At 40.6% G+C, this 61,146-nt stretch overlaps 1 non-coding gene and 2 gene segments (V, D, J or C); 1 reads left to right on the plus strand and 2 right to left on the minus strand.

Annotated features, from left to right (window-relative positions):
* Positions 1–37,554: 37,554 nt before the first annotated feature.
* Positions 37,555–38,407, minus strand: LOC125908828 (T cell receptor alpha variable 38-1-like). The segment is given in 1 exon segment: positions 37,555–38,407. A coding segment is annotated over 1 exon segment (378 nt).
* A 6,952-nt stretch (positions 38,408–45,359) lies between these two features.
* Positions 45,360–45,841, minus strand: LOC125908829 (T cell receptor alpha variable 38-1-like). The segment is given in 1 exon segment: positions 45,360–45,841. A coding segment is annotated over 1 exon segment (375 nt).
* An 11,624-nt stretch (positions 45,842–57,465) lies between these two features.
* On the plus strand, positions 57,466–57,572 carry LOC125910445 (U6 spliceosomal RNA). The gene has a single exon (XR_007453955.1). It is a non-coding gene; the product is annotated as a U6 spliceosomal RNA (small nuclear RNA).
* The last annotated feature ends 3,574 nt before the right edge of the window (positions 57,573–61,146 follow it).

The raw sequence follows: 61,146 nt of genomic DNA on the forward strand, positions 1-61,146 counted from the left end.
GGAAGAAAATTTGATGATTCTTTGGCTTCAGCTGGCAGTTCCAGATCAAGTAGAGTAGATGACAACCTGTCTGTGCCACTTGATATTTCATTCCCAAGGACTTCCTAAAAAACCCAAGGACTGTTCTGTTCTGTTCTGTTTTTTAAAGGCATTCCTTATAAATATCTCTGGTTTCTTCACATGACAGCCCTGTTTCTCCGTGTCATATGATTTCAGTCTCCTTTCCTAGTCTTAATCTTTCATTTTTGTCCATGACTGACCAAATATGTTTCAAATGTTATCCTGCCACAGTATCATTTTATTCATCTGGTTTCCATTCATCTATGATTGTTCCCTTAATTGTTTCAGTAGTTTTATCACTCTGTTGAATTATTTGGAGCTTGAAGTCATTTTTTAATTTGGGGACTCCTTGCTAGCCCCTCCATCAGAGGTGCTCCTTAAGGAACACACCTAGAGGTCATATTTGTATTAAGTGACCTTTCCCTGGCTGTAGCTTATTGGATCTTGGTAAACACTGGGGTTATGAATTTGGACTATGGGTATACAAACAGTTGTTAGATAGTGTTAGTCGCTAGAGCTATAAAACCCCATGGAGTTTGAACCAATCATCCCTTGGCAAAGCTGGGTATGTTCAAACTCAGGTTATTGTGGAATACAAACTAACAGGCTTACCATGGAATCTAGTCTCCTAAGAGGAGAACTGATTATATATTCAGAGAAAAGTAGATTCAGAAAGAATAAGCAATTGATGATGTCCTTCTTGTGAGGCTCAGCTGTATTTTTCACAAATAGATTTTACGAGACTCCTCCGTATCCTTTCAGCAAATCTCCTTTTCTTCTAGTTAGGTTGAGCAAATTACATGCCCAAATCATTTTCACAAAAAGTACTGTCAATCCATGGTTCCCCTTAGTATGTATCAGAATAGATTTTGATAAAACTACATGCAGAAACACAGTTATCCCCATAAAATTTTATTTTGGCTATTTCAGTTCATCTAATATCACCTAACATATTAACTACCTATCTGAGTATTGTGCTGTTTGCCTATTTGACGGGCACAGCTTATGTGAGTTCACATAAAGTGAATATGAACCAGTAAGACGAAGGATAAAATCATGTGAAACGACAATAGAGACGGTGTTCCCAATTGAATCTTTATATAAGCCATTCTTTCAGCTGAGGACCATGGACTGTAGCATTACGCAGAGCGGCAACATGAAAAGTGGATATGATTTGGAGAGCCTAATAGACCTCAGTTTGAGTCTTAGCCCTGCCACTTGCTAGATACTGGGTTTTGAGAAGTTATCAAAATGCTCTAGTCTTCAGTTTCCTATAAAATGGAGATAACAACACCAAATTTGTGGTTTGTGGTAAAAATTGCTGATAACACTGGGAGTTAACAAAGTTCAGCAGTTAAGAGTACAGGTTTTGGTCTAATCTACCTGTACTTCTATGCCAGCTCTCTTCCTAACTCTGTTCATGGACAAGTTGGGCTATTTCTCTGTACCTTAGTTTCCTGGGGACTAATAACTAAGCCTGCTTCATGGGGTTGTAGGGAAGATTAAATGAATGAATTTATGTGATGCATTTAAAACAATACGTCATACATGTTGGGCACTTGGTAAATGCTAGCTATTATTATTATTGATAGTACAATAGGGCCTGTGATAAATAGATCACTTAGTGAGTGATGTATGATATTACTTATTTTCCTAATGATCTAATGAGAAACAAAGTAGTCAAATGCCTTGCAAACATTTGAGTCAGTTTTAGTCCAGAGAAGTAACTTGAATTCAGCAGGTTTGTTTAAAAAATATCTTTAGGGAATTCATTCTAGCTCATAATGTTTCCTGCATTATTTTCTAAGAGCACACACATTATCTGTTAATAATATGCTTGAAAACGTTGTTGCTGGATATCAATCCATTTCTTCCTTGTTTATAGGTTTGAGATTTCCTTCATTCCCCTTAGGCTTTCAAAGATTTTGCCCAATACCTCTCAAACGATGCCTGAAAATTCTTTTTTGTGTTTTAGAAATTAATTTAAATGATCCAGAAGACTTGATTATATTGAAAGCATCTAAATCTTTTCTTTGTATCTTTTCACTTATCCTTTCCCATTTTCTCTTTCCAGTTCAAAAATTATTCTGCCTGATGGAATAATTTCCCTTTCCCCACATGTCTTTTTCAGTTAAAGAACCCCCTGGAATTAGAGGCAGTTGCAGCTGATTTTGTTTTTATTTATCTCCCAACAATGTCCAAACAGGACTGTGAGAGAGAACAAGTTTCCTCAGCTTGGGGTTCCCAGGCTCACTGTATACCTTGCCTGGGCCCCTGAGGTTTTTGTACAGGTCCTCCCACGCCCTTGGCACTGTGTGTATCTCTCAGAAGACAGTAGTACACTGCCGAGTCTTGTACCTGGACTGAGGATTTTGTGATAGGGGAGGTTTTGTCTTTAATATTTCTGCCTCCAAAGTTCTTGCTGTTTTCCATCGTCTCTTCCTGAAGAAATTGCAGAGCTTTGTTGGGGTATTGGACATACCAGAAAAGAGTAGGGTACTGTGTGGATGTGTACGTGCAATTCATGGTCACAGATGCTCCTTCCAAGGCAGTAATTTGGTCTGTCTGTTTGACCGAATTGCCACTGGTTCCTCCTGTAAGGAAAAAACAAAGGGCTTGTTTCACGAATTTGACCAGAGTTCTATCTTTTAGAGAAAGTTTTCATTATTTTGAAATTAAAAAAAAAATAAAAAAAAACCCATTTCAGTAAAATGTACTTACCAAACATTAAGATCAGAATGAGAGAGCCCAGAGAAGAGTTCATTGCCAGTGTGTTTGGTCTACCGGAAGGAGGGATCACTATTGAAATGGAGATACAAAGGGATCACAGCTGTGCTCAGAATTCATGCATAAATGATGATAGTGTTGGCAACAGCGCCTCTGTGTGACAAGTTAATGAACAAATTATAAAATAGTCTTTTTGATTCAAAAATCTGCTCTTCTCACTACCATCCTCATCTTAAGGGACCAGCTGGGTAGAAGATGGTTCTTTGGTGCACGGAGAGTTACTACACCTCTAATAAATCTGTTGTTTCTAGGATACATATTCTGAGGGAGAATAACTTCCATTAGAACTTAGACATCACAACTATATCAGTATTGTAGATAAAGTAGTTTCCATTTTTGCCCAGTGTTTATAAACAATGCTGATAAATGTATGCTTACATGAATTTCATCCATACCTCCCATTATTTCCCTAAGATATCGTGCACTGGAAACACGTTTTGGTCAGATGCTCAACATTGAGATGTTAGGCCAAAGCTAAAGGTGAACCTGAACATCAACAAAGTAGAATTAACTTCAGTAGTACAAGAATAAACCCAATTTTGTATTCAAAATTTAATTATTATTATAATTGTATTATTAAAGGCTTTAGCATTCAAATTTGTAAAATTTGACACTACAGTACAGGAAGAATAACTTTTCAGGGCTGTCTATTGTTTGCTCCTGTTATCACTCTATTTCACATTTGCAAAACTTTGTATTGAAAATGCAGTAATGCAAGATATTTTTTGGCTTGCTCTCCTGGGAGAGGGCTATGCCAATGGTACATTCATCCCCTTCTCACCTGGACCTGAAAGTTGGTGCAACTTTATTGAAGTTGTCCTTCCTACAAAATGGTTTGTGCACTTAACATTGTTCTCTTTTCCTTGATTGCTTTTTTTTCCCTGTCCTTTCTTCCTCAGCCCTGACATCGTTTAATCTAGTTTCTCAAAACTGGATACTTTGTTCTTTGGGTACATAAGCCTGCACTGAGGCTAGATGTGATTGGGCTTAAGAATTGAGCATTTGCAGTCTTAATTTCTGATTATAGAGTGGGTGGTTCAAGACTTGTGGTACCCATTTGGGGAGCGGTTGGGGGAGGTCCTTGGAATAACAGAAAAGGAATAAGAAGGAATTCCATGACCGTGTGTGTGTGTGTGTGTGTGTGTACATAATCTTCACTATTTTGATAGATGGAAAAATGAATCACATTGTAATTTTTTGTGTTTCTTTCATGGCTAAGAATTTGTATACCTCTTTATAAATTGACTGGCCATTTGTACTTCTTTTTGTGAAGTGCATTTTCACCACCACCACCCCCCCCACCCAGGATATTAATGGTTTCTGAAACAATTATTGAAGTATAGTTGACATACAATGTTATATTAGTTTCAGCTGTACAACATAGCAATGTCATCATACAAAGTTATTACAATATTATTGATTATATTCCCTATGCTGTACTTTTCATCTTAACACTTTTGTTATTGATTTATATGGACATTTTAATTACAAGGATATTATGAGAAAATCACATGGCGCATATTTTAAAATAACTGATGGTAAAGAAACTTACTTTACGGCGTTGCTAGGCTTGTAGGTTTGATCAATGAGCCAACATTAAACAATAATTTGTTTCCTGCCTGGCTTGGGCAGGGTTGTGATAAATCTTTTCTTTCCCCATTTCCAAAAAGCAGTCTCACAATTGTTCTTACCTGGGATAGCCAAACATAAGGTTTGTCCACCTTCCCAGAAATGTCCCCACATTCCAGGGCTCTGTGTCAAGGGAAAAGAAAGTTGCTCACCCATGACTGCACACAACCAGCCCCTGCTGTGCCCCCTTGGGATTTGTGTGTAGCTGCTCCTTTGGTCCTTCTCTCTATGTCATTAGGAACACAAAGTACCCAGTCCTGCCTGCCACTTAGATGTAGGATTTCTGTAGCTGGAAGGAAGTTCTGCTCCTAACCTGATGGACCTGAAAACCTTGTGATCTTTCTCTTCATTTTTCCTGATGCATCAGAGAAGGCAGTGCAGGGCCTCTCTGGGATATTGGACATACCAAAAGAGGAAAGGGGAGTCACTGGCTTGGTACATGCAGTTCAGTGTTAGGTGTATCCCTTAAGAGAGGTCCCTTGTCTGGGTCACTGAGTCTCCAATGGTTCTTCCTGAAAATCCAAGGCTTTCTTTTTTATTTTTAAACAAAGCTTTTATTAGAATGAGTAGAAACAGCATTGAATTCAATTAATAAAATGAGAATTAAGAGAAATTACAAAACCAGCCAGAGGTTTAAACCATCATCTTGCTTCCCAGAGAGTAATAACGTCTCAGGCATCAAGGTGGAGGCAGAGATCATGGCTGCTCTAAGTGAGTCCACAATTTCTCCATGGAAAAAGGATTGTGGATTGGTTGTGCCCCAAGACCTGCCCTGTCTTGGGAGTGCCACACAGCACATGTGAGGGTTAAGGCTGCCAACTTGTACCAGTGTTTGCATATCCCTCCTTTTGACTTTGGGGACTTTCTCATTTTAGCCGTGATTTCTCTTTGAGGTATGAGACTAAATCTGCTGGGTCCTTAGCAGTATGAATATACAAGTACATGTGATTCCATGTAGGAATCTTCCTTATCTTAGATATGCCAAGACACACGATTATTTCTGCACTGGAGGAAGAAACAAAACAAAATAAAACAGAGTGGTACCCTACCATGGGTAGGAAGTGAACTTTGAGCATTTCCTATAATTTTTATTGACTTAGTCACTAGAAGAGAGAAGTTCTGGTTTATAAAACACATGCTGCCCTCTCTGTGTCTAGTTAAATCAATAGAAATTAATAATAATGGCAATAGCTAGTATTTCCTGAGGCATACTAAGGGTTGGGCATTGAACCAGAGGCTTTGCATACATTAATCCATAAAGCTATAAAAAGTAGATATTAATATTATTGTCATTCTTGCTTTACAGATGAGAGAGCTAATGATCAGAGAGGCTAAATAAATCATCCACAGTCATACACTGCTCAACACCAGATCTGTCTCTCCATTCCCTGAGCCTGCAGGCCTTGTGTATCTGGTCACAGTTTATTGAATAGATATTCACTAGGCTTCAGATACTATACAGGTCTGTCAAATAGTAGAAGCTCAATATTGGTCAAATAAATGAATGAATTGATAAGTGAGTGAATGAGTATTTGTTTTCAGAACCTGGGAGTTTAACTAGAACATATGCCCTTTCTAAGCGTTACTTCTTTACATTTTTGCTCCTTGTCCTAGAAGACAGCCAAGGCTTTCAAGAAAAAGTCCCAGGTTGGCTGTGATAAATTATTTTTATGATGATGCAGTTTCTTCTGTGAGGGGAGAACTCTGAAACGTTATCAGGAGAGACAAATCTGGGGACTCTGATCATGGTGCACAAACTGGCCCCCTGATGCAGAGGGCAGGGAGGGGCTGAAGAAAGAGGCAGACCACTCCAGATTGGTGGGTGGCAGGTTTAAAAAGCAAGGGAATTTACATGTGAGGCTGGTCTTGGGTGGCCACAAGATGATAGAATTCCAGCTCCACCTGCCAGAATCTTAAAATTTATAACGGCCTTAATGGGGCTCAGTCAAGTATGCAATCCAGATGGTCTCAACAACTCATTGCTCTTTAAGGCTGCATCCTTGAAAATGGCTTCCACTGTGGGAACAGTGGGCAGAACATACATTCCAAGGACAGAGGAGGGGATAAGGAGCCTCTGATTGCCTGGGGCCACCAGTCATGTCCTCTTGAAGACCTCCTCCAACACCTGCCTAGATAGCTCCTATGGGGAAGGACAACAGATGCTTCTCACTTAGAAGTCGTAAAAAATCTCATGTTAAAACTCAGCCTCTTTTTTGTTTTGACTAATAATCCCTTTATTATACTATTTTCCTTTGCAGATAGATTTCTCCTATTACCTTGGTCTGTGCCACTGGGGTCCTACTTAAACGGATTATATTCAGTCTTCAGATGCCAAGAGAACAGGACATCTCACCAGCTCAGAAGTATGTGGAAGAGGTGATGTGCCATCCCAAATGGCACAGTTAATTTGCCCTCACTCTGTCTTCTGTGTGGCTGAACTATTACCAAATTAATGCAAGTTCTTCCCCATGCTCCTGTCTGTATCATCTGTATCTGGACTATCTGTTTGGCTCATGCAAATTCAAGCTAAAGCCGAGGACCAGCTTCATGGGTATTAAACCTTAGCAGTCTTCTAAGACCCCATGCTCAGAAGGCCCCATGCTTAGTTTAATGCTCTGCTCTTGCCATCTTGAAATTCTTACTAAGTTTGAACAAGAGGCCCTGCATTTTCGATTTGCACTGGGCCCTACCAATTTTGTAGACAGTCCTGTTTACAGGCCTGTATCTCCTGGAAGGTTGGGAACTGAGCATTCTTCTCCATTGTTGATCACTCACCCCTGTTCAAAGTAATGAGACAGCAGTGATCCTTATTGCCAGGCCACTCACAGGCATTTATACTCTCCCCCTGCTTCATAACAGCTTCTGTTTCTTGTTACCTTCATTGTCATGGGACAATTTTCTAAGGTCCTTAATACGCCTAACCTTGAGTAGGGAGTCTTACACAACAGAAGAAAACTCCAATATTTGTCCTTGGAGAAGGTGTCTTCACAAGTCTTCTGGTATCTGGAATCAGGACTCCTTCTAATCCTTTTCCCCAAACTCACAGATCATCCACAGTTCAAGGATTCCTGGAGAGGTTATCAAACATGTCTCCACCTCTCCATCAGCAGAAGCAGAAATGACAGCCGCTCCTGAACCAGCTTTCTTTGTGGAAGAAGCCTCTCAGCTCAGGGGAACATCAGACACTGTTTGTTCTGATGTTTACACAATTTTCCCTGTATTCATCTTGATGCCTATAGTCTATTCTCAATACAGCAGCCACACTGAGACTTTTTTTTTTTTTTTCCCAACGTTTTTTTTTTTTTTTATTTATTTTTGGGACAGAGAGAGACAGAGCATGAACGGGGGAGGGGCAGAGAGAGAGGGAGACACAGAATCGGAAACAGGCTCCAGGCTCCGAGCCATCAGCCCAGAGCCTGACGCGGGGCTCGAACTCACAGACCGCGAGATCGTGACCTGGCTGAAGTCGGACGCTTAACCGACTGCGCCACCCAGGCGCCCCAACACACTGAGACTTTTAAATGGAAGTCAGATCATATTGTTCCTTTCTCACAATTCTCCTGTGGCTCTTCATTCCACCCAGTCCTTGAACACATTGGGAACTTCTTACTTAGAACTGGACTCTCTTCTGCCTGGAAAGCTCTTGCCCCGGATATCTTCAAGACTCACTCCCTCATCTTTATGTGTGAGCCTGCTCTGACCACCATATTTAAAATTACAAGGGGAACCACCTTCCTGTGCTCCACCCCCCACCCCGCACTCCCTCTTCCCTTTACCCTTGATTCTTATCTCCACAGACTTATCTTTTAAAGTATTATATAACTTACTCTTTATGTGCTTATTGGAATGAAGTTTCTGTAAGTCTGGCATCGTTGAACATTTCGTTAACAGGTAAATCTCAAGTGCCTAGAAGAAAGCCTGGTATGGATTGGACATTCCATAAATCACTTGTGGAATACATTATTTAATCTGAGATTAAATAAGGATAAGAGTGGGATAAGAGTTTCAAAAAACACACTTCCTATAGTACAAAGGGACTGGACACTTTGGCCCCGTGGCCACATACATTCATTCTACATTTATACCAACTCTCTCCTGGGCACTGTGCATGTGGTTTTCACAGACTTAGAAGTAAAGATAACTGATTCCCTGCAGGCTGCCCTTCCAGAGAGAAAGCTGGCTTCCTGAAGAACTCCAACCCAATGCTTAAGTCAACTGATTTCAGAAAAGTGTTGGGGTGATAGATAAGGACTGAGGACAGTCCATCATTTTCTATTGTTGCAATTACATAGTTTGGAGCCCAATCCTTATGCTGAGATAAGGCCTGGTGCTTCCCAATAAAGCAGCATAAAATCTGCATGGCTCAAGACTGGGATCTCATTCTTAGAGTCTGGTATTGGCCCTGCTAGAGTGCCATTTGGCACCCCAGGATGTCAGGGGAGGGGTGTGTGTGCTGTCCTTGGGGAAACCACAGACCTGCTCCTTCTCTTTGTGAGTTTCCTCAATAAGCACTATTCTAGAAGGTCTGGTATTTGTACTATTTACTTGACATATATTCCATCTCATTTTAAATGTCATAAAAACTTTGGCAAGTGGATATTATTTTTCCACATATTTTGATAAGAAAAATGAGGCTTATGTAACTTGCCTAAGGGCACTGAACTCATAGTAGAAAAGTCTGAATACCAACAAATTCCTTCTGACATCAAGTCTGGTGTTCATGCTATTGTATTATTAGAATCTCCAATTCTATATGCAGTGGGATAAGAGTTTCAAACATAATCTGACATATTTTCCTTCTTTAAAATTCATTTTTTCCCCTCTAACCCTTTTGTCATAAATTCTGGGGATAAATTTTATTGATCCAGGAAAGGGAGATCACAAAAGGATCCAATGAGACCAAAGATTCAAATTCTTGGCTTTGTGTTTCAAAATAGACTTTAAAAGTCTTAGGAGGAGAAGATGTCCTAAAAATGAAAGCATTTTTGAGTTGCATGATCCTGGCACATGATTATTTTACCTTTTGAAAATTTACATGTCAAGAGCAAAGCTTGATGTTTCGGGGTGGTTTTTATCATGAATTCTGAGTCTAAAACCCTGAGTTAGTAATGCTGGTGATAAAAAAAAAAGCACACGATAGTGGCTATCCAATGTGGAGGGAACTTTTTCTTATTTCTGTCTGGAATACTGAGAAGACCCAGCTCTGCAAAATGATACACTCCTATGCATTTCAGCCACAGTAGAGTAGAAATAGTAATACGGTCAATTTAAATGCTGTTTTTCAAGAATATCTGAAAATACTGCTTGCCTGAAGGAGTTCATAGGAGGTAGCTGGGAATTGAGAATAGCTGTGCCAGCCAAGGGGACCTCATTAAGTAAGATACATGGTGCAGAGACCATGGTGCAGAGAAGGACGTGGTTGAATCTCAGGGGATCAGCAACTTCTGCAAGAAAGGAATTGGGAGTCAAGATAGCTGGGAGAGACTGAAGAGCTTGCATGCTTGGTCTTAGAGAAATTCCTGAAGTTGCCACATGACATTTACACTTACATTTCATTGACCAGAACTCAGTTTATGGCCATATCTAGCTTCCAGGAAGTCTGGGCAACACCGATTTTATTCTGAGACTAATAGAGGAGGGAAAGAGAGCAGAATGGATATTGAGGGGGAAATAGCAGGCTGTATTTATTACACAAGGTGAATAAGAAATAGATGATTTTCTGGGCATTATGCTAAACAGACAGACTTTATGGAGAGATGTGTCATAAACCATAGTCACCAAAAACACAGAAGCTCGGTAAATGAGAGAAAAAAAGCAATTTGCAAGAAGAACCTGATAAAATAAGTAGAAGATTTCAACAGCCCTCTTTAGGAACGTGACAGATTCGATAGAAAACAAAACAAGGGCATAAAAGAATTTAATGATACAATCAAAAAGGTTGAGTACACAGCTATATGCACGTATACAAATTCATAGCTTTCAGATAAAATTAATTATGGTTATGTACTTGGCCTCAAATTAAACCTTAACATTTTTTTGAAAAGTAGAGCTTTTATGGGCATATTCTCTGATCATAATCCAATTAATCTAAAAGTATAAAAATATATATATAAAAAGGTAAAATACATTAACTCTTGAAATGAAGAAATGAATTTCTAGATAAACCTTGGAGCAGGGTCAAAATTAAAAGTAGCCAAGGATGCCAAAAGCAAAGGAAAAGAATAGTTCACACCAAAACCTGTGGGACAGAGTGGAAGAATATAAGACATAAATAGCATAATTGAGAAAAGTTTCTCTTTTCCTAATCCTTAGCATGAGCAGACTTGGTAACTGGTGCATCTGATCAGGATGAAGCTCTGAGTGTTTTATGGACCTTCTTGTTGGTAAAAGCTCTGGTCATTAGCAGCAACTGCTGGAAGCTGGGATTCACACCACCAGAAACATTTACAGATATCCCGCCAGGGGTGAACATACTTGGTTTAGTATGCTCTGCTATGTTGGTGATGTTTTCAACTCTGACAATATTTTCTTACTATACCATCATACCCTTAAAATCAACTGGTTCAGTTTTGAACACCTGGATTTGTAATACCTAATGATATATTTTCATTAAAACTAAGTGATCCTAGGAGAAGAAAATAAAAAAATCTGTGTATTCACAAGTTGTGCAGGGCCAGTAAGGGAGGTGAGAAGAGCTTACTTTTTTATGTTTTAAATTTCAAATTAATGGCTATCTGTAAAATGTCTGAATCATGCGTGCCTGGGTGACTCAGTTGGTTGAGCACCAGGTTCTTGATTTTGGCTCGGGTCATGATCTCATGATCTCATGATCTCATGATCTTATGGTTCATAGGTTTGAACCTCCCATCAGGCTGCAAGCTGGTGGTGGGGAGCCTGCTTCGGATTCTCCTTCTCTCCCTCTCTCTCTCTGCCCTTCCCTCACTCATGCATGCTAGTGCTCTCTCTCTGTCTCTCTCACAAAATAAATAAATAAACTTAAAAAAATAAATGTCTGAGTCATATTCATCTATTTTTGGGTTTGCTTATATTCTTGACTCTAAGAAGACTCAAAAGTTAATTTCAGAATCCAAGTCCTCTCTATACTAAGGACAAGATTTGAGGATTCAAGTGAATTATTTGTTCCTTCAGTAAACTCAATCGGATTGAACAATGATTTTTTTTCCCTGTCACGAATGGTTTCCTTGTGAAACTGCTTTCAACGGCAAAATCAAGGCATGGTGACATGATGCTAAATGTTACAGAAAGGTTATAGGAAATTTGATATAAAACAATTGTCTGATTATAACAATGCAGAGAGTGAGTTCATAAATGCAAAATAAAAATTTCCTCACAGGAAGTCACTAATAAGGAAGCTTGCTTTGGTAGCAGTTCAGGAAACTTGAAATTCAAGGTACATTATGAACATTTATAAATTTAAGGTTAGAGTTCTTTTAACCTAATCTGTAGGAATGGAGCCTCTGCTTGACTTGAGGGAAGATGGAACCAAGTCAGTTTTTCATGAGAAATTTCATTTTGTCTAAATATGGAAGTTATTATAGTCAGTGCTGGAGGTTGTGAGTGGTTTGAAGAGCTTTTGGTCTGTACATGGCTGGAGCTGACCTTTCTTAACCCGCCAGCATGTTGCTGTGGATGCTGATTAGCCTGTGGAGATTCTGCCTATTTAGAAAAATAAGATTTTTCATTTTTTTTAAAAATGTGGTGTTGCTTAAGAGGGTCTGAATATTGAAATGTTAAGGTCAGCTTTTACATTGTATTGTTATTTCTGGAATATTTTCACTTAAAGTCCTGACCGAAGCAAGGTTATTATTTTTCTCAGAGTTTTGGAGGAAAATCTGATGAGACTGGTATCTGAGGGTACTGATTAAGCCTTGTGCATCTCTCTTGTAGACCGGAAAACTTGTCTTCAATTATTTTTATGTAAATCTCATTCTTATAGGATGATTTTTCTGACAGGGAAATTTGTTCTTACCTAGCAGAAAAGGGCAAAGTTTAAGTAGATTTCACAATTTAGCAAAATAAAAACAAACAAAAATAGAGGGAGAAGAAGAGGGAACCGGTGGATAATAAGAAAAAATATTATATTCTTCAGACTGGCAAGGACACTCAGTCTTGAGGCAAATCTAGGTCAGATCCAAAAATTAGATTTTTCTGAGATTCCACCCTGCAACGTCTTTAGGAGGTGTTCTATGTAGTAGAGAGCTTGGGAGCATGTGAAAAGTGCCTTACAAGGATGTTGGGTCACAATTGCTAGTGGCAAAGAAACAGCCACATTTCGACAGATTTTTTTTTAAGTACAGTTTTGTTAACTGGTAGCTGCAGTATCTTATTTTTCCAAAATTGCTCCTCGGACTGAGAAAGCTGCTCAATTATTGACCCTATCCCATAGATGTGGAAACCGTGGAGGACAGAAAACAATAAATTCCACCATCAAAGACAGTCACTCCTGGTGTTTACATAGAACTTTGCCATCTTCCTCAACTTCAGCTTGTCTGAGGTGAGACACCACCATGCTCAGGGCTCTTATACACCTTCTATTTTCCATTCTCCCTCTGCCCGCCCCCCGCCCCAGTGCCAATTAAAAACGTGGAAAGTTATTAAAAATCTGATTTGCTTTATGGGGCGCCTGGGTGGCTCAGTCCATTGAGAGTCCGACTTCGGCTCAAGTCATGATCTCACAGTTTGTGAGTTTGAGCCCCACGTTGGGCTCTGTGCTGACAGCTTGCCGCCTGGAGCCTGCTTCAGATTCTGTGTCTCCCTCTGTCTGCTCCTCCCCCACTCGTGCTCTGTCTCTCTCTTTCTCTCTCTCAAAAATAAATAAACATTAAAAAAATTTTTTTTAATCTGATTTGCTTTAGAAGATAAGCTTCATGATGAATGGCTCTCTTATTCAATTTCTTCCTTTAAAAAGTTTCCAAGTTAGCCATTAGGGTTTTCTCCTGACTTTATTTCATAAAAGCTATTTCAAATGCTGCTGGAGTAATTTTGGCAAAGAATAGTGTCCTTACTGTTTCCTGTTGCAACTCACAGCACAATTGAAGCCCCATGTCATTTCTGAGGCTTTCACATTTACCAATTTGGGATGATCAGGGAATCTTTTAGTCAAAATAACCTTGTTGGGGCACCTGGGTGGCTTAGTCGGTTGAGCATCCAACTCTTGATTTCGGCTCAGGTCATGATTCTAGGGTCATGGGATTGAGCCCTGAGTAGGTCTCCATGCTGAGTGTTGAGCCTACCTAACAGTCTCTTTCTCTTTCTTTTCCTCCCTCTCTCTTTCTCTCTCTCTCCCTTTGCCCCTCTCCTTGCTCTCTCTCTCTCTTTCTCTTAAAAAAAAAAAAAAAAGTTTCTTCTCTTGTAGCATATTTTCTCCTATTCGCCCAGTCAGTAAGTTGGGTCTCCCACTCAGTATTTATCAACCAGTAGGGCCTCTCATTCACACAAAAAATCATATTCCTTTGCTATAAAGTTCCAATGATAAAATATGAAAAGAAGAGGAAAAAAGAAGCACCAATGTCTTTAGACCAAGCAGTCCTGCTGTGTTCTCTTAAAATTGTTATTCGGGGACTATAGTATCAAATCCAATGTACAACATGAATAAATCTCTATTTTTATTTGTTGTATCTGTACATTGCTCCTTATCCATTCCTGAATGATGGTGAAAATGGATCACAGGTTACAGATACAAACACTATTGCATACGCAATGACCAAGAAGCCACATCCCTGACCTTTTATGGCCTGTGTGGATTTTACCGATGTTCATGTAGTGTCACAGGATCTATTGTTCTATATAGTGGAGGAATCTGTTTGAGCTCGGGATTTTGGTTAGTAAATAACCCAGCCCCACTCACAAGCATTGCCCAACAGGGAAGAGGGTGCAAAACAAACCACCAGACTCAGGATAGAGACTCTGCTATGTTCTTCAGCAGAGCTGTGAACAGTGCCAATGTGGTAAGAAAGGCAGCCATGGACATTTTGCAGAACAATTAGAGGGAAACAAAGCCTCTAAAACAATACAGAATTGATATTATGACTTTGAGAAAATGTATACATAAACACTAGAAATATTCTGAGGTTTCATCAGGGTCTTTAAACCAGGCAGTGATCTCTCATTGCAAACTGTTGCATTAATGCAAACGAGAGCATTACAAGACAAGTAGAGGCATAATGGGACCTGGAAAAAGGTAAACCTAGGTTATATCAAAGTAGATACTACTTTCTTTGGCAATAAACTAATGTGTTGTAACCAATCCCTTCGCGGGAAGATTAGAACTTAATGTGTAATTTTATTTCATTGTATTAAATTGTGCTCAATTCACTTCACAAAAGCACATAGTAGGGGACCTACCAGTGGTAATGTTTGGGTTAGTTCTATTATTTAGGAAGAAAAGCCAAGAAACTATTGTATAGTCGCTGAAGTTATCATCCTTTAGAAAAGGAAGATTGATACTACGGAACCATTATGGTTGCCCTCTTAGAAAACTAGCATAGATCACCTCGGAGAGTCTCATTTTGGGGATAAATCACCCTTGAGTCTCTGAAAGTAACCTTGATTGAAGAGAGGCTGTAGGATTCTCAGGGGTTTTTAAGAATATCTTTCCTTAAGAGGGTCAGGGCATAACCCTATAGTCACTCTGGAGAAAGTGAGCGTAATCAGACCCACAGGGCCTGAGACTTGCAAAACAAAAGATATTTATCACTTAGCTATGGATCTCAGAGGATGGAAAAGGTAGTGTTGTGTGGACCCACCTATGAATGCCAGGATTACTCTGAACCCAGCGTTCTTTGGTTTTCCAGGGCTTGGGTGATGGTTTTGTGTCTACGAAGAAGAATACAGGTCTCTGTAACCCTGGGAGCCCAAGTGTGAGGCATCCCTTGGCCAGGCTGACCCTGAAGGAGTGGGGTCACCCTTCAGGGGCTGGATCAGTAGATGTCCAGCATTCCTTCTCAGACCATGGTGGGGGCCAAGTGCCAGCAAGAAACAAGGCAGGAGTCCACGGTGGGGGGACACTTTGTGGGCGTGGAAGTGGGGCTAGCCCTTTTTGCACTGCCTAAATCTGTCTATTCTGACAGGCCAAGGGCGGGAGTGGGGAAAGCCTCAAGAGGGAGACAATAAACTTGCTGCTTATTTGGCAGGTAGTTGCTCTAACCATTAGCTGGAAAAATAAAAGAGACCTGACGATATTTGTATCCTGGATTTATAGATCAGGTATGTGCATAACGTTTTCATTTAACAGTGTATGGTCTGCTCTGTCCAATTATTCTTGTCTTGTCTTTTTTTTAAGGTCCTACAATAAGAATATCTCCACACATTGATATAAATAAGTATCTGGACCATATGGATATTAACTACTGTAGTCAGTGCTTTGGGAGGAAGGTAAGAACCTTCTTATAGAATGTTCTTTTATAAAGCATTTATTTATTTTCTCCATCCATTGGTAAATGCTGTATGCTGTATTCACATCTAAAACAAATAATAGGTCCATGTTTCATAGGAATTATTTGTGACAGTTGCACTAATGCAAAATCATTCTGTATAGAAGACTAACGGTTTTGACTGAGGCCGTAAAGAATGAGATCTCATAGTCTCAAAAAAGACGCATTTAGGATTTTTTTCCTCCTTGAATCCTTTTTCCTTTTAAGAACATTTTCACAGTAAAGAAAATAAAAGTGAAAGCCACCATCTTTTCTCATTCTAGAATTTTCCTTGCAGGAAGAGTTGGAGTGACAGTTCAGTAAGCCTCATAACTGTAGTCTCTGCAACAGGGGTGGCCAGAGCTTCAGCTCAGGTCTCGGTACAGACTGAAAACATGAGGGACAGTGAGCATCCATGGCACCAAAGTAGGTGGCAGAGAGGCCACCTGGGAGGTGGAGGTGTGCAGGGTGCCACCACGGGCTTTGGCATCAAGTGAAGCTGTGAATCCTCCTCCTGCTTCATTGCCCCTTTTGAAGCCAATAAAAACAGATTCCAGGCTCTTCTCCAGATCCTGTCTGTACCCTGCAGTCTGAAGTAGCACTTGAATCATTGCACCAGGCAGAACAGTCTTTTCCCTCCTGTGTGCTCAGGCGCAGCAGCTATGCTCTGCTTTTACCTCTGCATTTAACCCTGTCCAAAGAGAACATTTCAGAAGGAGGAGTATCATTATCTCTGTGATCCAGTTCCTCCCTGAGGAACCTCAGATGAGTCACATGGAGCCAGATCTCCATCCCTGAAATGTTGTATGACAATTTCTTTGCCTCCATGGTTCCCTCTCCAGTAAACTCTCAGCTCACAGTCTAGATGAAGCCACAGAGTCACTGTTGGCAGATCTTTCTTCCTTCCTTCCTTCCTTCCTCTCTCTCTCTTTCTTTCTTTCTTTCTTTCTTTCTTTCTTTCTTTTCTGTCCAGTTCAGTGAAGACTCAGATTTGGGTGCCTTAAAAGTTAGCTGGGGATCTCCAAATATGTAATATTTGCTTTCTCCAAAGAAGCACAATTTTAGCAGATGTTAAAACCGCTTGGAATCACCTCATGCAATTCACTCGGTTCCTCCTCTTATGCTTTGAACAGAAGTTGGTGTGCATGTGTGTGCGCGCATGGAAACAGTGTCCCTTGCAGGATATTTTGAGAAATTACTTAAAAAGTAACCCATAGAATTATTGTGTACACAAGTAGAATTTGCTTTTTGTAAGCCAACAGGTGTTTCTAAATATTTCTTAGCAGCGACGCCTGGGTGACTCAGTCAGTTAAGCCTCTGACTTCAGCTCAGGTCATGATCTCAGGTTTGTGGGTTCAAGCCCCCACCATGAGCTCTGTGCTGACAGCTCAGAGCCTGGAGCCTGCTTCACATTCTGTGTGTCTCTCTCTGCCCCTCCCCCACTCGTGCTCTGTCTCTCTCTCTCTCTCTCTCTCTCTCTCACTCTCTCTCAAAAATAAATAAACGTTAGGGGCGCCTGGGTGGCTCAGTCGGTTAAGCGTCCAACTTCAGCTCAGGTCACGATTTCACAGTCTGTGAGTTTGAGCCCCATGTCGGGCTCTGTGCTGACAGCTCAGAGCCTGGAGCCTGCTTCAGATTCTCCCTCTCTCTCTGCCCCTCTCTCTGCCCCTTCCCCGCTCATGCTCTGTCTCTCTCTGTCTCAAAAATAAATAAAAACATTAAAAATAAATAAATAAATAAATAAACGTTAAAAAATAAATAAAATAAAAATTACTTAGCAAATTAATCCTTAAAAATCTGGTTGATTAGTCAGGACATTTAGTCAAGTGACAGAAATATAATACAAATAAGCTCAGGCGAAACAAAATAGATGAACATAGAGGAAGGGAAGGAAAAATAAAATAAGATAAAAACAGAGGGGGAGGCAAACCATAAGAGACTCTTAAATACAGAGAACAAACTGAGGGTTGATGGAGGAGAGGTGAGTGGGGGTGGGCTAAATGGGTGATGGGTACTAAGTAGGGCACTTGTTGATCACTGGGTGTTGCACGGAAGCGATGAATCACTAAATTCCACTCTGAAGCCAATACTGTACTGTATGTCAACTAACTTGAATTTAAATAAAATTGGAAGGAAAAAAGAAAAGGAGAAAAAAAAGATATTTAGAATCACAGACAGCAGATAAGCCATGATTCAGCAGTTTAGTACCCTTTCGGCACAAATAATGTTTGGGCTGAATTCTTAGCTGTAAATACTCTTCAACGTAGACAAAAGCAGAAGTAACAAAATAGCAGTCATTATATATCTGAAATATATATACAAAAAAAATCTCTTCTTGGGAATGTATACTGTGTTTGTATGTGCATGCATCTTTTTAAATTTCTTCAATATATTATTTGTCTGAACTACAGTGCCCGGTTAGGAAATGAGATGGGGATTTTGGGGAAAGAGATTTATTAAGGAAGTGCTCTCGGGATAAGCCTGTCAGGGAGTGAGGGAGGCAGGCTTAGGCAAGTGGGGAAGCTCAGCCAGGATGTGGCCTCCACGGGAGACCACAAGGGTGATCACTCCCCAGTGCAAGAGAGCTAACGTTTTGTACCTGTTGTGCAGGGTTTGCAGTATGGAGAATGGTGAAAAAATAGGGGCAGTGATCAACTGAATGAGATGACTCCCATTTGGCCAAGGGTAGCTATCCGGACTAGGACGCTGCCTTGAGCTGTTAGCAGCCAACACTCAGAGCCACTGGGAGCCAGAGCTATGGACTAGTGGTGGGTGAGGCACCAAAAGCACCAACACGATGCACTATTTTTAAAACAACAACTGAACCCCATCCATAAATAAATAAGAATAAGAATATTCAGTCAGTAAGAATATGTACTGACTGACTTCAATGAGGTAAAAGTGTATTTAGGAATATGTATGAAACATGTCTTTCAGGCGGGGCTCCCTGTCTCTTTGTTGGGTTATCTTCTCCTGCTTCATACATAGTAGGCAAGCAATAAATGTGATATCAAACAGTTAAAAAATAAACAAACAAACAGAGAACCAAATAAGCTTAGGCCAGAAAAGAAATCCATCGGCTCCTATAACCTTGGCAAACGCAGAAGTACATATGGGTTTCAGGTATCCAGGGTGCCAGGGAACTGAATCCTGCAAGGATTCCTGCTCTCTGCATATCAGCTTTACTCACTCAGACCACAAAAAAGGAGACATGGTGGCAACCATTCTCTACCTAGAGTTCATCTCACAGTGTAGCCACCAAGAAAGGACGAAGGATCCCTCTTTCCCACCCCAAATTAAAAATTTCTGGCGTAGGGTTTTGCTTATATTAGTCTGAGTCAGGTTTTCCTCCAGGGGGTCAATCTGTGACTGCAGCAGAGTGTACATGATGTGATTGGCTCAGCTGGACCATGTGTCCTTGTCTGGGTCATTTGGGGGTGTCCCAGGTGGCTATGTAAGTAAGATGACAGCCTCCATTCAGACCACATGGTTAGAGTTTATCTCTTACCAGGAGGGAGTTGCTGTTCTAAGCGAACAAAATATTAGATGCCCACCACAACAGTGTTGTCTCAATTGTGTGGACTCTTGGGGGTGGGGGTGGAGATTGGGAGGATGAGAAGGTTTCATTTCTTTAGGACTCCCCTAAACATGAGTAGCTACTTCTGATGAACTGGGTTAGTTTCTGAGATCATTTTGGTTCCCTACAAGCCGTGGACCTTTTCTGACTCACATTAACTCTTGGAGAACACCATCACAGCTGCTGCTGCTGCTGCTGCTTCTTCTTCTTCTTTTCTAATGTTTATTTATTTTTGAGAGAGAGACACAGAGAAAGAGAGAGAGAGAGACAGAGTGCGAGCAGGGGAGGGGCAGGGAGAGTGAGATACACACACAGAATCTGAATCAGGCTCCAGGCTCTGAGCTGTCAGCAGAGCCCGACGTGGGACTCGAACTCACGCACCATGAGATCATGACCTGGACTGAAGTCGGGTGCTCAGCTGACTGAACCACCCAGGAATGCCCCATCACAGCTTCTTTAGGTCCTCAAATACCTCTTACACAAGTTGTGGAAAAAAGACAAAATACGATAATAATCATAACTAATATATACAGACCAGTGGTATACTCTAAGCACTGTGTTAACTGAATGAATGATAGCATTTACTCCTCAGAATATCTTTAATTTATAGAAGAGGAAAGTGGGATTTACAGGGGTAAATGTTAAGCTTAAGATCACACAGCTGGTGTAGTGATGGGGTGGGATTCCAACCCAATTGCCTAACTACTGAGCTATTGCCTAGTCTTGTGCTTTTCTGTGTAACAAGCTTCTGGTTAGGATTTGGTGGCAGTGATTTTTTTACCCATTGCCCTCACTGCAGTCAGTGTGGGACATTGTGGAACAGCTTCATCCATATAATTTCTCTTTTTAAAAATCCTAAACCCAATCCTCTACTGTCTCAGGCAAATTCCCACTAAAATTCCCTTTCCTGCATGAACTCTCTATAACTGATAGAACCATTCAGTACTGATTTTTCTTCTTAACAAGGACACCTGAGGAGAAAATGAAGAATATTAGAAGAACTAAAAGACATTATAGTCAAATGTACATACCAAGCACCCACCAAGTGTCAGGTAATGTGATAAATGACGGGATGGGAGTTTTAAATAATTTCACAAGGTCTAGTCTAGGTCTTAATGGAGTTGTAAGTTAGGAAGATTAAAATAACATGCAAAGAGCAAAAGTTAAAAAGTGAAAGCAGTGCAGTTTTTGGGGGTGGGGATGGGATATAGGCTTTCTATAAATTCAGAAAGGAGAGACAGATTATAGGAGACTGCAGGAATCTGATGCAGCCATTTTGGAGGAATTGAGACCAGAAGAATACATAATGTTTGACACAGAGACAGAGGCGTTGCAGGGAACATAGGGAGGTAGCAGTGAGGAGGATGAATTTGTGAGAAAGTGATAAGAAAGGTAGGACTAACATAGAAAACATAGGCTAGGAAAAAGCCTCTGGGAAAGCAGGTGGGTTGATAAAATGACGAGTGGATGATGGAGGTCACTGAAAGCTAGCCAAAGGGGCTTACTTTTGTGTAAAAAATCAGAACTACTATGAGATTTTGAATACTGAAGTGATATATAATGAAAAGATACTTTCTAAAAAAGGGTGTGGCAGTGGTACAGAGGGTGGTTGGGAGTGGGCGAAATGGGGCGAAGGGCAAGAAAGACTTCAATACTGGCAAATGTTTTGTTCAACTTGGTGGGAGGAATTACACATATATGTAGTAACTTGCTGGGTGTGTGGGGAACATAGAAAAGACAGGTTTTGTCCTTTATAATTTAATGCAGACTTTGGAATTATAAAATAATATAAATTTTTAGGAAATTAGGGTTCAAATGAAAAGTTATAGATTTTTAAAAATTATCCATGTCATCAAAGTCTATTTACACAAAGTACCAATAATTTTAAAAATTCCTTCCTGAGATGGTCTTATATCACCTTTGTCATTCTTAATGTGTATTCGTGTTTTCTCTTTTTTTTTTTTTTTAATTTTTTTAACGTTTATTTATTTTTGAGACAGAGAGAGACAGAGCATGAACGGGGGAGGGTCAGAGAGAGGGAGACACAGAATCTGAAACAGGCTCCAGGCTCTGAACTGTCAGCACAGAGCCCGACGCGGGGCTCGAACTCACGGACCGCGAGATCATAACCCGAGCCGAAGTTGACCGCTCAACCGACTGAGCCACCCAGGCGCCCCATTTTCTCTTTTTTCTTAACAGATTTTCCAGAACTCTTGGCTTAATAAATTCCAACTTTTGTTTTGCTCTTAAATTAATTCCTACTTTTATTATTAGACTTTTCCCTTCTTCATTTTGGCTTATTTTGCTTATTATCCTTTTTTAATTTCTTGAATTGAAGATTTGGCTCCGTTATTTGACTGTTTATTAATAAATGTATCAAGGCTGCACATTTTCTTATGGGTTTTGCTTTGAACAAATCCACAGGTTTTTATATGTAGTGTTATCATTAGTGTTAATTTTTAATGACCCGCAGTTTTAACTTTTAGTTCTTTGAACTGGAAATTATTTAGAATAACGTAAGTAGTTAATTTCCTTCCAACTCATTTATTGACTATCTTTTAATTATTAATTTCTAGCTTTATTGCATTTTCAGAGAATATAGCTCTTATGAATCTTTCCTATTGCTTCTTTGAGTCATAATATATGCTCATCTTTTGGTAAATGTTCTATAGCTGTATATATGTGTGTGTGTGTGTGTATATATATATACACAAGTTTATTTTTCATCTCCCTCTTTCTCTTTCTCTGAGAAATATATATTAAAGTACCCCATACTTATTATTGCCAAATTAGTCTTATATTTCCGACAGATTTTGCTTTATAGTTTTCTGATGCAACCTTGTTTTTGAATAAAAGTGGGCTCATTCATGAACTCATTCAATCCATTTTTGAATTCAACAAATAACTACTGAGAACCCACTGTCTTCCACGTCCTGGGTTGAACTCTTAGATTATGACAATGAGCAAGACAGACTCAATCCCTAATGTCCTGGAATATGCAGCCTCCTAGAGAAGGTGACATGAACACGACTCAGTGATTGTCACTAGGCATGGAGGATGAGTGACAGGAGAAGTACATAGTGCCATAGGAGATTTAGCAGGTAGTTATACATGAATCAAAAGGGCTAGGAAAGGCCTCCCCGAAGAAGTAACATTTAAGTTCAAATAGGCACATTTTAGGATCTGAAAGCAGACACTGTCAGCCAGGGTTCTAGCAGGAAACTTGTGCACACAAAAATTGCAAAATTTGAGGAGAGTTTAATGTGGCTCTAGTTATAAAAGTACAAGCAAGGTGTAGGAAACATATAAAGGATAGTGCTATGCTCTGGGACAAGGATCCATCCAGGCCTTAAGTGGAACAAACTGATTACTGGAACCTGGAGCTAGAGAGGCTGTTTGGACAGACCATCTTAAAGAACTGACCTTGTGATAGAGGGTCAATGTCAGCCTAGGTGAATCTCACAGGGAAGATGCTGGGGGAATAGATACCCTGACCTTATGCTTCTCTTCTTCCTCTTTATCTCTGCAGGTGCTCTCCTTGGGCCAAAACCAACTAAAGCAGACAAGAGAGTCTGTTGATGCAGTTCCTACAGTTCAGCCACCTGGGGCACAGAGCAGGGTGCAGAAGGATGGAGAGAGGACCCGGAAAAGCAAACAGGAGATACTAAACACACAGTCCAAGGTGGGGGAAACTGAGAGATGGGAGATAAGGCCAGAGAAGTAAGCCCAGATCGAGGAGGGCTTGTGAGACTTGGTGATGATCTTAGGTTTTGTCCTATGGGAAATGGGCAGTCATTGGTTAATTTTAAGCAAGAGTGAAATTATCACCACTGTGTGTTTCAATAACTGGCTGTAGTGAGGAAAATACCTGGATGGAATGATGATTTCCTTCACTTCACTAGGATGGGGACACTGGAGGAGGTGGAGTGGTGAGATAATGAGCTTAATTAATTTGGGGCCTTTCAAGATTAAAGCATCTAGGTGGGTTTGTACTGAGAAGGGGCTGGGTCACTGACACCAATTTGTCAGTATAGACCAGTTAATAGGTATTTCAGAGGTTAGGAGTTGATGAGATGGCTTAGAATCTGTGTGTAGTCTAGGGGCAGAACGTTTTTCCTTTCTTCCCTTCTAGGTTCTCTGCCTGGTCCAATAATTAACTTCATATAAGACAGATTAGGAGTCCGGAAGATGGCGGCGTAGGAGGACGCTGGGCTCACCGCGCGTCCTGCTGATCACTTAGATTCCACCTACACCTGCCTAAAGAACCCAGAAAACCGCCAGAGGATCAGCAGAACGGAGTCTCCGGAGCCAAACGCAGACGAGAGGCCCATGGAAGAGGGTAGGAAGGGCGGCGAGGCGGTGCATGCTCCACGGACTGGCGGGAGGGAGCCGGGGCGGAGGGGCGGCTCGCCGGCCAAGCAGAGCCCCCGAGTCTGGCTGGCAAAAGCCGAGGGGCCGGACGGACTGTGTTCCGACAGCAAGCGCGACTTAGCGTCTGGGAGGTCAGAAGTTAACAGCTCTGCTCAGAAAGCGGGAAGGCTGGAGGACAAAGGGAGGGAGAGCTGCTGAGCCCCCGGACGGCAGAGCTCAGCTTGGCGGGGAACAAAGGCGCTCGCCAGCGCCATCTCCCCCGCCCATCCCCCAGCCAAAATCCCAAAGGGAACCAGTTCCTGCCAGGGAACTTGCTCGCTCCATGCAAACACCCAACTCTGTGCTTCTGCGGAGCCAAAACTCCGGCAGCGGATCTGACTCCCTCCCGCTGCCACAGGGCCCCTCCTGAAGTGGATCACCTAAGGAGAAGCGAGCTAAGCCGGTCCCTCCTGCCCCCGTGCACCTTGCCTACCCACCCCAGCTAATACGCCAGATCCCCAGCAACACAAGCCTGGCAGTGTGCAAGTAGCCCAGACGGGCCACGCCACCCCACAGTGAATCCCGCCCCTAGGAGAGGGGAAGAGAAGGCACACACCAGTCTGACTGTGGCCCCAGCAGTGGGCTGGGGGGCAGACATCAGGTCAGACTGCGGCCCCGCCCACCAACTCCAGTTATACACCACAGCACAGGGGAAGTGCCCTGCAGGTCCTCACCACTCCAGGGACTATCCAAAATGACCAAACGGAAGAATTCCCCTCAGAAGAATCTCCAGGAAATAACAACAGCTAATGAACTGATCAAAAAGGATTTAAATAATATAACAGAAAGTGAATTTAGAATAATAGTCATAAAATTAATTGCTGGGCTTGAAAACAGTATACAGGACAGCAGAGAATCTCTTGCCACAGAGATCAAGGGACTAAGGACCAGTCACGAGGAGCTGAAAAACGCTTTAAACGAAATGCAAAACAAAATGGAAACCACGACAGCTCGGCTTGAAGAGGCAGAGGAGAGAATAGGCGAACTAGAAGATAAAGTTATGGAGAAAGAGGAAGCTGAAAGAAAGAGAGATAAAAAAATCCAGGAGTATGAGGGGAAAATTAGAGAACTAAGTGATACACTAAAAAGAAATAATATACGCATAATTGGTATCCCAGAGGAGGAAGAGAGAGGGAAAGGTGCTGAAGGGGTACTTGAAGAAATTATAGCTGAGAACTTCCCTGAACTGGGGAAGGAAAAAGGCATTGAAATCCAAGAGGCACAGAGAACTCCCTTCAGACGTAACTTGAATCGATCTTCTGCACGACATATCATAGTGAAACTGGCAAAATACAAGGATAAAGAGAAAATTCTGAAAGCAGCAAGGGATAAACGTGCCCTCACATATAAAGGGAGACCTATAAGACTCGTGACTGATCTCTCCTTTGAAACTTGGCAGGCCAGAAAGGCTTGGCACGATATCTACAGTGTGCTAAACAGAAAAAATATGCAGCCGAGAATCCTTTATCCAGCAAGTCTGTCATTTAGAATAGAAGGAGAGATAAAGGTCTTCCCAAACAAACAAAAACTGAAGGAATTTGTCACCACGAAACCAGCCCTACAAGAGATCCTAAGAGGGATCCTGTGAGACAAAGTACCAGAGACATCACTACAAGCATAAAACATACAGACATCACAATGACTCTAAACCCGTATCTTTCTATAATAACACTGAATGTAAATGGATTAAATGCGCCAACCAAAAGACATAGGGTATCAGAATGGATAAAAAAACAAGACCCATCTATTTGCTGTCTACAAGAGACTCATTTTAGATCTGAGGACACCTTTAGATTGAGAGTGAGGGGATGGAGAACTATTTATCATGCTACTGGAAGCCAAAAGAAAGCTGGAGTAGCCATACTTATATCAGACAAACTAGACTTTAAATTAAAGGCTGTAACAAGAGATGAAGAAGGGCATTATATAATAATCACAGGGTCTATCCATCAGGAAGAGCTAACTATTATAAATGTCTATGCGCCGAATACCGGAGCCCCCAGATATATAAAACAATTACTCATAAACATAAGCAACCTTATTGATAAGAATGTGGTCATTGCAGGGGACTTTAACACCCCACTTACAGAAATGGATAGATCATCTAGACACACAGTCAATAAAGAAACAAGGGCCCTGAATGATACATTGGATCAGATGGACTTGACAGATATATTTAGAACTCTGCATTCCAAAGCAACAGAATATACTTTCTTCTCGAGTGCGCATGGAACATTCTCCAAGATAGATCATATACTGGGTCACAAAACAGCCCTTCATAAATTTACAAGAATTGAAATTATACCATGCATACTTTCAGACCACAATGCTATGAAGCTTGAAATCAACCACAGGAAAAAGTCTGGAAAACCTCCAAAAGCATGGAGGTTAAAGAACACCCTACTAACGAATGAGTGGGTCAACCAGGCAATTAGAGAAGAAATTAAAAAATATATGGAAACAAACGAAAATGAAAATACAACAATCCAAACGCTTTGGGACGCAGCGAAGGCAGTCCTGAGAGGAAAATACATTGCAATCCAGGCCTATCTCAAGAAACAAGAAAAATCCCAAATACAAAATCTAACAGCACACCTAAAGGAAATAGAAGCAGAACAGCAAAGGCAGCCTAAACCCAGCAGAAGAAGAGAAATAATAAAGATCAGAGCAGAAATAAACAATATAGAATCTAAAAAAACTGTAGAGCAGATCAACGAAACCAAGAGTTGGTTTTTTGAAAAAATAAACAAAATTGACAAACCTCTAGCCAGGCTTCTCAAAAAGAAAAGGGAGATGACCCAAATAGATAAAATCATGAATGAAAATGGAATTCTTACAACCAATCCCTCAGAGATACAAACAATTATCAGGGAATACTATGAAAAATTATATGCCAACAAATTGGACAACCTGGAAGAAATGGACAAATTCCTAAACACCCACACTCTTCCAAAACTCAATCAGGAGGAAATAGAAAGCTTGAACAGACCCATAACCAGCGAAGAAATTGAATCGGTTATCAAAAATCTCCCAACAAATAAGAGTCCAGGACCAGATGGCTTCCCAGGGGAGTTCTACCAGATGTTTAAAGCAGAGATAATACCTATCCTTCTCAAGCTATTCCAAGAAATAGAAAGGGAAGGAAAACTTCCAGACTCATTCTATGAAGCCAGTATTACTTTGATTCCTAAACCAGACAGAGACCCAGTAAAAAAAGAGAACTACAGGCCAATATCTCTGATGAATATGGATGCAAAAATTCTCAATAAGATACTAGCAAATCGAATTCAACAGCATATAAAAAGAATTATTCACCATGATCAAGTGGGATTCATTCCTGGGATGCAGGGCTGGTTCAACATTCGCAAATCGATCAACGTGATACATCACATTAACAAAAAAAAAGAGAAGAACCATATGATCCTGTCAATCGATGCAGAAAAGGCCTTTGACAAAATCCAGCACCCTTTCTTAATAAAAACCCTTGAGAAAGTCGGGATAGAAGGAACATACTTAAAGATCATAAAGGCCATTTATGAAAAACCCACAGCTAACATCATCCTCAACGGGGAAAAACTGAGAGCTTTTTCCCTGAGATCAGGAACACGACAGGGATGCCCACTCTCACCGCTGTTGTTTAATATAGTGCTGGAAGTTCTAGCATCAGCAATCAGACAACAAAAGGAAATCAAAGGCATCAAAATTGGCAAAGATGAAGTCAAGCTTTCGCTTTTTGCAGATGACATGATATTATACATGGAAAATCCGATAGACTCCACCAAAAGTCTGCTAGAACTGATACATGAATTCAGCAAAGTTGCAGGATACAAAATCAATGTGCAGAAATCAGTTGCATTCTTATACACTAACAATGAAGCAACAGAAAGACAAATGAAGAAACTGATCCCATTCACAATTGCACCAAGAAGCATAAAATACCTAGGAATAAATCTAACCAAAGATGTAAAAGATCTGTATGCTGAAAACTATAGAAAGTTTATGCAGGTAATTGAAGAAGATATAAAGAAATGGAAAGACATTCCCTGCTCATAGATTGGAAGAATAAATATTGTCAAAATGTCAATACTACCCAAAACTATCTACACATTCAATGCAATCCCTATCAAAATTGCACCAGCATTCTTCTCGAAACTAGAACAAGCAATCCTAAAATTCATATGGAACCACAAAAGGCCCCGAATAGCCAAAGTAATTTTGAAGAAGAAGACCAAAGCAGGAGGCATCACAATCCCAGACTTTAGCCTCTACTACAAAGCTGTCATCATCAAGACAGCATGGTATTGGCATAAAAACAGACACATAGACCAATGGAATAGAATAGAAACCCCAGAACTAGACCCACAAACATATGGCCAACTCATCTTTGACAAAGCAGGAAAGAACATCCAATGGCAAAAAGACAGTCTCTTTAACAAATGGTGCTGGGAGAACTGGACAGCAACATGCAGAAGGTTGAAACTAGACCACTTTCTCACACCATTCACAAAAATAAACTCAAAATGGATAAAGGACCTGAATGTGAGACAGGAAACCATCAAAACCCTAGAGGAGAAAGCAGGAAAAGACCTCTCTGACCTCAGCCGTAGCAATCTCTTACTCGGCACATCCCCAAAGGCAAGGGAATTAAAAGCAAAAGTGAATTACTGGGACCTTATGAAGATAAAAAGCTTCTGCACAGCAAAGGAAACAACCAACAAAACTAAAAGGCAACCAACGGAATGGGAAAAGATATTTGCAATGACACATCGGACAAAGGGCTAGTATCCAAAATCTATAAAAAGCTCATCAAACTCCACACCCGAAAAACAAATAACCTAGTGAAGAAATGGGCAGAAAACATGAATAGACACTTCTCTAAAGAAGACATCCGGATGGCCAACAGGCACATGAAAAGATGTTCAACGTCGCTCCTTATCAGGGAAATACAAATCAAAACCACACTCAGATACCACCTCACGCCAGTCAGAGTGGCCAAAATGAAGAAATCAGGGGACTATAGATGCTGGAGAGGATGTGGAGAAACAGGAACCCTCTTGCACTGTTGGTGGGAATGCAAATTGGTGCAGCCGCTCTGGAAAGCGGTGTGGAGGTTCCTCAGAAAATTAAAAATAGACCTACCCTATGACCCAGCAATAGCACTGCTAGGAATTTATCCAAGGGATACAGGAGTACTGATGCATAGGGGCCCTTGTACCCCAATGTTTATAGCAGCACTCTCAACAATAGCCAAATTATGGAAAGAGCCTAAATGTCCATCAACTGATGAATGGATAAAGAAATTGTGGTTTATATACACAATGGAATACTACGTGGCAATGAGAAAAAATGAAATATGGCCTTTTGTAGCAACATGGATGGAACTGGAGAGTGTGATGCTAAGTGAAATAAGCCATACAGAGAAAGACAGATACCATATGGTTTCACTCTTATGTGGATCCTGAGAAACGTAACAGAAACCCATGGGGGAGGGGAAGGAAAAAAAAAAAAAGAGGTTAGAGTGGGAGAGAGCCAAAGCATAAGAGACTGTTAAAAACTGAGAACAAACTGAGGGTTGATGGGGGGTGGGAGGGAGGGCAGGGTGGGTGATGGGTATTGAGGAGGGCACCTTTTGGGATGAGCACTGGGTGTTGTATGGAAACCAATTTGACAGTAAATTTCATATATTAAAAAAAAAAAGATTAATAGGAGAAAGGAAATTTAATTTAGTGCATATGGAAGCTTCAAAGATAGGAGACCTGAGGGCAAGTTGAGCAGTTGAGGCTCATTTGCCATCCTGAGCTAAGGAAAGGGAAAGGGATAGGGGCCTGGGGCTTCACTAGGGAGGAGGGGCATTCACAGGATGATACAAAGAGCAAATATTTGGAAATCAGATGTTTGCCCTGCCATATGAATAGATTTTTCAGATATAAAGTTGTCCCTGGTAATTCCTCTCCTGTGCCAGGCTCTCTATCTAAATTCCTTTAGGTAGTTTAAGGGGGAAAGTAAAAGTTTTTAAATCTGGATTTTGATTGACTTCAGCTCAAAATAATCCGCATGCTAAAGTGGCACATTTTGAGGTGGCATATTCTGTTCCCCTTTAGTGGAGGGATTAGGAACCCCAGAACTCAAAAAACTGGTAGAGAAGATATAGCCTTCAAAAGAAGAGGAAAGTAGGGAGGGCTAAGAAGGTAAGAGAAAAACCTGGAGAACTTTGAGAAGTCATGCTTTTGAGTTCTTTCATGACAAGTGTACTCCCAGCATGCACTGAGTCAGGGTGGGCTTTTGTTATGCCGGATACCAGGACAACACTAGTGAGGTCATTTCAAGTAAGGGGGAAATTCGTGCTGACATTTGATAGACTTTCTTTATCTCCCAGAGTAACTGTGCCCTAGAATTCTGAAACCCTTTAAGGAAGATATGGATTTGAGTTTTCTTTTTGGAAAATCTGCATGCCTGCAGATTCTGCTTTTGTGAAGCTGGTGTCCAAAGCCAGAATGTGCCATGTGGTTGGAGAGAAAGGTATACAGTCCATGGGATTTGACAGTATTACTATAAATGAATCATCTATTTTTGTTTCCCTTCATCACTAAATCCAGACTATTGAAAAATAATTAGGAATGTCTCAAGACATGTGGTCCATTAGATTTCCTCTCACAAAGAAATCTTTAAATGTCCGGATATCAAACTAAATAAAAAATGGCCAGCTATGTTTTCTGTCCAACCTAGATGTGTACGGAACCAAGATTTTATAGTTTAGGTATCAGGAAGGACTTACCTGATTCAGAGCCAGAATGGCCTTACATGTGGTAAAAAATAAAATTCTCATACAAACAAAGAGTGAGTCTGTGTCCAAGTTTTATTAAAGTTTTTGGTGAGAGAACGTTAATAATCAAAATAGCTGATTCCATGAGTGCTTACAGGAAAAAAGATATAAATGTACAGATAGCAAAATAAAATATCGGTACAGTTGATACAACAATTTGAGGTTAATTTGTCTTCCAGGCTATGAACTCTTAACACCTCTTCCATTTCTGTAGGTTAACCTCCAATACACAGGAGTGTAAACCATATGAGCCTTTCTCAGTTATGGATTGCTAGGTAAATATGCTGTGACAGCCAAGTTACATTCCCCGAGAGTGTCAGGTAAGTTCTTACTGGGAAATGCTCTTGCATGATAGAGAAAAAAAAAAAAAAAAAAAGATCTGGCAATCATCATTTTTTTTCTCCCAAGGGGCAACTTTCTCTTTCACAATGTTATTAGTGAATGGCCATGGCATTTAAAACTGCCTTTCCCAAGATAAAGACACATGTGTGTTTTGTTTTGAGGAGGCAAATTATGCTCAGAGACTGACTTTGTCTTTGTCAGCAATCTATTTAATATGGATTCATGGAGGGACTTTCACAAACCAATAGCATGCAGGAAAATGTCTCTTAATAAGCCAATAAAGAAATAATATACTCTGAACCAATGATAGATTAATCACACTATTGTCCCAGGCAAGGGGAGATGAAAGGAAAAAAGTTCATATTTAGTGGAGGTGTACTTTTTTTTTTTTAATTTATTTTGAGAAAAAGGAACAGCATGACTGGGGGAAGGGCAGAGAGAGAGAGAGAGGCAGAGACTGAGAATCCCAAGCAGGCTCCAAGCTGCCAGCTCAGAACCCAGGAAACTGTGAGATCATGACCTAAGGCAAAACCAAGAGTCAGAAGCTTAACTAACTGAGCCACTCAGGCACCCCCTGAAGTATACATTTAATAGAAGTTGGTACTTGGGGAGAGATGGCTTAGCCCCACCAAAAGCTGATGTCCAGCTGCGAGCCCCAGAGTAAAAGTCTCCTGTTGCTAGAGCATGTTGCTAGGAAACTATGGGGTTGGTGTTGAGGGACAAGTTGTTCTTCATGGGGCCACTGTATGGCTTTCTTCAATGTTGGTAAAACAGATCTTTACCTTGGCAGAAGCTAATTGCCCCATGGTTTTTTCAGAGTTCTCTTTAGGTCAGCAGAGGTCCCTTGTTCAGACCAAGCACTCTCAGATACTCCTCACAAACCCTTGGTAATTATGTTCTAAATGTACCCTTGACATATTTACTTCTTCGTGTTTTTATTGATAAGCCCTCAGTGGGGCCCCTCAGTAGCTCAGCTACTGAGTTCTTATTGGTAAAAATAGATAATATGATAACACTCTGACACAATGTATTTCATTCTTCTATCAAAACAACTTTCCTCCAAAAACCACTTCATTCTTTTTTGTCTGTCACAAACCAGTGGATTAAAACAACTTCATTTAAGTCATAAACAAGTTGATTTGAAATCATAACAAACCAATACACGTTAGTGTGCAAAATGACTTTGTGTCACGCAGGAACTTGATCCTTATTGCTTTCTAACTCCTCAGTAGCTATTCTTCCAATCCAGAAATGTCCAACAGATTTGAGGCAATTTATTAGGCTGATTGAAATTTAAGGCTCTTTCCTTCAAATTCCCTGCTTATTTTCCTCACACCTCATTCCTGAGCGAAGACTTCCACTTACTGAGAATGAATCAGTAATATTTAGAGCCGTCCAATGCAGTGATCTTCAAACAAAGGAGCAGATAGATGTTTTAAGGGAATCAACACCTAGATCCTGAACTTCTCTGTGTGTGCTTTCCTGAAAATGATCTGCCGGAGAACTTGGCTATAGTTTTCATTTCACGACTGTGCTTCTTCACATTACACAAGAAAGAATCTTTTTTCTGCAGTTTAAAAACCCCAGGACCAAAAAAAAAAAAAAAAAAAAAAAAAAAAAAAAAAAAAAAAAAAAAAAAGAAAGAAAGAAAAGAAAAAAAAAAACAACTCTAAGACATTAAGGAAAGGAGTACTTCTTTTTGTTTGTGTAGGGGAAGCCTCCTTCAATCAAATCATTATAGATCCCAGTCATTTCATTAAGATATGCATTTGCAAAGAACTTTTTACCTTTTATGTTAAAAATCTTTTTGAAATGGTAGTATCTTTAAGTAATTTTCATCAAATGTGCATTATTAATAATTGTGTTTACAATTCAACTCTGAAAAAAAAAACAGAGCAATATGGTCCAAGGAAATAAAAAGAATAATAATTTCGATCTCATACAGGTTTTTGTCGCAGAAATTTTGAGTCAATAAAAGAATTTTAATGAAAAATATGTGATATTAAATCTTCAGGAGCTGAAAGGAAATATGATTTTAAGGAAAGAAAAAAAGCAATTGTTATTGTATCTTCAATTGTTAATGGAGACTTTGTTCATAAATTTTAATTGGGTGTTTATGGGTAGCAAATCACTTTAGTATTAAGATTTCATCGCATATATTTAAAAGCTCTTCTAAAATTTTATTTGAAAATGTCAATATTTATAATACAGTGGAATTTATAACCTCCATAGCTATTTAAACATTTACAGTAATGATCAAATATTTTAGAACTCATCTTCAAAATGTGTGATCACGTAGTTTCCCTAAGTTTGACTGCCATTAATCTAATGCACTGGTTGGTCTACAAACATGAACATGCCTTGATGGCATGCAGAATTACTGTCAATGTATATGTGTGTGTAATCCTTTAGCCATTCTTAAATTTGTATCTTCTATAGGGTGGTGGAAAATATCACTGAAATTCATGAGGCTGCTTGAATGTTTCTCCTTAAATGTGAATATGAATGAAGTAAGACAGTAAAAGGGACTCTTAGATCTGACAGCATTCATCCTTCTCAATTTGCAGACATTGTGTGCGAGAAATTATCAAACTGTCATTCTGAAATACTGTCTCTACAGTATCTAAGGTTATCTGCCTTAGCTTCCCCATTAAGCAGAAGTGTTTCCTTCTGTCAAGAGATTGCAACTTCTGTTTAAAATGACTGATTCCTGGGGCGCGTAGGTGGCTCAGTCAAGCATCTGACTCTTGACTTCGGCTCAGGTCATGATCTCATAGTTGGTGGGTTTCAGCCCCACATCAGGCTCTGTGCTGACAGTGTGGAGCCTGCTTGAGATCCTATCTCTCTTCCTTTCTCTGCCACTCCCCTGCTTGTGCTCTCTCTCTCTCTCAAAATAAATAAATAAACTTAAAAAAAATGACTGATTCCTGGTGGTGCAGAGAATAAAGTGTCCAGAGAGGGGTAGATCTAAGAATAAAAGCCCAAGTTAAGAGGAGAGTGAGTGCTTTAAAGCCTCGTGCTGCCAGTTTTTGTTTACCACCAAAGCAGGCTACAAGTGATAGCAAGGCACATTAGTAAGAAGCAAAATAGGCATAGGGATTAACTAATGCAGTCTCCATACCTAAAGGTTCTACTCTGATCAAGTTCTTAAGCAAAGGCTAAGATTAATATAGGCACGTGTAATATTTGTGATTTATAATTAGAAATATATATTTGATCTGTGTCCCCACTTCAGACACACAGCATCCAAAACTCCTGGAATTTCATTTCGTGAAAGGGATAGAGGTGTCTTTTGTTTATGTTAATGAAGCGATTTAGGAAAGGCACCTAAGGATGGCTGGTGGCAGAGGAGCCAACCATATGATTAGAGGGTTGGAACTTCCAACTGAACAGTAAACTCCTGGCTTAGTAAGGGGTCCCCACCAGAACTCTGTTCTAACACTATGATTGTCTCCTCCCAACCTGTGTGTATTCCGATATTCATACCAAATCCAAACAGGCTATTAGATATCAGGCTAAAAGTTTTTAATATCATCCCTACCTGGAAGGAAACACAATACATACAACACATGACAAATATAACAAATAGTCTAGTAGGTGAGAAAAAGCTAATGTGGGCTAATGGAAAAACACAAAGAAAAGGTTTTTAAAGTTTAAATTAAGGATATTGAGATGGGGAGACTACCCTGAAATACCTGGTGTGGAGGCCACTTTCAGGCAAGCAGGCTTGAGCATTGAAATGTAGAAAGGACCACGGTGTCCACCTGGCTGAATATAAACAGGCCCATCAGATGACCCACCTCAAAATATCCATCAGCCCTAACTGACCAATGGGCTACTTACAACCAGGCACAGTTACCAAAAAGGGAAGATCCCATACATTGCCATACGGCCTCATCTTCCCCCTGTAAATATGGCCCCCACCCACTGCCTTGTTGCAGACAGCCTGTCCTCTGCTGTCCTGCCCACCACTCCCTGGCAGTGTATTCAATAAACTTTTATGCCTTTGTTCTGCCTCAGGTGAATCTTTTCACTGTCCACCGGCTTCCACCTGATCGTCACCCCACATTTGGGGGCCTCCATCCTATCCTGAGACACCCCATTGAGACACCACCCCTGGGTGAGCCCAGTGTAACCACAAGAGTCCTTGTAAAAGGGAAGCAGGAGGGTCAAGACAGAGAAGGACATGATGTGGCGGTGGTAGTAGGGGTCAAAATGATACAGTTGCAGGTTTTGAAGATGGAGGTCAGCCACGAGCCGGGAGTGTATGGCAGGTGCTGGAAGTTGGCAAAGTCTCAAGGCTTCACTACCCTTCCCCCAACCCCACCCTGAGACTCTAGAAGTCATGCCGGCTCCCTTGCCAATGCTTTGGTTTTAGTTTGGTGTGACTTCTGACCTTCAGAAGATAAGATAAAAAATTTATATTGTTTAAGCCACTAAATTTGTGATTATTCCTTTCAGCAGCAATAGGAAACCAATACAGCAGGTTATAAGTCTGAGGCTGCTGGTGGCTGTTTTTGCCATCACTTGGCCAAAGCTTACTTCGGAATAAAGCCAAAAAAAAGAAGAGCTAGTGCAGGGCAAGTTATGGGTGACATCATTTGAATACTTGGACCCAGACTTCTTGAAGAGGTAGTTAGCTTGGGTTTTTCAGTTTTTTTAAGCCAACTAGTTTTTTGGTTTTTTGCTTCAGTCACTTTGACCTGGGCTCTTTCTTACTTGCATATGATGTGGAAAATACTGGGGCTCAGAGCCGAAGGCTAAGAAAAAATTCTTGAGCCATCTTCAGTGCAAAAAGGTAGTTTTATTAAAGCAAAGGGACAAGACCTGTGGGCAGAAATTGCTGCCTTGGGGTTGTGAGGAGTGACTGATTCTACACTTGGGAGTTGGGAGAGGTCAAGACAAAGGGAAGTTTCCAAAAGGACTTTCATATGCTAAAGAAAACTCTCAAGATCCTGGAGGCCTGGCTATTGTCAAGCTAAGGTTGTTTTCCCTCTAGGAAAGTATTAACATTAAGACAGTAGGAGTTGCTGGAGGAATGTTCTAGTCTGCCTGCCTCAAGTATTTGTCAGTGGGCTGCAGGTTATAAGGAAATTTAATTTGATCTACATTTCTTTCTGCCTTTGTTCCCCACATCACTATACAGCGTTATGTACAGTATTTTTCTTTAATACTTCAATTTTACTCATAATAACCCTGGTTTGGTAACAATATACTTGTGCTCATCTGCAAAAGCGACTGATTGAGCAAATTAAGGTACATCCCAAAGATGTAAAATTTTATAGCCATGGGAACTCATGCAATGGAAAAACTATTTATATGGGAAAGTATTTCAAAATATATTAGTTTTGCACTAGAGGTAAAAAAAAAATCAGAAAAAAAGCACTCACAGCAATACCCAGTCCTATGAAAAACAGCTCAAAAAGTTACAAAAAAAGGTTTTCCTATGATAATTTGGGTTTTTTAAAACTACATTCTTCATTGAATAATACAATGTGACACTTGGAACATTTATGGAGCACCACTGCCAAAAACCGTGTTTTAAATTTAAAATGTAATTGGGGCTCCTGGGTGGCTCAATTGGTTAAAGGACCAACTTTGGCTTAGGTCATATTCTCCTGGTTCAGGAGTTCAAGCCCTGAATTGGGCTCCTCACTTACAGGGTAGAATCTGCTTGGAATTTTCTCTCTCCCTTTCTCTCTCTGCCCCTCCCCCATTTGCTCTCTCTCTCTCTCTCTCTCTCTCAAAATAAATAAATAAACTTTAATAAATAAATAAATAATTTTGAAATGCTATTGAAAAATGCATCAGACAAGTTAAAAATATTAAAAATTCACAAGCCAAATAAGCATAAACTAGTATTAAGGTACAAATTCTCTATGTAGAAGCATAATAATGGACTACTGTTAATTCTACTTTAACTTTAACTAATAATGATAAATGAAATCAGGTAGTATGCAATTACACCCTAGAAAGAGTGAGAACAGTGTGCATATTATACAAGTGTGTGCACATTATAGCACCATTTTCATGCATTTCTTTCTCAAAATATATCTATGCATCTGTCAAATTAATAAGATTGACAGGCTGTAGCATTTGCCACTCTCTGGGGACGCAGAATGTCCACTGATTAATGAACCATACACACAATGTGTGATTTTAGGCAAGTTAGCCTCTCTGAGGTTTAATTCCTCATATCAAATAGGGTTATCAAGAGTACCTAAAGCATAGATTTGCTCAAACTACTAAGTGAAATAATCCATATTCTGCACCTATCAGAATGTGGGGCACACATACATATGCAATAAGTGTTAGCTACTATTATTATTACTATTATTATTATTAAGTATTAGCTATTGTTATTATCAATATAATATTGTCATTATTAGTCATTTTCTGTATACCATATAGTCTCTGTTTCCTCTGAGTTAGCCCAGAATCAACTTTTGTTGTATCATGTTTATTGAGGAAATAAGGAAAATACTATCAATGAATTAACTTCATTAAAAAAAATCCTATCTGTGAATTAAGGAATATTGTAGGTACTGTTGCCATTGAAATGAATAAAATTCAGTCTCTAATAAGTAAAGCTTGCTCTTAAAACAAACAAACAAACAAACAAACAAACAAAGAATACGCTTAGGGTTGAAAACCTAAGGGAAAAAAGAGGAAATGGTCAGCACTACCTGGGCAAGTTGGGGACAAGGACTTTGAGAAGAGGAGACACTTCAGAACACCTTGAACACTAGAGAAGTGGCTGAGTGGGGATGGGCATTCCATGTTGAGGGACCAGTTATTTTTATTACTATTTTGAGAATTACTAAGGCTTACAGACATCTTTTCTGTGTTTCCTCTGGTTCGATAGAATAGTATGTTTTTTCTCTGGAGAAGCTGATGATTCCCTCTCTATGCTCCTGGTACCCCAACCACTCACACTCCCCCTTCCCCTGACCTCTGCACAGATGCTGAGGTCTGAGGTTTCTGTAAACCTCCCTCTGTTACTCCTGTCACTGTGCCCTCCATGAGAGCACACAAATACATCGCAGCATCCTCCAGCTGGGCGGCTGAGATCCTGAGACTGAAGGATTTGTCTGCCTTCTGGAAGTTCACAGAGAAGCGATTATTTGTTGCATTCTCTTGCTTATTAGCTTCTTGGCGAATAATGAGAACCATCTCCCTGCTGGGAGGCTGTTTGTACCAGAACAAATAATAATTACTGTCACTAGTATCAAACGTGCAGTCCAGGGTCACAGTCTCTGCCTCATGCACAGACATTTCTGGTTGAGTCTGGGTGACCTTCTGGGCCATGTTGGATCCTGTGGGAAGGAGGAGAGGGTATCACGCCAGATAAGGCAAGCAGACTCACAAGCTGATCCCATTCCCTACCACCTTTCGTCTTCTTGATCAAACTTCAGGCAATATCCATAAACTTCTTTGCCCCCAATAGCCAGCACCAATGAGGAGGTAAGATGCCTGTGTTACTGATCTTTCTTCCTATTTCCCAGTCCTGTTGGATAATGGTAAAAGCAAATACATGTGCCTTTCTTACCAAGATAGGTGGAAACCACGAATACCCACAGCAAACCAGAGCAAACCATGCTGGCGGCTCTCTCTTGCAGGGTGAAAATTCTCCTGCTCTGATCTGAAACCGGGGGATCAGCTGTGCTCAGTGACGTCACTGCTCCAGACCAGGAAATGTATGGCAGGTGGGTGGTTGGTTCTGTCTTGCTTAAAGAAGTGCATCAAAGCTTTTTGTCTTTTGCTTCAGAGAATGAAAGTTTGGTTGTAGTGGCAAAGAAAAGAGATGTCAGAACTGTAATTTATTCTGAGATAACAATCAAGAAGTGAAGGAGCTGGTAAATTGTTTTTGTAAAGATGTAATCTAGGAGGGGAGGATGGGGTGGGTGGGGAAAAGACAAGCAAAGCTAATGTAACGACCTCAGTTTTCTCTGCCAGCTTTCTCTCTCTCTCTCTCTCTCTCTCTCTCTCTCTTTTCTTTTCTTTTTTAAAGTTTGGAAGCCAATATCCTAATGGTCTCTGGGTTGCCATACACAAGTTTTGGTTATATTATTCTTTGACTGATTCTGTATTTTAATTATTTCTCCAAACTTCAAAATAATGATAAAGACAACAGCAATGCTCAGATAGTCTAGAGAAAATTGGAACCAGGATTTTGATACCTAATGCACTGTTATTTGCTTGAAGAGTTTATTTTTTATTTTTTTGTAATTTGAGAGAGAGAGAGAGAGAGCATGTGGGGGAGGGGGACAGAGTGAGAGAGAGAATACCAAGCAGGGTCCACACTCATCCTGATGTGGTGCTCCAACCCATGACCTTGGGATCATGACTTGAGCTGAAATAAAGAGTCTGAAGCCCAGCTAACTGAGTCACCCAGGCCCCGCTCTCCCTTTTTAAAGAATATCTGGCTTAGGTGAGGTCAATGAGCTCTAAAATACCAGTGGCAAATGTTCCCATAAGGACTTTTGTGCACATGTATTCATGGCTGCGTAAATGAAGAATCAGAATAATTGGTATAAAACTTATCTGGGAACAGTCTGTGCTGCCCATTTGACAGTGTTTCATTGGCACGCCATTTTTCCTCATGCACACATTCTCCTATGAGGAGACAACGGAGCTAAAATGAAAACTCATACGTATGGAACCATTCATTTGCGTTAATTTTCTCTTCCTACCGAGTTTTTGTCGTCCAGTCTTAAAAAAGGCCATCTCTGTGGTCCAGCTTTATGTAAACTTTCCCTCTGCATAACAGAAAGGGGAACAAAAGATAAGTTAAAAGCTGTCTTGCTGTATAGGGCACAGTGGCCTTACGTCTTCCAACCTGTTTATAAGTTCCACTCGGGAAGTGTGGTGAATAGTAGGCATTTTGCCACCGACGCTGCTCTTAACATCAGAAAACTTAAAGCACAGCCTGGTGAATTGCTGTAGTTGGTACAGTCCTTTCTCCTGTTTGTTTCATGATGAAATTTCTACCATGCCTACCATTTTCTGGTTGGGGTCATACGACATTTGCAAAACTGTGATTATTTTACAATTTCTCCCTTTTTCTCTTTAGTTTTTATAGGAAACTCTAGATTGATGGACTGTCTTTTGTCTCCATCTCAGCCCCACTGAAGCTATGAATTCACAAACGAGGCTCTCAGGAGGGAGTGTTTTCTGCCTCTTGCCTGCGTTCACTGCACATGCGATGATGTTTGGGGATCCCTAGCCAGAGCGTCTTTCCCTGATCCTCTGGGCCCCGCCAATCAGAATTTTAATATCTTCTATCCATCATCTGGTCAGCCCCTAGCTGCCACAGCTGATCAGGCCATTGAACTCTGAAGATGGAATAAGATAATTCATATGAAAGAATTTTCAAGTGGGCAAATATGGGGGTGGGCAGAAAGCTGAATTTACCTTTCTCCTTTTTCTTTTTTTAAAAGATAGATATTATATCTAGATGATCCTTGCTTTTGTTTTGTTTTTTTTTTTCTTTTAAGTCAGAACAGTCATTAGGTTGGGTTGTTTAGGAAACCTATAGAAGGTGGTGAGCAAATCCAGATTATAGATTATTAAGCAGAAAGGAAGGGTGAAGAGAATAGAGGAAGAGGTTAAAAAACAAAAAGCAGGGGCTCCTGGGTGGTTCAGTCGGTTGAGCCTCCGACTTTGGCTCAGGTCATGATCTCAGTGTCCATGAGTTCAAGCCCTGCGTTGGGCTCTGTGATGATAGCTCAGAGCCTGGAGCCTGCTTCCAATTCTGTGTCTCCCCCTCTGTCTGCCCCTCCCCCCACTCATGCGCGCTCTCTCTCTCTCTCTGTTAAAAATAAACATAAAAAAAATTTAAAAAAAACATAAAAAACCCCCCAAAACAAAAAGCAGTGCCCCATGAGGGCAGTCTGAGAGAGTTTACTGTGCTCCCTTGGGATAGCAATAGTATCTGGCAACTACCATCACAGGATTCCTCACAGGATTTGACTATAGAAAGTCAAAACTAGGAGAAAAATATGTGGACATCACATGTCTACTCTCACGTTCTCATGGAAGAAGTTTGACAAAGGCAGAATCTAAGGCGCTTCAGCAACTCATGGCCCAAGTGCGAGAAGCTGCTTGAGACATCAGGACACTCCCTTTTGGCTGGGTGGATCTCATGGAAGAACACTGAGGGTCCCGGCCCCAGTCATGTCTGCCATCTCCTGTGTAGTATTCTCATGATCTCATTTCCGTATTTGAAAATACAGCGAACAAAAAAACTGGTGAAAAAAATCTTTTTAAAAAGTTTTATTTATATTCTTTATATTCACTGACAATTTTCTTTTGTCAGTGGAGATGATGGGGACTGTTTACTAGCTTCCGACTGGTGGTCCCCATGCAGGGTGTAAGTCCCAGTGCACTTGGGTGCTCTTTGGGGACCGTGAGCTTCCTCTAGCACAGAATTAGGTGGCTGAGTCTCTCAAGTGCACAGTCTGGATGTGCAGGGAGGCGGGGAGCTGGGACTAACACAGGATCATCCCTTGTGCTCCAAAGCCCTGTTGACCCAGAACAAAAACAAAAGCATCAGATTTATTTTACACACTTTCCATACTATACCCGTGGATCTGAAATACTGTTCAAGCAATTACAGTAAATATTAAAATTCTTTCCTCCTTGGATCATCAGTTTTAGGAAGGATTTTTTTCTCTTTTTTCATTTGGTGATTAATTTTCTTAAAAAGAAAATGTTAAAGAGCGGATTACAAAATTCATTTGTTCTTTGAGTCCCTTCTACAAAAGATAGACACTAGTTCTTGGAAACTTCTGGGTCCTCTGGGTTCCTGACGACATAAATTCTCCCAGCTGGGGGCGCCTGGGTGGCTCAGTCGGTTGAGCATCTGACTTCGGCCCAGGTCATGATCTCGTGGTCCATGGGTTTGAGCCCCACATCGGGCTCTGTGCTGACAGCTTGGAGCCTGGAGCCTGTTTCAGATTCTGTGTCTCCCTCTCTCTCTGACCCTCCCCTGTTCATGCTCTGTCTCTCTCTGTCTCAAAAATAAATAAACATTAAAAAAATAAAATAAAAAAAATTCTCCCAGCTGAAGCCACCAGATCATAAATGTGGCTCCTAGAAGCTCATTTATATTTGGCCTTCCTAAGTCCACGGAAGATTTGATTCTGGAATGTGGAAATCTGACCTAGACTCTTCAGATAAAGAAGTGTTTGTTCCAGAGTTTTCATATGTGTGAGGGACAGAGATGCTGGAATAAGAGACAGGTTTTTGCAAATAACTGTTGTCAATGAATGCAAGCAGTGCTCTCTTCAGGTCAAAGAAATAATAACAGAGGCAATTCCTATGATTTAGTCCTCTACACAAGAATAACTTGGTTTTGTCAAGAAATCTGTTCTGGAAGTAATGTGTTTATATAAATTTCAGAATTCTGTTTACACTCAATGAAGAGAACTTGATATTTAGAATGTACCTTATTCTTCCCTTTATCACTGCTTTTAAAAATCCTACCTTTTATCCTGTCTTACCTTTTCAAAGAAAACTTTCTGTGACAAGGTTAGAATGTACCGATTTTTCTGCTTAATATTCTGTCATGAATATATGATGATTATTAAATATGTTTTAAGCATAATCTTTAGCTTTACCGAACACTTCCCATCTGCCTGACACTGTGCCAAAAACATTGAGGAATGTTGAAGAATACAAGGGAAAATTCTGTCCTCCTAGAGACTAGAGTAAGAAGCAAGATCGGTACCTTGAAACAATACCAAATGCTTACAAAGGTAAGTCACGGGGCACTTGGGTGGCTCAGGTGGTTGAGCATCTGACTTGATTTTGGCTCGGGCCATGATCTCAGGATCGTGGGATCAAGCCTGCATTGGTTGGGCTCCATGCTGTGTTTGCAGCCTGCTTGGGATTGATTCTCTCTCTCTCTCTCTCTCTCTCTCTCTATCTCTCTCTCTTAAAAAAAGAAGGTATATCACTGAGAGTCAAATTGTATGGTTCAGATTCAATGTCTAATTGCATGACATTAGAAGAAAAGGAATTCAAGGATTCTCTGTTAGAGATGAATCTTTGGATGAGATAGAGCCTTAAGGTGTGCTTATATAGGACTAATATGATTTAGCCAGCCTGAGATATACATAAAAGTATATTTGGCAAATTTGGGTGAGCAGAACAAGCAGAAAAGAAATTCAAGAGCTTGAAGTGTTTATGGGTCAGTGAGGAGAACAGACTGAAATAGAGCTATGTTTTGGGAGGAAGTAAGAATGAGGTTTAAAAAGTAGAGGGTGAGCAGACATAGGGAAGGGGATAATGATAAAGAGAGTTTAGATTTGGTACGTAAAGTTTCTGTGCAATGAAAAGACATGATCACACATCTGCAGAGCCTGGAGTTTCATATATGTGACCTGTTTGAATCAGATCAGACAGATCTGTTGAATCACATGGAAGATTTCCAATTAATCACTCAAGTACCCACCTGCTGTTATTAGCAACCAGCCCAGTAAAGTTCACCTCAAACTCTCTTCTGTTCTTTCTCTATTAAATTTTCAAAGAATGTGTTAATTTTTCTTGTCCCCAAATAGAGCCTGAAGCAAGGACTCAGGTGAAAGTAGTTTATTTAGGAAGCGATCTTAGGCAGCAGGAGTGAGAAAATAGGTAGCATAAGATTGGAACTTGATTCTGCCCGGATCTCCTGGTAAGCACACAGGAAGTCCCTCTGGGACTCTCTGCTGGAAGGCAGGGAGCTAGGGCATGCCTTGGTTCTCCCTCCCACTGGTTGGGACTTGCCAGCAGAGGTGGTAATTCTTCTTTCAGGCTGTGCTTACCCACAGCCTGAGTGAGCTCCTGAGGAGTCAGAGAAGGCTCTGGGGTAAGAAATAAAAAAATACACAGTGCATGTGTAATGTTGGATGTTATCAGCTTGAGATGGGTGTGAGTGTCCACAGAATTATCTACCATACCTATTGATAGAATCGGAGCTAGGCATTTGGACATGACCACAAAGCCCATCAGATGTTGATTACAATGCTTTTCTTTGCACTACTCAAGTGGATGTTTGCCCTGTATTATTTTCACTACGTCACTGAGTCTTCAAGGTTGTGGTGGACTGAATTCCATCTAAAACACTTAATACATGACCTTCAGGCCCCACTTCTTTAACTGGTCCCAAGGCTGTAATTAAAACTCTTTCTCCCCCCTTCCTACTCTCTAGATTTCCTTGCCATTGGATAGCATTTTACTGGACTTAGATTGCTTGACTGATAGGGGGACCCAGGCCTTCATTGCTCAGGGGTCTCAGTTCTTGTTTACTTTGTCCTTTTCAAGCCACAACTGCCACTTGCTGTTTTTATTGGGCATGAAATACTCAATGTGAAACACAGATTCCAGACACATTCCTTTTTGCCCTCATTGTGTAATAACAACCCGATGCTTCATGATAATCAGAGTCAATTACCCCTCCTTTCTTTGCCTGCTGGACAATTGGCACAAGGAGTTTGAAATGGCGTAGACAGCAGTCATAGCTGCAGGTTCAGTGGAACTCTTACTGGATCCTCTGGTGGAAGCATTCTTCTGCAGGGTCCTAGGAACTCTAATCCAGCAGAGCCTAGGGCTGTAGGAAAGGGCAACACAAATTCTGGAAATGAGTTACAGGGAGTGATAGTAGAAGAGTCTAGTCTACTTCTAGCTCTTCATTTCTAAATTTGCATAATTTAGCTAGGAAGCCAGAGCACCATGTATCAGCCATTGGTTTAATGAATACTATCGCTTCTGGGAACATGGCATTCCAACCACTAAGGGTGATGCCGTTGAGCTGGCTTCTTAACTGAGCTTTTAACAAGCCATTCCATCCTTTTTCTAGGTCATCTGACCTAGGTACCATGGGTCTAGGTCAACTTTTTGGTTCATGGTAGGACCAGTGGATCCTTTCCTTGGTCACTCCTTCAATAGTCACATCCACTGTATTGTAAAATGGGTACCTTGTTCTGAGAGATTCGGTTTTGGACATGGATGGACAATTAAAAGAACAAGCACCAACCAGCAAAATGGAAAACATTATGAATTTTGGAAGCATGAGCTCCCAGGCAAATTATAAAGATTTGCTGGGCAGAGGACATGCTTAGGAAGTCTGATTTGTCACGTATACCATGCAAAGCGAGAAGGGTTACACGTGACACAATGTATGAAGATACTTCGTAAAACTGGAAAACACTACATATGTTATTATTTTTACTGTTATTTTAAGGATTGTAGCTTACAGATATCCATCTCTCTGTGTTTCTTATATTCGGATAGAAGGAGCTTTTATTCCAAGAGAAGTCAATGATTTTCTATGTTCCTGGTGCCCTAGTCACTCCTCCCACCCCGACCTCTGCACAGATGCTGAGGTCTGAGGTTTCTGTAAACCTCCCTCTGTTGCTCCTGTCACTATGCCCTCCATGAGAGCACACAAATACATCGCAGCATCCCCCAGCTGGGCGGCTGAGATCCTGAGACTGAAGGATTTGTCTGCTTTCTGGAAGTTCACAGAGAAGCGATTATTTGTTGCATTCTCTTGCTTATTAGCTTCTTGGCGAATAATGAGAACCATCTCCCCACTGGGAGGCTGTTTGTACCAGAACAAATAATAATTACTGACACGAGTGTGAAACGTGCAGTCCAGGGTCACGGTCTCTGCCTCATGCACAGACATTTCTGGTTGAGTCTGGGTGACCTTCTGGGCCATGCTGGATCCTGTGGGAAAGAGGAGAGGGTATCACACCAGACAGGTAAGGCAGGCAGTCACAAGCTGATCCCATCCCCAACCACTTTTCCTCTTGATCCAAACCCGAGGCAGCACTTATCAGCTTTCTGCCTCCCCATAGCTGGGCTCTGAGGCGATGCAGTTCCTGTGCTGTTAATCTCTGGTTCACAGCCCCATTAGATAACACTATGCATGAAGACCTCCACCTTCCTTACCAAGACAGGTGGACACCACGACTGCCCACAGCACACGGGCCAGCGGCATGCTGACAGCTGTTCCCTGCAGGGTGAGAAGAGGCTTTGGCTCTCAGCTGGGTGTTCTGTGCTCCACGGCACTTCTGTTTCAGAGCAGGAAATGATCTGACAGGTGGGTGGCTGATTATGTCTCACTGAGGAAAGTTTTCCTAACACTTTCTGGTCTCCCTTTCAGAAAATAGGACTTTGGTTGTATCATTTAAATGAAAATGTGAAAATGTGAAATGTTTTCTGTGTCCTTCTATTCTGGGATGAAAATAAAAGAGACAGGGAGCCAGCAAATTTATTTCTGATATGCCCCAATCTCGGAGAGGAGAGTAGGACCTTGGGTGGTGGCTGGAAGTGGCAGGGTTTCCTTTGAGACAATGACAGACTCTAATTTTTCTTTAAAAAAAATTTTGTTTGACATTTGTTTTTTTATTGAGAGAAAGAGAGAGACAGAGCATGAGCATGGGAGGGGCAGAGAGAGGAGGAGACACAGAATCTGAAGGAGGCTCCAGGCTCCTAGCACAGAGCCCAACGCGGGGCTCGAACTCACAAACTGTGAGAGCATGACCTGGGCCACCCAAGCACCCCTCTAATTTTTCTTTTTTTTTTTTTTCAAAAATAAAAATGACAGGGCGCTTAGGTGACTCAGTTGGTTAAGCGTCTGACTTTGGTTCAGGTCATGATCTTACGGTTTGTAGGATTGAGCCCCACAATGGGCTCTGTGCTGACAGCACAGAGCCTGCCACAGAGCCTGCTTCTGATCCTCTGTCCCCCTCTCTCTCTGCCCCTTCCCTGCTTGTGTTCTTTCTCAAAAATAAATAAAACATTAAAAAAAAACAAAAATAAAAATGACAAAACAAATATGAAAGTATGAACAATTAGCTATGAATGATGAGAATATACCTGTTATATTAATGTATTCAATTTTTTTACATTTCTACAATTTCCTAACATACAGAATGAGATAAAGATAGATTTTTTTTTGAGAGAGAGTGCACATGCACATGCATACACACATACAGTGGGGGTGGGGGCAGAAGAAGAGAGAGAGAGAATCCCAAGCAGCCTCTGCACTGTCTGTGGGATTTGATCTCATGAATGGTGAAATCATGACCTGAGCCAAAATCAAGAGTGGGACACTTAACCCACTGAACCACGCAGGTACTCCTAACAACAGATGTTTGTAACTGGAAAGAGCACTGACTAGATTCAGAAGCAGAACATGTGTCTAACTATGCTTGTGTTTTCCATGGATTCTTTAAGAAAAATAAAAGGGGTGCCTGGGTGGCTTGGTCGGTTGAGCGTCCGACTTCGGCCCAGGTCATGATCTCACAGTTCCTGAGTTCAAGCCCCGCGTCGGGCTCTGTGCTGACCGCTCAGAGCCTGGAGCCTGTTTCGGATTCTGTGTCTCCCTTTCTCTCTGCCCCTCCCATGTTCATCCTCTGTCTCTCTCTGTCTCAAAAATAAATAAACATTAAAAAAAAAAGTCCTTGTTTGTTCTGTATCAGGAAATGCTAAAACAACTATGGCAGGAGTTCTCACTAGCACTGAGTTGCCTCACCCAACTCATAGGAAGAATTGTTTTCCTGACTCTCATTCCGTCTTGAGGAAATGTTGTTGAACAAAGAATGTTTTAAAAAAACATACTATGATTCATTAGAATGTTGCTTTTCCAGACAGAGTGACAGAGATACTTATGTAATTCCGGAGTTAGAGTCCCCAAGCTGGGAGTAAGAACGGGGTCTTGTCACAGACAAGTTAGTGTCTGAGGAGCATGGGTTCTCTGTGACACAGAAGTAGGTGGTTGAGTCTCTCCACTCAGAGAGATGTGCAGGGAGTCATGACGGTTGGGACCAGCCCTGAATGAGGCTATGAAAATCCCATGTTCCACCAAACCCAGTTTGATAGCAATGGAGGAAGGAGCACCATTATTTCTTCTAGATCATCTCCATCTTTGCCCTATGATTTGAATTCCTGTATCTTGGTTTTGGATCTCTGAAAGTCAGTTCTAATACAAGGATTTGTGTGTAAGCAGTTTATTTCCAGATCATTCCAGGAAACATTGGTAAGAAGTAAATCAGGAGGGGGAAGGAGGCCAATACAGGATGTTGTCAACAAGCCAATTAATACCATTGGCAGTTGGAGCTTAATCTAACTGGTAAATCTGGGAGACAGCATAGCACACCCTTTGGAGTTATTCCAAGTGAGGCATGAAGGAGCTGGAGAATTCATCCATAAACTCATTGTTCATCACTGAGTGAGGGCTGCTTTGGGGGCATTAACTCTCCAGCACATCTGGCTAGCCCTGCACGCTGGCCACATGTGTTCCCATGGCCTGAAAATAGTCCTCAGAGTTGCTAGGTTTTTCAGCATGTAGAGGTGACTGTCAAGGGGATATGAACAGAAAACCAATAGCCACTGTACAGCCCGTCCCTTGCACTGCTGGTATCCACTCATGCTCTGTGTCAAATCCGCCCGGATCACTAGTTCTTAAAAAAGATTAACAAAAGGATTAGTGAGACAAATTGTAATCGCAATAGTTGATTTCATGGCTGTAATTCATATATACCAGCTCTCTCCATCTACCTTCTATACCACTCATTCTTGATCCTCTCCATCTTTGGCTAATACATCTATTGGTCTAAGTTTCTATCTCAGTGAGATAACCAAGATCTTTACCCCTGATTATCAAGGTCTAAGCCCCTGATTATTCTTCCCTTGTCAGGCCATAGTTGTTACAATTGCCTATTTATAGTAATCACTGCCACAAAAGCACTCAAAGTCACCCCAGTAAATCCCCTGAAATTTAGTCGTATTTTCCCAGTGCCCATTAGGTAGCAACCGCACTATATCCTCATGATAATCACAGTTGATTGCCCCTGCCAGTGTTGTAACCCCCTTCTTGGCCTTCTGGTCTTCTGGCACGAAGACCTCCAAATGACCAAGCGATTTATGTAACATCAGGTTAAGTGAAAAACCTCTGTGTTTCCCTAGTAGCAGTGCCCTCCTTTCCCCTTCAAGGGGAACTGGGACCCCTAGTTCAGAACAGTGTGAGGACAGGATACATCAACATCCAAGTGAGTCACTGAAGATGAGAGTCGATGGGGAGACAGTCCTGCTTCCACCCCTTGGCTCCACATATTTTATCTAATAGGAAAATAGCATCATAAAGAATAGCTCTCCAACCTCTCAGAGCACTATCCCTAAACTGGTCCTTTCACTGAAACTTTAAGTGATCATTCCAGTGTGGTTTGTGGATAATACTCCAGAAGCGTTAGCATACCCAATGGTCACATGTCCATTGTTACACCTCCTTACTATCAAGCGGATCTGTTGATGCAAAGGTATGTGAAATCCTTTACTCATCATGATAATCAACCAGCCACTCTGAGTCCTCAGTCCATGTTTCTGTGTGTGGCAGTGTGGAGGGAAGGCAAATCATGCCCAGAGTATGCATTAACCCCAACAACCCAATAAGAAAAGATTTCTGCTATCTGCAGGGTGGAAGTGGTCTAATGTAGTCAACTTGGCAACCAGCGGCTGGCTGGTGACCTTGAGGGGTGATTGCATATTAAAGGCTCAGTGTTGTATCTGCTGCTGACAGGTTGGATGTTTGGCAGCAAAGTAGCTAAATCCAATGTAGCAAGAGAAAACCCATGCTTCTGGGCTCATGGAGAACCCCTACTCTGCCACCTTGGCTAATGTGTTCACAAGCCTATATAAGCACTGAAATGGACTAGAGGGGCACCTGGGTGGCTTAGTTAGCTGAGTGTCTGACTCTTGATTTTAGCTCAGGTCATGATCTCACGGTTCATGGGATTGAGCCCAGAGTCGGGCTCTGTGCTGACAGTGCAGAGCCTGCTTGGGATTCTCTCCCTCTCCCTCTCTTTCTGCCCCTCCCCCGCTCACACTTGTATTCTCTCTCACTTTCTCAAAATAAATAAATATTTAAAAAAAAGAAAAAAGAAATGGACTAGAGACAGGCTGGTGATGTCCTCTGAATGGGTCATCTTTTCCACATGGACATTGAGCTCCTTGTAGTGAATGCTTTGTGGTGGGTATTGATGTGCGACACAATGACCAGAACACTGTGCCTGCACTCACTGCTTCTTTTTTTTTTTTTAATTTTTTTTTCAACGTTTTTTATTTATTTTTGGGACAGAGAGAGACAGAGCATGAACGGGGGAGGGGCAGAGAGAGAAGGAGACACAGAATCGGAAACAGGCTCCAGGCTCCGAGCCATCAGCCCAGAGCCTGACGCGGGGCTCGAACTCACAGACTGCGAGATCGTGACCTGGCTGAAGTCGGATGCTTAACCAACTGCGCCACCCAGGCGCCCCTGCATTCACTACTTCTTGGGTTCATCGTTGCCCCAAATGTGACTCGTCCTCCTCCCACTCACCTGCTCAGGGTTCTGATCCTAGAAAGAGCAGTTGTTTGGGACTTTGAAAGACCTCTGGCTAGTAACTTCCGGTTATACCCCTTGACTCTTCCCTAACCAGCCAGCCTCCACTTTTCAGGAGGAACCAGACTTTCTATCATACTGTGTTATCTTTACACTTCGTCCTTTATAAACTTTATACCATTTTCCCTCAGCTTTTTGTTCTTGATCTTCTAAGCCAGCCTTTTCAGAATGTCAAAATATATTTTCTTTCACTACTGAATATGATGGTCATGGCTTTTAAGATTTTGTATTTTCAATGTATTTGTAAAAGTCTACAAAAGAGCTCAAGGGCAAGAATTTTATTCTGTTCTCTCTTTGTTCTTTAGTGCTCTCCCCTTTCTGGTATTAAGCCTCAGGATCTTGGACTAGGTTTAATGGAGTAAGGACTTCACACTGAGAAACAAAATACATTAGATGGTATTTGAAAACATTATCCCTCTGCCCAAGATCTTCAAATGAAATATTTGATATCAGGTTATTAAAAGCCCCTCGTGTTTGCTCAAAGTTAAGTTCAGCGCCCTGGAGCCCTTGTAGAAGTTGGTGCAGGGCTGAGCAGGGTTTGGGTGCAAGGCACAGGTGTCTGAGAAGCACCGTGCTATCCACTGCACACAGGAAGGTGGCTGAGTCATAGAGGAGCGAATCTTTCAAGTGCAGAGAAAAGTGCTGGTCCCCTTTGTTAGACGTGGCTGTAAATCTTCCTCTGATCTTCTCTTTCTCATTTGATCGAATATGTATCAGAGTGTGGATGCCTTCTGTGGGATCCTGCCTAAACCATTGGAAGAAATCCAGAGTACTGTCTCTGTAAGTGCAGTTTATTGTGAAGCTCTCGCCTTCCTGGACTGTCAGGGAAGGAGGGCTCTGTTCCACTGGACGCTGTCCATTTGACCCTGTTCAGAGAGAGTGAGAAGACTTTCATACATAAGAAACTGTTTTGTTTTGTTTTGTTTTGTTTTGTTTTGTTTTGTTTTAAAGAATTTTCCCTGAGGGACCCCGAGGATCCCTCTGGATTTCATTTCCAGAGCTGCACCCTATCCCTTCCCCTCCCCCTCACGCACAGGTTAGCTTCACACACAGGAGCATCAGCAAGGCTTGTAGGGCAATCTCCATTCCTGCTTCTTCCTGGAGTCTCTGACCATTCAGTTTGGAGGCCTGGAACTGACAATGTTCATTGAGCCTGGTTCACTGTTCTGGATTCTTCTGCCTCTTTTGGTTTGGAAGCTTAGGTGATCTTCATACTGTTTTCACAACCAATCAAAAGCTGACCTGTCACGTCAAACGCATCATTGAATATACTCTTTCCTGCTTCTCCCATCACTCAGTCCAGTTCCCAGCCAATCACTTTTGCCAGTGGAATCACTGCCCCCAGGTGGTCTGAACTTTTTTTGTTATATTTTTTTTTCCTTTTTTTCCCCTTTAATACAATGTAACTCATTATGCTAGATCAAAGGATGATAGAACATACAGAGAGGGGGGAAGCAAACAAAATAGAAAAAAAACAAAACATAGTGTTAAAATGTTCTCCAGTAATGACTGTCTGAATCTTCTTAGTGCCTGGAATGCTCTTCCTTCCACTGCTCACCTTTAATGAAAATCTACAAAGTTCATTGCCTATATGACCCCATACTACATTCTGAGGGATATAAATCAAAGGTTGAGAAAAGACCTGATCCTTCTCCTCAGTTGATTAGTGTCTGTCATGGCTTTGTTGTATCTTTCAATCTGAACAGGTTTAAATTAGCCGAAAAAGTCAGAGCTTTTCCAGATTCTCCCTGAAAATATAAAGGAGGGAAATATAATATATATATTTTTAATTTAAAAATGGTTTTATTTTTTGTATTTTATTTTTATTAGAAAGAGAATATTCAAGGGGGAAGGGGCGAGGGAAAGGAGAGAGAACCTAACAGGTTCCACACCCAGCCAACCTAAGCAGGTTCCACACCCAGCACAGAGCCTGACATGGGGCTTGATCTGATGAAAACCATGAGATCATGACCTGGGCAGAAATCAAGAGTCAGATGCTCAACTGACTGAGCCATCCAGGCGTCCCCAATATCTTTTCTTTTAATACATTCTCAGATGTGAGAAAGCACCCTGGTATCTGGCTAACTCTGAAAATGGTAGTGCTTTTGCAAAAATCTGAGTGTTTCTTATATTTCAGTCTGGGCACCTGTGCAAAGTCCAGTAATTTCTCCTATTTAGTTTTTACATATTAGTTATCTGAAACCCTGTTTTATGGTCTCCTATATTTACAGAAAGGATTAGGAACTGGAAGAGGAGAGATTAAGGAGCAAAGTTCTCTTCTATCCTTTGCATCCAGTCCTCACTCTGATGATTCTAGATACCGACCTAGAATCGACTTAACCACATTTCCTCAGGTACCTTCCGTGGCCGAAGCCCTGGCCCTGGCACACCAATCCCCATCCTTCCCTCCTTCACTTCTTGCTGTGGGGCTGAGCTAAGTGGCTGAGAGTTGGTGATGAGTAAAGGGCTGTGATCTTCTTTGATGTTCATTGTGGATGTCAGTCTTCCACTCTGCATGTGTGAAATTATGTACAACAGGGAGACTGCTTCTTCTAGCGTTTTTCCTGAAGCTCCATGTCATAGTAACTCAGCTAGGAGTTAGCTCCCTCTTGGATCTGCAGAGTCAGAGGAGAACTATGGTTTACCTTCCCCTGTCCTCTGATTTCTGCTTGAGAAGAAAACAACAGACCACCCGTGGGGTGGTCAGCGGAGAATCTGGCTGCTTGTAAATTGCTACACTTTCTTGGGAACATGATGGTTCTTTTCCTAATCAGAGCACTGTCAAAGGGCATCAAATCTGGAACCACAAAAATACTAGCAAAACTTCTTCATGTCTTTTTAAAGATTTTCTCTCCACTGATGAGGAATGTTCTCAAAGGTGGGAATTTTAGTCTGGGAAGAATAAAAGGAATTGTTTCAGTTGTTTGGGAGAAGTAGCAATTATATGAGCATTTCCCTTGGAATTTTTTTCTTTCCTGTCTCAGGTGTGATGATTTCAACCTGCCAGATAGGTGCCAACAGGACTATGTCTGGTTAAAGGTGATTTAACAATTTTCCTGAGCAATGATGGACAGGGGTTGTAGTAGGTCAACAATAAATGTTGAGTGCCTGCTATCAAAAGCTCTTTCAACTTAACCCTGTGGGGATGTTTAATAAAATGTACAAAATAGAATATGCTAATTATGCAGCTGGGGGAGACTGGAAAAACACGTGTAAAGTTAACTAACTCTAGAGGGCACTGGATGATAGGTATTAGCACTTATAACAATATAAGCAAAGTATAGGAGTGAAATATTTGCAGTTAAGAATGAATAGCTTTGGGATGCCTAGACGGCTCAGTTGGTTAAGTGGTTAAGCATCTCACTCTTGATTTCGTCTCAGGTCATGTTCTCATGATTTGTGAGTTCGAGACCCACATTGGGCTATGAGCTGACACTGCAGAGCCTGCTTGGGGTTCTCTCTCTCACTAGTGCTCTCTCTCTCTCTCTCGAAATAAATAAATAAATAAACTTAAAAATTACTTTTAAAAGAATGAGTAGCTTAATAACTGGCATAAGAGCTAGCAAGAAAAATCATGTTCATCTCCATTGATATGGAAAAGGCATGTGACAAAATACAAAACCCATTCATGTTAAAAACACTAAAAAAAAAAGGAATTACTAACAAATCCCTTAACACAAAAAAATGCATATGCATATGTCACAACCCCAAACCAACACCTACTTATGGGGAAATGCTAGAGACTTCCTTATGAAAGGTAAGGGAAAGACAAAGTCTGCTATCCTCACCACTATTTAACAGCATGTTGGAGCTACTAGCTAATTCAGTCAGCTCAGAGAAAAAGAATTTGAAGCATAAGAATTGGAAAGAAGTAAAACATCATCTGCACGTTTGCAGAAGAAATGATTATATACCAGAATATCTAAAAGAGAAAAAGACAGTTTATAATATAAACAACAGTTTAAGTACAGTATTCATAGCATTCACATGCAACCCCCCCCAAAAAAACCAGATAAAAAAACATGTAGAAGAAATGAGCACATTATTGCATAAAAATAAAAAGAAAGAGGAAGGAAGGAAAGTTCTTTTTTTTAAAGTTTATTTTGAGAGAGAAAGAGCAGGGGAGGGGCAGAGAAAGAGGGAGAGAGAGAATCCCAAGCAGACTCAGCACTGTCAGCTCAGAGCCTGATGCAGGGCTTGATCCATAAACAGTGAGATCATGACTTGAGCTGAAATCAAGAGCCTGACAGTTAAATGACTGAGTTACCCAGGTGCCCCGAAAGGAAGGAAAATTCTTAAGTGCAAACAGACTAGGCAGACAGGTCAGTTAAATGGAATGGCAAGTTAATAAATCGGCCCAACTGTGTATGGGTATTTAGCACATGACTGACAGCATCTCATATCAGTGTGTGTGGGTGGTGGGGGGAATGACTCCTCAGTATGCTGTAATAACTTGTATCTCTTCTAACTGCTTCTATTAGATTGTGATAGTGTCCCATTTTAGACCAGTGGTATTCAAACTGGGGTTTATGTGCTCTTGGAGTTGTATGAAGAGTTTCCATGGGTTCTCTAGATAATTCTAGAGGAATCCAACTATATATGATTTTCTTAAAACTTATCTGCTCTAGAACATGCCTGAGATCCAGATGTCATGCTGCTGCTTCTTTCCCATTTCCCTTTCCACTCTACCCTTCCCTTAAAAAAAAAAATAAAAGAAAAAAAGTAGTATACATCTCAACCATCCTGAATCTTAGTATGGTGTATTACTTCAGAGTGCCAAATCTCCAAGGTACCATATAAGGAGATAATTCAATGGCTTCTTCAGAGGGAGAATTCTTAACAGCTAAGCAAGAACTATAACAAGACAGGGCTATACTTCAATTAGATAACAACCTCTAGACAAGATTCCTTGTTTCTATCTATCTATTTACCTATCTATCTATCTATCTATCATCTTAGAATTAGTGTTTAGAAATGAATTGGTTGTTGCAGGGGAAAGGGAAACATTTCCTTTCTTCCCTTCTAGGTTTTTTGGCTGGTCTAATAATTAAAGTGACATAAGACAAATTAACAGAAGAAAAACATTTATTTGTAAGGAGTTCAAAGATATATGAGTCTCAAAGAAGGAACCAAAGCAGGCAGCTTTTCTTTTAGACAAAGAAACAATACATTTGTCAGGAATTGAGAAGACAAAGGGGCTTGGGTTTGAAGTAGTAAATTAGTAAAGAAGTAGCAAGTTTGTTTATACAGCCTTCTCAGCCTTAAATTCCCTACCTCTAGTAATAAGGATCGCTTTTACCCTCCAGGAGCAGGAATGGTGGGCTTCACGTGGGGAATTTATTTCCTGCTTTCAGGAGGCCAGAGGAGGGTCAGAGTGACCTTCTTGCCTTGGCTGTGTCCTAAGTGACTTTAATTCAAAATAACCAATATGCCACAGTGGCATAATTTGGGATGGCCTGACATGAACCCCATTAGTGTCACTGAAACCTAGCATGTAACATCATTATTTGAATTGAAAAACGAAGTCAGACTTCTTCTGACAGGAAATAAATCTTATGTGGCCAGTTTGACAGTGTGGGGTATGAAGAAAGAGAGAATTAAAGACTCCAAGGTGTTTGGCTTTAATATAACTACCTTTCTTTTTCCTTTTCTCTTTTCTTTTCTTTTCTTTTCTTTTCTTTTCTTTTCTGTCTTCTCTCTTCTCTTCTCTTCTCTTCTCTTCTCTTCTCTTCTCTCTACTTTTCTTTTTGAGATAGAAAAGAGCAAGGGAATAGTCTATGGGAGGGAATCAGGCATTATGTTTTGGATATGTTAAATATAAGATGCCAATTAGACATCCAGTGTAGATATTATACCAATTACAGTATATATGAGCCTGGCTTTCAACAGAGAAGGCTGGGTTGGAGATGTAAATTTGTGAGTCATCAATGGGTAAGTCAGTGGTAATTAAAATCATATTTCTAGATGAGATTGTAGGGGAGGCAGAGCTTTACCTTTTCCTCCAGCTAGGCCTGAAAATTAACTTGAAAGAAAATGGATTAGCAGGGGGAAAACATGTAGATTTTATTTAATAATTTTTACATGTACAGGGAAGCCTTCATGGAAAAATGGGAACCAGGCCTAAGTATTTATATGCTAAGTTGAACAAAGAGAGACAACTGTGGACAAGTAATAAAACATATGGGTAGATCAAAGGGGAAGAGGGGAGTGACTTTAACAAGGTCTGTTTGCACAGATTTCCTTCAGCACAACCTCCATCTCTGGTGTTATGAATGCTTCTTTTCTGGGTGAGGGAGGGTATCGTTTTTCACCTCCTTCTCTCAGGAAGAAAAAGAGGTGGTGGGAGAGGGGTGGCATGCCAAAAACCCTTTTTGCACCTGCTATTTCCCAAGTGCCTTCTGCTCAAAATAATCAATATGCCAAAGTGGCACATTTTGGGGTGGCATGTCCTGACCTCCTTTAAGATTATTTAAAGAGAATGACTGTAGATAGAGAATATGTTTGAGAACTGAACCCTGCAACAAGACAACATGTAGAGGTCAGCGGGAGGGGGCAGGTCTAGGGAAGGAGATAGGGCAGGAGTGGTTTGTGAAGCGGAAGGCAAACCAGGAGGACATGGACAAAGACGGGATTCAGGGAGAAAGTAGCTGTGGTGTCACATTCTTCAAGATTCAATAAGATAAGGAATGGTAATGGATCATTGGGTTTGTTGATGGGAGACTCATTTGGGACCTTAGCGAGAGTAATTTCAATGGAAAGGTAGGAATGAAAATCTGACTAAAGTGGGTTCAAGTATAAAGGGGGTAGGGTGTAGAGATCATTAATTTAGAAAACATTTTAAAGGAGTTTTGTTTTTAAGAAAGACAAGAAACAGAAAATGTGTAAACTGGTTTTACCCATTGAGCCACTAATTCTAGTTCTAGGGTGCTGTCCTAATGAAATGATGAACATTTTAAATTAAAATTTAGATTTAAGGGTGCTCGCTTTGGCAGCACATATACTAAAATTGGAACAATACAGAGAAGATTAGCATGGCCCCCGCACAAGGAGGATGCGCAAATTTGTGAAGCATTCCATATTTTTAAAACATAAGAGACTCATAAATATGGAGAACAAACAGAGGGTTATACGAGGGGGTGTGGGAGGGGGATGGGCTAAATGGGTAAGAGGCATTAAGGAATCTACTCCTGAAATCATTGTTGCACTATATGGTAACTAATTTGAATGTAAATTAAAAAAAAGAAAAGAAAAGAAAAGAAATATCTGTAAAAAAAAAATTAGATTTAAGGGGCACCTGGCTGGCTCAGTCCATGGAGTATGCTACTATTGATCTCGGGGTTGTGAGTTCAAGCCCCACATTGGGTGTAGAGATTGCTTAAAAAAATATTTAAAAAACATTTAGATTTAAGATGGTTACCATAATGCCATTTAAAATTATTTAGGGGCACCTGGGTGGCTCAGTGGGTTGAGCATCCAACTCAATTTCAGCTCAGGTCATGATCTCACAGTTCGTGAGATCGACCCTCAAGTCGGGCTCTGTGCCGACAGCAAGGAGCCTGCTTGAAATTCTCTCTCCCCCCGTCTCTGCTCCTCCCCAGCTTGTGCTCATGCTCCTTCCCTCTCTCAAAATAAAAAAATTAAAATTATTTAAAATAAGAAATAAAGAATCAAAATATATCAAAGCATGACAATTATAAAGTTGAGTATGGTATACTTATGATGTAGAACAGATCATCAATCAGTTTAAACTATGAATGCAAGGCTTTAAAAGACAGAAACGGAACTGTTAATAAAAGAACATAAAATTTTTCCTACAATACGATGTAACAAAGTACAAAAAAGTGAAAGAGAAACAAGTGAAAATAATGAGTGCTTATCTGTGAATGTTTTTAGTATTTTTTTCTATTTTTTCCGCTCAGAAATTTGTAAACATACCTAAGACTAACATGACTGATGTTCACTATAATGAAGGTAAACTGATGATTATCCGCCTCTATATAATTCCAACTATTTTGACTAGACAATGCTTCTAGGCACCACAAATTCAGCCCATAAAATAATGCAAAATCAATCAAGAGTCTCTCCCCATCTCTGGGTATTAATTATGGATCTATTGATTGTAAATGACAAAATCTTGACTCATGCTGGCTTGTTCCCCAAAGACAGTGTTTTGACTTTTGCAGCTCCAGGCAGAGTTGGATCTACAGGTTCAGATTATGCTCTCTGAAATCTGTCCTTCTTCCTGTCTCAGCACTGTCTTTCTGACTCTTAGACTAAGATGTGAATGATACTCCCAAATGTTGTGCAGTGAATAACTTGCACAATTCACAAAAATTTGGAGGCTTTACTGGACAGAAAAAAACCATGAAAGCCACAGGTGTCCACTTAAAGAAATCTGTCTGCAAAGCAGTTATACTAATTTACTTCTTGCGTCTTTGTGTTTACTCTCTTGTCCACAGTGGTTTCAACTTTTGAGATGCTGGAAGCCTATTTAATAACAAATCTTAAGTATGCCCTTTTGGACAAATCTTCTCTGTCCATGGCCCATTCCTATTTCTCCTCTCTTTCCTCTGAATTGTTTTTTGTCTCTTCCACCATTCAAGATCCTAAATGAGTCTATCATAGCATTGCCCAACATTCTGCACCAAGAAAATCTTCCCCTGACAGGAACAGTGGTGAGTGACATAATTCTAACTCTAATGACTGTTTTTTCAGATTGGATTGTAGATATTTGATGGAAATAAAAGGTGCAGACTTTGAAAATTTCTACATCTCTCACTTCATCTATCACCAAATAATGTTATAGAAAGCCTTTTATTTGATAACATAGATTTCTCTTTCTCACTGTTATCAGTCTCTAATTTTAAAGAATGTCTTTCTTTTCTGAATGATGTGGAAATAAAATGAAATCACCAAAAGGCAGAACAACCATTTTAGTTTTACTATAGAGTTGGTGTCTATTTTTTAAAAATGTTTATTTAATTTTTTGAGAGACAGAGAGACAGAGTGCGAGCAGGGAAGGGGCAGACAGAGAGGGAGACACAGAATCTGAAGCAGGCTCTGGGCTCTGAACTGTCAGCACAGAGCCTGACGCAAGGCACGATCTCGTGAACCACGAGATCATGATCTGAGCTGAAATTGGTCACTTAACCAACTGAACCACTCAGACACCTCTATGTCTACTTTTTACAGTGTTTACTTGAGTCTCAAAACCTGCATCAATTAATAGAAAAACAGAACTACAAGTCCCCTAAAAACTTAACATATTGCTGCCTGAAGAACCATTCTGTTTTACGTACACCCAACCATATTTTTCTAAGAGTTAATGTGAAACAGAATGTAGCTATGTTTTATTTGTTTGGTCTGTAGTATTTGATTTAAAATTTTGTTCTTTATGCGGTTAATGAATTGAAAAAAGCAATTAGTCTTCCCCTTCCTGCAAACAAAACTCAGGCTGGAAAGTGATCATAAAATTGAAACACACTTGAAAAAGCATTTAGATTTTTCCTTTTCTCCAATATGGGCTATTCACTGGTGGTTGAATTGCTCAGAGAAAAGAAAATTTATATGTTCGTTGGATCAATTATTACAGTAATCCAGTATTTCCATATATTTAGAAATGTGCTTATAAAAGTAAATCTTTGATGTTATTTAACAATTTAAATTTAGATGAACATCTCATTCTGAAAAACAATTTCAAGTCATTTAACAATTTAAATTTAGATGAACATCTCATTCTGAAAAACAATTTCAAATTATTTTTTAATTTTGTTTATGGTAAAGACATATAATCTCATGATTTCTCTTTGTCTGGGAGGAACCCGGTTCTGGGCTGTGTGTAGTCTCTTGGATTAATAATTGGCTCAAACTGACATTTCGTATTATCTCACAGTACTACCCAATAAAAATTATCCCCTTTAGTAATACTAAAAACTTCTAACTTTCATTCAGTTTCCATGAATCTGGAAGTGATTTTTTTTTTTTATTGGTGGCAAATTTTAGAAGCATTTTAGTTAGGTTCTTTTATGGCATTTTCTCCATTTAAATCTTAAAATTCTTAATTTTGCACAAAATCATATAATTTTGTAATTCTTTATCATCACTGGAAAATGGACATTCCACTTTTCTTTGAATATTTTCTGTAATGAGGAATATTTTACACTTCAAAGCAGTCTGTTTTGTTTTGAAAAACCTCTAGCTGAAAATTGTCTCCATATAAATTCTAACCATTGGCTATAAAGGTAGGTTATTAGCTATAAATATGACACGTGGGTCATTCATTCATTCAACCATCATTTAGTGAATGCTTATTGGTAAGAAAAAATTTGATGTCTTCAGAAAGCTTAAATCAGACTATTGGCTAAAAATCTAAGAGTATTTGTATACATGTGGATTATGGGAGATGATGTAAGTAAGGTAATGTTATTTCAAAACCTTGGAAGCTTCCTAAGTGAAATCTGAAATTGACCCTGATACACAGGGAGTGAGGAAAGACAGAACCTTCCAGATTAGTAGATAGCAAGTTTAGTAAGCAAGGAGACTTACATATGAGGTTTGTCTTGGGTGGCCTCAGGACGAGTAGATGTCTGCCCCTGCCTGTCTGAATCTTAAGGTCATATAGAGGCCAACTGGGTTCAGTCACATATTCAGCCCAGAT

The sequence above is a fragment of the Panthera uncia genome (assembly GCF_023721935.1).
Source record: "Panthera uncia isolate 11264 chromosome B3 unlocalized genomic scaffold, Puncia_PCG_1.0 HiC_scaffold_1, whole genome shotgun sequence".
NCBI classification, from domain to species: Eukaryota; Metazoa; Chordata; class Mammalia; order Carnivora; family Felidae; genus Panthera; species Panthera uncia.